Source organism: Podarcis erhardii (genome assembly GCF_964252035.2).
Source record: "Podarcis erhardii genome assembly, chromosome: 2".
NCBI lineage: Eukaryota > Metazoa > Chordata > Lepidosauria > Squamata > Lacertidae > Podarcis > Podarcis erhardii.
The window spans coordinates 11,709,750-11,781,472 of record NC_138498.1 but is presented as its reverse complement, the minus strand read 5'-3'; the positions used below and the strand labels follow the sequence as shown (position 1 = coordinate 11,781,472).

The 71,723-nt window shown below is 46.0% G+C and overlaps 1 protein-coding gene and 1 long non-coding RNA gene across 4 annotated transcripts; one reads left to right on the top strand and one right to left on the bottom strand.

Moving 5' to 3' along the window:
- The first annotated feature begins 27,765 nt into the window (after nt 1-27,765).
- Nucleotides 27,766-32,565, top strand: LOC309334631. The gene is made up of 3 exons (XR_014153209.1): nt 27,766-29,088; nt 29,527-30,926; nt 31,626-32,565. It is a non-coding gene; the product is annotated as an uncharacterized lncRNA (long non-coding RNA).
- Nucleotides 32,566-34,988: 2,423 nt separating this feature from the next.
- Nucleotides 34,989-56,760, bottom strand: SMUG1 (single-strand-selective monofunctional uracil-DNA glycosylase 1). 3 transcript variants are annotated; one of them, XM_081849056.1, is made up of 4 exons: nt 56,725-56,760; nt 45,718-45,980; nt 44,491-44,589; nt 34,989-36,976 (listed from the first exon to the last, which is right to left on the bottom strand). In XM_081849056.1, exons 2-4 carry the CDS (start codon nt 45,967-45,969, stop codon nt 36,449-36,451), a joined length of 879 nt encoding a protein of 292 aa, XP_081705182.1. In that variant the 5' UTR covers nt 45,970-45,980; nt 56,725-56,760; the 3' UTR covers nt 34,989-36,448. The 3 variants fall into 3 exon arrangements, with proteins under 3 accessions (XP_081705182.1, XP_081705181.1, XP_081705183.1); XM_081849055.1 differs by lacking the exon at nt 56,725-56,760 and adding an exon at nt 48,951-49,066; XM_081849057.1 differs by lacking the exons at nt 44,491-44,589; nt 56,725-56,760 and adding an exon at nt 48,951-49,066.
- Between the last annotated feature and the right edge of the window lie 14,963 nt (nt 56,761-71,723).

Genomic DNA, 71,723 nt, shown 5'->3' with positions numbered 1-71,723 from the left:
CTGACAGTATTTTAGGAAACTTTATCACTGAATTTAATAAACCTATTAGAGACTACAGGGATGAAGAATCTGTGTCCCTCCAGTTGGACTCCAACTCCCATCATCCTTGACCAGGGGTCAGCAAACTTTTTCAGCAGGAGGCCGGTCCACTGTCCCTCAGACCTTGTGGGGGGCCAGACTATATTTTGAAGGGGGGGGGAAATGATTGAATTCCTATGCCCCACAAATAACCCAGAGATGATTTTTTAAAAAGGACACATTCTACTCATGTAAAAACACGCTGATACCCGGACTGTCTGTGGGCCAGATTTAGAAGGTGATTGGGCCGGATCCGGCCCCCAGGCCTTAGTTTGCCTACCTGTGTCCTTGACCATTGCCATGCTGGCTGGGGCTGAAGGGAACTGAAAGGCCAACAATAGAGGAGTGTGCGGAGCAAAGTGGTGGAGATGATCAAGGGTCTGGAAACTAAGCCTTTTGAGGAAAAGGGAGCTGGGCATGTTTAGCCTGGAGAGAAGACTGAGGGGTGAGACACACCCATCTTCAAACACCTAAAGGGTAGAAGATGGAGAAAGATTGTTTTCTGCTGCTCCAGAGGGTAGGACCCAAACCGATGGATTCAAATTTCAAGAAAGTATATTCCTACTAAACATTAAAAACTTTCTGACAATAAGCGCTAAATAATCCCTGGAATGGACAGTGAGATGGACTATCTCAGAAGGTGTTGGACTCTCCTCCATTGAAAATTTTAAAAGAGAGGTTGGATGGCCATTTGTCAGGGATTATTTAGCTGTGATTCCTACATTGCAAGGGGTTGGACTAGATTATCCTTGGGATCCCGCCCAAGTCTACAATTCTATGAGTCTAACATCTCAAAGGTCACAAGTTGCCTACCATTGCTGTAACCTCTAGACCAGTGTTCCCCAACCTTGGGCCTCCAGCTGTTTTTGGACTACGATTCCCATCATCCTTGATGGTCTTGCTAGTGAGGGATGATGGGAGTTGTAGTCCAAAAACAGCTGGAGGCCCAAGGTTGGGGAACACTGCTCTAGACCATGCTGGCTTCTCCAGACCACTAGCATTACCTGGTACCATGCTGAAATATACTCAGAGTCGAGAGTGGATTTCATGCTCTTTATTCAGCTCATAGTGGTGAGGAGGAATGGAAGTTCCTCCAGAATGTCTGCTTTATATACATTATTTACACAATGGGCCCCACGTGATTAGCTAATTCCAGGATTCTCCTGTAGGCCAATCAGGTTGCGGATTCACTTTCACCTGGAGCTGGATTGGGTGGCTCCTGTGGACCAATCAGACTGCTGCATTCTGGATCCTATTGTTCTAGGACCAATTAGACTGCTGCATTCTGAATCCTATTGTTCTAGGACCAATCAGACTGCTGCATTTTGGATCCTATTCAACTCAGTACATAACACATGCATGTTCAGACTCCAGGAATAGAAAGAAAAGGAAAGGGTTGTCTAACTGCGGTCCTTATGGCTAGTAGTGAGTATGAAGCCTCTGCCTTTTCCTTGGTCAACAGAAAAATGGCACATTCTCCTCCTCCTCCCGTGCTCCCCCCCCCAATCTGTTCTGAGGGTTCCCCCAACCCAATGGAATATTCCTGGGGACAGCATGGGCTGCTTGAAGGAGAGGTATCATAGAACTGTAGAGTAGGGAGATACCCTGAGGGCCATTTACTCCAACCCCCAGCAATGAGATGGGAGAGGTCCTGTTGTACTAGCTCTAATCATTTTGTGAGCACAAGGATTTTAGTTGACTACTGCCCACAAGCTCAGGGCTATTAAGGTAAAGGTAAAGGGACCCCTGACCATTAGGTCCAGTTGTGGCCGACTCTGGGGTTGCGGTGCCTCCAGGTCATATGGCCAGCATGACTAAGCCACTTCTGGCAAACCAGAGCAGCGCACGGAAATGCCATTTACCTTCTTGCCGGAGCTTTACCTATTTATCTACTTGCACTTTGACATGCTTTGGAACTGCTAGGTTTGCAGGAGCAGCGACCGAGCAACAGGAGCTCACCCTGTTGCGGGGATTCGAACCGCCAACCTTCTGATCGGCAAGTCCTAGGCTCTGTGGTTTAACCCACAGCGCCACCTCGTCCCACGTTAGGGCTATTACCCAGACACAAATGCAGCAAAGTCACTGAGCCCTTCACTTGAAGGGAGGCCGCAGCCGATTCTGACTCCATGACAACTGTACCTGTATGTTACACGTGTGTGCAAATTTGCATTCGTTGCGTACAGGCTACAGCTTTAGTCGTACTCTTCAGCAACGTAATGAGTGGCTCTCAAAGGGCAGTGTGTGTGATTAACTTGTGTGTTTAGAGAGGAAGATCGGTGACATACAGGTGAGCTTGTCTTGGGGAAAGGGGGTGGCACCAGGCGCCCTGCATTTTCCCTTCCGTATTCTGATGCTCCGCTCAGCAAGTGGCTTCAATTCCCCCTTCTTCTCCACTCTGGCTTTCTCCTGCAACCCTCTCCTTTTTTTGCAGAGGGTTTTGCCACACTATATTTACAGAAGGCAGCGATAAATCCACAGTGATTCTCCAAGCACAGGACCATAAATAACCCCATAGCTCATTAAGCCCAGCGATCACACGGCGGCACTCCCCTCGCAAGATGAAGTGCTGCAGCCACGTGGAAACGCCAGCCAAGGGGTCTCGCCTCGCCGGTCCCTTCCTCCTCGCGAGGGATGCAGACGAGGCAAAGTGGCACGTTGCCGTATCAGGCCACTTTATGTGGCTGTGAGACGTGGAGCACACTTCTGAGTCACACATAACTGTTCAACAGTTAGAAGGCGGCATTATTCTAACCCAGCACTGCATCCATGATCCAGAAATTACACCAAAAACAAGGCATATTATTACAACACCTATAAGCATGGACACTTGGTCATGAACTTTTAAAGGCAATTTCTGAATGGTGTCTATCAAGGTGGGGGTGTTTATTTGGGAAGGGGGGTTATTTTATAATTTAATAAAACGAGGTGAATTATCCAGTTATTGTTTCATCCACCACTGCCATGTGGCCCCTGGAAGGTTAACTCAGACAGAACGTGGCCCTCAGTCTGGGCAGGGTTCCCCACCCCTGGGTTACTTATATGAAAGCTGTTATTACTGAGTTGAATAGGATCCAAAAGGCAGCAGTCTGATTGGTCCTAGAACAATAGGATTCAGAATGCAGCAGTCTGATTGGTTCCAAAACCAAAAGATTCAGAATGCAGCAGTCTGATTGGTCCTAGAACAATAGGGTCCAGAATGCAGCAGTCTGATTGGTCCACAGGAGCCACCCAATCCAGCTCCAGGTGGAAGTGAATCCCGAACCTGATTGGCCTACAGGAGAATCCCGGACTTAGCCAATCACGTGGGGCCCATTGTGTAAATAATGTATATAAAGCAGACATTCTGGGGGAACTTCCATTCCTCCTCACCACTATGAGCTGAATAAAGAGCATGAAATCCACTCTCGACTCCGAGTATATTTCAAAAGCCAATGCAAATATTGCCTTTTGAGTTTGGTTAGGGCTGCCCCGGTTCTCATTGTCCCGATCTGAGAAATGCAAATCCCTTCTCTTCTGTTTCCTACCATGTCAAAACGGCCTTGTCAAAACATAATTTGTACTGTACGCTCCCATTTCTGAAGCATACCCTCAAAACCAGTGCTTTTCTTCTAGAAAAAAATGGTTCCAATACTGCGTATCGTTGAATACCCCCAGAAAAAAGCACTGCTCCAAACTCATCTGAATTTTTTAAACTTCCCGAATTCCATCCCACTGGGGGGGGGGTTAGTGGGTTGTCTTTGTTTTCATTTTTATTACATATTTTCTGTTTTTCATATTGTGATTTTATGTTGTGAACAGCCCTGAAATCTACACCTATAGTGAGGTATACAAACAACAACAACAACACAATCACTTACCTAGGGGTAAGCCATCCTGAATTTGCTAGGACTCACTTTTGAGTAGACATGGTTTAGTTTCGCAGAAACAACACAGCGTGGAAAGTGAGGAATCCATTTTGACGCATAGTGACCAAGGATGGAAGGAGAATCAGAGCGGAGTTTGAAAATTCAAGTAACTCTGACAGAGATGTCACACACCACAAATGGATGCACAGTGCCAGAGTGGGCAGCATGGCATCCTCCCTATTAAGCAGCTAGCTTCATTGGGATTGTGACCATCACCTCTATGGCTTTAGGACAGGTGAAATCCTTCCTGAGCTCCAAAGTGCCCTCTAGTGGTCCCTTCAAGAAGCGGCTGCCTCCAGCTCCTATGTTGCCAATAAAACAGGAGCTATAATAACAGTGCCACATTTATGCTACAATTAAACATTCTTGCAATGGCCTGCGTTGACATAGGTAAGTGGTAACCTTTGTGAGACAACTGAAACAAGCCACATTATGCTGCTTGTCTGTTGGAATCTCATTTCTTTTAATGGACAAACAAATGCTGTCAATAAAACACACAGGGCTGTGCTATATTCTATAATCACACTGTGCAAACAGCAAAATTAGCATCAGGTGCAGACTGCTGCATTCTAAGAGCCTGACTTATAATTTTTTTAAGCATGTTCCTACCCCTTAAGTCTGCAGTAAGAGACTGAAAGGTGTGCAGAGCTTACTGGGCGCCGATCTCATAAGCCAAAGGGAAGTTAAGCAGGATTTTCAGCATAGAAAGGAGGGCATAGATTCAGTGCTGTGCACAGTTCTTTGGCTTACTCTATGGTGAACAGGGAAGTGAGAGCTGGACCATAAAGAAGGCTGATCACCGAAGAATTGATGCTTTTGAATTATGGTGCTGGAGGAGACTCTTGAGAGTCCCATGGACCTATTCATTCTGAAGGAAATCAGCCCTGAGTGCTCACTGGAAGGACAGATCCTGAAGCTGAGACTCCAGTACTTTGGCCACCTCATGAGAAGAGAAGACTCCCTGGAAAAGACCCTGATGTTGGGAAAGATTGAGGGCACAAGGAGAAGAGGACAGCAGAGGACGAGAGGGTTGGACAGTGTTCTCAAAGCTACCAACATGAGTTTGACCAAACTGCAGGAGGCAGTGGAAGACAGAAGTGCCTGGCGTGCTCTGGTCCACGGGGTCACGAAGAGTTGGATACGACTAAACGACTAAACAACAACGACAACAACATGGTGAACAGACATGGAGAAATGGTGTAAAATTTATGTGTGCTAAATCTGCAAAATTGATGCAAAATTCAGCTTTCCTTGGAGCAAAATTGGGGTTGTCTTCAAGCAATTTTTATTTTATTTTGCGATGCAGCCCAAATGCAGCAGGTGTGCAGTACCTAGTGGTGATGGAAAACCATTTTGAATGCTATCTAGTGGAGCAATTCTATACGAGGATCTGTGTTTCGGCAACAACCCCTAGAATCACCCATGAAATCATGCATACCCTCCAACAATTTTCCGATGAATACAGGGACATCCTATTCCAAACCCTCCAACATTTCTCTGATGAAAATACGGACGTCCGAAGGAAAAAGCGGGGCATTCTGGGATCAAATCAAAAACAGGGATGGCTTCTGTAAATCCAGGACTGTCCCTGGAAAATAGGGTCTGAATCACTCCCTATTGCCACTACGAAGGAATAATTCTTCCCCTCACATTGAAGGATACAGCATCCAAGCATTTGTTTTGGTAAGAATCATCAGCACCACTATAGTAGTTTAGAGTGTTAGGCTAGGACCAGGTTCGGTTCTTCCTTCAAGCACACAGCTTACAGATTCCTCCCCAACCCTCCATCACAAAGCTTGGGCCAGTCACCATCTCTTAGCTTACCCTACCTCACAGAATTGTTGCATAGCTGTCAACTGTCCCTTATTTGGCGGGAAAGTCCCTTATCTCAGCGCCGTGTCCCACTGCTGTCCCTTATTGATGGATGTCCCTTAAATTTCCCGGGTTTCAAAGGAAGCAGCTCCTCTCCCTCCCTCCCTGCCGGCCAGGGAGGAGGGAGGCTCCAACTGTGTTGCTTGGCTGCGTTGCTCACCCAATAAGGAGTCTCAGAACGACTGGGGGGTGGAGCTTGCATGCCTTGTGCCGATCAAATCGGCCGCGTTGCCTGGGGACTCGCCTTTGCTCAGCGCTTCCCAGCGGAGAGGTGACGGTGGTTTTCCTTGCTGCATCCCCTTTGCCAGGTTGCTGCACTGTGGGAACCACCGCTTGAGGCTTCGTTTGGCTGCTGGCTGGGTTTTCTGCCTTTGGCTCGGAGGAGCTCAGAAATTGAACATACCTGTGTTCGGAAAATTCCTTATTTTGGCTGCTGATCCCTTATTTTCAAGGCTGCTGGTCCCTTATTTTCAAATCTGTAAGTTGACAGCTATGGGTTGTTGTGAAGATAAAAATGGGGCAGAGAACAATGTACACTGCCCTCAATATTCTTGGAGGAAGAGAGGGATAAAAATGGAGCAAAGCAGGGAAATAAACAAACATGTACCAGCTACATATATTGCAAGTATTGTCATGAAATCCACACAAGACAAGCAAGCTGAATGCAGAATATTCTCTCTGGCCAAACAGGTATTGTAAGCTTTCGTGGCGCTTCAGAAGCCTGCAAAGCCAGTTTGACCAGAAGCAATGGCAGAGCTGGGGGAAATAGTGTACATACCAAGGCCAATCCTATATCTATCATACTACCATAAATTTCTAGGGAGATGGGGAATTTAGCAGACTGTAGCCTCAATCCATTGTTGTGGCTAAGGGGCACACTTTGGCTCTGCCCTTTGGACTTCATACACAACTGCATTTGCTCATATTCTTCCCCCATAACCTTTGTGTCATCCCATAATCCTTTGTTGCCTCCAGCCTCTCAAAATTTAGATTGTATGTTCCTCAGGGCAGAGATTTGTGCTGCTGTTTTGGTTTGGATTTTAGCATGAAAGATTCTGGAAAATGTAAAAAGAAACAAACAACATCCAGTCTGCATGAACTTTTTTCTCTGGCCTGCACCATCTGTATTTTAAGGCATGAGACTGCTGCTTTTAGATTCCCTGAGAATCAGAGCAGTCAGCAGAAAAACTGCATCAGGTCTTCCAAGACAGGAAGCATGAATTTAGATCCTTAATAACAGGGAGGCTGGCTTTCTCTCTGCAATTAACACCTGGACATCTTTGAAAACTGGGGGGGTTTAAAAGGCAGGGAGGAAAAAACCAATTTAGTATTTCAGTGTGCTACACAAATGGCCTGGGAATACTGTAACATTTTAAAATGCATGCCCTTCCACAGATTGTTAACAGCGATCCATAAATAAATAAAATACAAGGAGTTCTCCTATTTATCAGGATGGCAGAGCTGTGTGCCATGCAAAAGGACTTTGGGAGGAGGGTAGCTGCAAGTCATACCACTGACCTATCTAGTTCAGTGTTGTCTACTCTGACTGACAGCAGCTCTCCCAGGTTTCAGACAGGATATGTTCTCAGTCCTACCTGAAGATACCGGGGACTGAACCTGGGACCTCCATGCAAAGCAGAGGGTGTACCACTGAGCTGTGGCCTTCCCTACTAAATAACTGGAGTCATATCCAATTTGGCTGTGAGTCCTGGAAGACCTGCTCCCAGCCCTGCAGGTTTTTTTCTTCCTGACCTGGATGGGAGGAGCCTTGACTGACTCCAGCTACAAAAGCTGCTGAAGAGGCCAGAGAGCATCTTGGCTGCGAGACCTGGAAAGACCTGCTCCCTGCCTTGCAGGTCTTTTTCCACCTTGCCTGGGAGGGTGGGGCCCTGACTGACTGACTCCAGCTACAAACGATTGGGCTGCTGCCTGGGAGGGTGGGGCCCTGACTGACTCCAGCTACAAAAGATTGGGCTGCTGAACAGACTACTGTTTAGTAGGATTTGTTGGGAGGATGGTTTGTGCTGTTATTGATTTCTGTATCTTTCTTTTATATGTTATTATGATTTATGTAGAAATTGTGCAATTTGGTTGTGTGTGTGTTTTATGTCCTATCTATCATTTAGGACCACTTTTATTAATTATGTTGTAAGCCACTGAGCATTGTGTGAACTATGGAAAGGTGGCCTACAAACAAAATTATGTATTTATTTATATCCAGTTGTCCCCAGTTTTCCTTTGCCCCACTCTCAAGACAGTTTTTCTTCCACTTGCTCTAGGTGCATAATGTACAGAAGTTGCAGAATCCAGAAGTTCTTGGCACAGAATTTGGATTGCAGGGGGCCAGGAATTCTATTTTATTTTCTCAGTGTGTCCTAAATGCAGCCCTGTTCATGGGACTCCCACCATCAGCGGCAGTAAAGGGCTCCGAGCAGGAGGTTTAATAGGGGCTCTGAGTTATGGCAGCCAGGAACCGAGGAATCAATGTTATTGGGGTGGAAATCTCTGCCGGTAATAGATGGCACATGGCGTCGTCCCTCATGAGTGACTTAGCAGCTGCTAGCAAGGAAATCCGTCACACTGCATGGGCTTCTGTGAAGCAAGCTTTAAAAGGCAGGAGGAGAAGGTGGGCGGCTTACCAGGGGTGGTCAAGATGATTCGCAGGCAGTCTCCTTTGACATTTGTATCTGCCCAAACAAGACTCTGCCTTCCACTTTTGAGATAAGGAGGATGCTGGACTGGGGAGTATGGGGAAAACAATGGGTAAGGAAGAAGATGTCTTGCAGAGTTTGAGGGATTATCTGTTTATTTACATGTCAAGCACAGAGGATCAGTAGCAGGCACCTAGGCAGAAAACAGAAGCAGTATTAGAATGCGGCAGCTAGACTGGTGACTGGGAGCGGCCGCTGAGACCACATAACACCGGTCTTGAAAGACCTACATTGGCTCCCAGTATGTTTCCGAGCACAATTCAAAGCTGACCTTTAAAGCCCTAAAAGGCCTCGGTCCAGTATACCTGAAGGAGCATCTCCACCTCCATCGTTCTGCCCAGACACTGAGGTCCAGCGCTGAGGGCCTTCTGGCGGTTCCCTCGCTGCGAGAAACCAAGTTACGGGGAACCAGGCAGAGGGCCTTCTCGGTAGTGGCGCCCACCCTGTGGAACGCCCTCCCACCAGATGTCAAAGGGAAAAATAACTACCAAACTTTTAGAAGACATAAGAAGGCAGCCCTGTTTAGGGAAGCTTTTAACAATAGATTATTGTATTATAGTGTTTTGTTGGAAGCCGCCCAGAGTGTCTGGGGAAACCCAGCCAGATGGGCGGGGTATAAATAAATAAATAAATAAATATTATTATTATTATTATTATTATTATTATTATTATTATTATTCCACATAGGACAAGACAGGCCGGTGTCCATGCAAATTGTAACATCAGAAATGGCAATAAGCAAAAGCCAATGGGGGGACATTTCAACTCCCCAAGACACTCTGTAACGGACCTCAAGGGGACCAACCTTGAACAAAGGAACATCCAAGGGGGACTGCAATGAGAAACTGTTGAATTACAAAAGGTTTGACACTTGAGGATTGAATTGGGACCAGATAACTTTATCACGCTACTTGTGTTAATTGGCTTACCGATGCTAGGATGTCTGTGCTATCGACCACTGTTTTTTTGGTGAATGCCTACTGTTAATGGGGAAATTATCATTATTGGCATTTCCTTATTGGCCCTGCCCTCCATCCCTGTATAGGCACAGTACTTGCTACTCAGGATAACACTTCATGCGTCTGATGGACTGCAATCCCTGAAAGCTTATGCCGTAATAAATTGGCTAGTCTTTTAAGGTGCCACCAGATTCTCGGATGCTGAAGTGGAAACGAGCCTTTACAGAAAGAATTCTGGCAGATTTTGGTTTTTGAGAAAAGATTGAGAGGCTGCAGACAGCTTGAGCCAGCTGGCCCCTGCTCTAGGCAACTTGGAAGACGGATCACTGTTCATCGTGTGTACATTTGCAAATCTTCCGCTAGTATCAATGGCAGCAACCCGATATCGTATCGCTAATTCGCAGTCTCTGGGCTAGCGCTTGTCGAGCCTGTGCCCAGCCCCTCAACCCAAACCTAAAATCACATCAATTGTGGGGTTGTCTCTTGATCCACGTTGCCTCTAATCCCACAAGGATTTATCACCGGTCTCGTTCCGCGGGACAGGCAATGCCTCAAACCCTGTGAATCTATTAATGTGTGAGCCTTTAATTTCCTTTCACTGTGCAGAGGATCTTGCCTTTTCTATGTGGGTATCAAACTGGAGAGTGTGGGGAGAGGGAGGGTTTAACACAGGTTTAAATCATTAATTAACCAATCAGACCCAGGGTGAGAATAAATCCTTTCTCATCCCAAAGGATGGGTGACCATGTGGACTGTTAAGCAAAACCGATTGATCATGGGGTTTTTTTGGGGGGGTGGGTGTTTTCCTCCTAAAGAAAATGTTGCTGGGGTGGGGTGCAAACCCATGACACCCATCCTGTCTTGGAGAGGCATGGGGCATGCAGCCCCTGAAAACAATGCCCATTCTGAGCAGCGCACCATGCATGCCAGTTCATTACGCTGCCTGTCGGCCACTGTGATACAGAGCCAGCCACTTGCACAGGCGATTTATGACAGTAGCAACAGCAGGGAGTAAATCACAAACATGTCGCGATAAATCACACCTTGTGGACGTGCATAGTGGGGACACAAGTGATCGCTGTGTCCTAACCAGCCGGCTGCTGGCTTTACATTCCCACCAATCATCTCCAGCATGAGAAGAGAGCCAGTCTAGCAAGGGGGCAGGACTGCGGAAGTCAAGAAGAGGGAACACAAACCCACGGACTGGCAGAAAAGTGGAGGTCGCCATCTGGGATCTAGGTGAGGGACGGGGGAGAAATTCCACTCGGCTGGCATTTTCACGAGTTTCAACCAAAACGCAGCTATTTTTCGAAATTCAAAAATTTCAGCTTCCACAACTTCTTTCAGTGCAGTCCCCCAACCAAATACAGTCGTACCTTGGTTCTCAAACAGAATGCAGTCCGGGAGTCTGTTCGACTTCCAGAATGTTCAGAAACCAAAGTGCGACTTCTGATTGGCTGCAGAAAGCTCCTGCAGCAAATCGGAAGCCACAGAAGCTGCGCCAGATGTTTGGCTTCTGAAAATCATTTGAAAACCAGAACACTCACTTCCAGGTTTCAATCGTTCGGGAGCCAAGGTATTTGAGATCTAAGGTATGACTGTAATGTGTGCAAAAATGGGCAGGTTAGGGGAAAGTTCACACAGGAATTCATATATAAACTATTCTGGCTTCTATTGATCATTTTAAATTTATATTTTATGTAAATGGCTTATTGGTTTTTTTATGATTATAGACCTCTAGACAAACTATAGACAAAATTATTTTCTGCAATAAATAGACAAATAAATAAATACTATGGGTGAAATATATTATAATGCAGAGATGCATTATAATATCAGGGAAATTGCTTGCAAAAGTGTATTTTTTAAGCAAGGATGCACACAAAAATACAAAAACACAGATGAAACTAAAAACACAGATGAAATTTTGGGAGGACTTTAAAAAATAATAATTGCCAACTGTTAAAGAGAACTGAAGATTGGAAAAATGAGAAAATGAAACAGAATCATCCATCCCTAAATTCCAGACACATCCGGAACCCAGATTTGTCAGATCTACAGTTCTACTTCCACTCTTGCCCAAGATTTGCTCAGCTAAGGCAGCTTCCTTCAGTCTCTGAGTCACTGCATTTTTAAAAAAATCTCCAATCAGCTTGACACCAAGCTGACAAGCCCCAGCTTAGAAAGTTGCCTGCACATTTTGCTTCATAACTCTTCGTTATGAGGCTTGGGGGTTTTTTTGTTTAAGTTAAGAGTCGGGCCCCATTGCAAGCACGGGCCATCATGCATGTTATGTTTTATGATCACATTTTTTGTATTGCATTAGATTGTTATAAGGTGTACATTCTTGGTTTCTTCAGCTTGTAAACCGCCTTGGGTATTGTAAAATAGAAAGAGGGTATACAAATTAAACGTCGTGGTGGTGGTGGTGGTGGTGATGTTGATGCAATTGTTCCAAGCGCACCATTACAGCCCAGCCTTGCAAGAATCTGTTTTACCCCCATGACTTTTCAGATGCTTGGATTCACTTGGCATGGGGGAGGGGGCAAGTACATTTCAGACTGTCTAATAGCAATAGAGGGGCTTATATGGTATATTTTAATAAGCTGTTGTCAGATCTATTTTCATTCATTGTTGCCCATCCCTCCCTTTTTGGATGGGGCAATATATACATTTGCATTCATAAGTTCTCCACCTTTGCAAAGCCGGTCTACAATGGGCCTGCAGCAGTTATCGGAGCAAAATGTCACCCCCTCAGTTTTGTTTTGTTTTGTTTTGCTTCTTACAGTAAACACCACATTTCTTCAACTCCATCATATTCTAAATATAGGTTCAGGCCCATTTAAGGCTGCAGTCCTATATGCGCATTTTCCTGAGAATAGGGCTGTTGAACACAGAGACACGTAACCCTGACTGAGTATAGATGAAGAGGGACTGTGTTGCAAAACTGCATATCTTTCAATATTTCAACATTCCAAAGCTGCCAAGCAATTACTTTGAAAGCTGTCCACATTTGTCAGAGCCATTCAAAAACTGTCAGTCAGTTTCCCTTTCTCTCAATTATTTTTCATTATGATCAGCTCCTCTCTAGTTTCACACCTGTCTTTACTTTTCTTACTTCTTCAGTGCTAGACACCTCCACTGGTGCAATGGACTTCCATACACACAGTGCAACGTTCTCATCTTCTCCTGGCCTCCTCAGTCCACTCAGTGCTCTCAAAATCAGCTCTGGGGAGTTGGGGGACCCTCAAAAGCAGAGTTTTGGTGTATGTGGAGATAAAGAGTGGAACTATGAGCATGGAACAATGGATTTAGCCCTATTTAAGAAAACAATAGGAGGGAAAGGAGGGACGCGGGTGGCACTGTGGTCTAAACAACTGAGCCTCTTGGGCTTGTCGATCAGAAGGTCGGCGGTTCAAATCCCCACGACGGGGTGAGCTCCCATTGCTTGGTCCCTGCTCCTGCCAACCTAGCAATTCAAAATCACGTCAAAGTGCAAGTAGATAAATAGGTACCGCTCTGGCGGGAAGGTAAACGGCGTTTCTGTGCTCCCTTGGCCACTAAAGCAACCCCAGAGTCGTCCGCAACTGGACCTAATGGTCAGGGGTACCTTTACCTTTAAGAAAACGACCAGATTTCAAAAATACTGAGGTTACAATCCTATATCCACTTAGCTAAGAAGCAGGGCTGGAAGGATCTGTCCATTTCAGTTCTCTCAGTTTCCAATTTTTCTGATCTCAGATTTGGTGATCCACATTTCTGCAGCAATTTGCAATTTAACATTTGGACTCGAACCAATGGCTTCAAGTTACAAGAAAGGAGATTCCGATGAAAAGTTTAGAAAAGCTTTCAAACAGTAAGAGCTGTTCAGCAGTGGAACAGACTCCCACGACAGGTGGTGGACTCTCCTTCCTTGGAGGTTTTTAAGCAATGGTTGGATGGCCATCTGTCAGGGATGCTTTAGCTGAGATTCCTGCATTGCAGGGGGTTGGACTAGATGACCCTTGGGTCCCTTCCAACTATAAGATTCTATGATTCTAATCCTCATGAAAATTAATCGGCATTTTAGTTCAAATTTCTTGTAATAAACACATTTTTGTATGCGGTTTTGACTCATGCACCCATTATTGCAAGCAATTTCCCCTAATACAATGCTATTTTCAACAATATTTCAATTTTAAAGCATATTTTCCCAAATATATGCATTTTGAAAAACATTGGTTGGCTGGGAAACAAAATTCAGATAAGTACCAATTTCAAAGTATGGCTGTGTTGCAGGTTTCATATTGTTTCAGAAAGTGCCTATTTGATAAATTCACCTTTAAATGTGAACTGATGAACTGAATAGGATGTCTCCCCACCCCTACCTAGGAGTAAGCGTCATTGAAGTCGGTGGGTTTTCCTTCTGGATGAACCATGTATGGAATTGTGCTGAATTAACTCTTCCCCCAGTGCCTTCTCACAGTTTTTCCACATATGTATTTAATCTGGGTATATTTCATTACCTCCAGCCCAGCCTAAATTTTATTACCCAGTTATTGCTGGTAATTCACAGGATTAAATGTCTCCCATACCACATTTTAAAAGGATTCCCTTTTAATAGCAGGAAGCATCTTTTGTTTCATCTCCTCTAATGTTTCTAATCTGATGCCATATTCAGCTCCTCTCGGAGGAGATGCATTTGCTGGTTTTCAGAAACAGTCCAGGCTCCCATATCATGCAGACAGGGCCAGATCTTGTGGGGAGGATTTCGTGGAAGTTTTAAAAAAGCATGCAGAACAATGATGCTGGTGATAACGCCATGTTACATTGGCTTACACCACTCTCAGTTACTGCAAAGGAAGAAGACTAAGCTTACAGATCTGCTTTACAAAGGCAAAAAAAGGTGTAGTGAAATGTCCAGATTCACTCAACATGTTAAAATGACCGAGGCTGCCTGTCTCTCCTGTCAGATTATCAATTCACAAATGGGGGGGGGGGGCATTGCAGACCATCCAAGTGAGCCTATTTTCCTGGGACAGTCCTGGATTTATAGAAGCCATCCCAGTTCCTGATTTGACCCCAGAATGTCCCACTTTTCCTTAGCTTCATCGGAGAAATTTTGGAGAGTATGGTAGCACGTCCCTGTTTTCATTGGAGAAATGTTGGATGGTGTGGAGTTATGCGACCCCCAAGCCAAGGCGATAAGCAACTATACAACTTTTAGAAGACAAAAAAGGCAGCCCTGTATAGGGAAGTTTTTTAAAAAAATGTTTAATGTTTTATTATGTTTTTATATATGTTTCAAGCAGCCAATAGTGACTGGGGCAACCCAGTCAGATGGGTGGGATATGAATATTACTGTTGTTGTTGTTGTTAAAAAGCAGAGACATCACCTTGCCAACAAAGGTCCGTATAGTTAAAGCTATGGTTTTCCCAGTAGTGATGTATGGAAGTGAGAGCTGGACCATAAAGAAGACTGATCGCCGAAGAATTGATGCTTTTGAATTATGGTGCTGGAGGAGACTCTTGAGTGTCCCATGGACTGCAAGAAGATCAAACCTATCCATTCTTAAGGAAATCAGCCCTGAGTGCTCACTGGAAGGACAGATCCTGAAGCTGAGGCTCCAATACTTTGGCCACCTCATGAGAAGACTCCCTGCAAAAGACCCTGATGTTGGGAAAGATGGAGGGCACAAGGAGAAGGGGACGACAGAGGATGGGATGGGTGGATAGTGTTCTCGAAGCTACCAGCATGAGCTTGACCAAACTGTGGGAGGCAGTGGAACACAGGAGTGCCTGGCGTGCTCTGGTCCATGGGGTCACGAAGAGACGGACATGACTAAACAACTAAACAACAAAAGTTTCATCGGAGAAATGTTGGAGGGTATGGCATTGTGGCTGTTTCAATGCCTTTAAGAGCAGCTTGATCAACACTAACAGATAAAACTCCTGCGAGAGAGTACAGCAGGCATAGGCAAACTCGTCCCTCCAGATGTTTGGGACTACAATTCCCATCATCCCTGACCACTGGTCCTGTTAGCTAGGGATGATGGGAGTTGTAGTCCCAAAACATCTAGAGGGCCAAGTTTGCCTATGCCTGGAATACAGCAACCAAAGTCCTTTGAAAGGTTGCCCGTTCTAGCTAGCTGCTTCCCAGGATGCACTGAGAAACCGGTCCTTGGTAAGGCAAGGAGATGCTGAGATGGATGGGCAGTCTTAGCCTGATCTTGCTATCCAGTCGTCAAAGGCCCCTGCGGAGCCTCTGCTCTTGTTCCAGAGGACGATTGTGGGAGACGCCACCCCACTCGCTTCCCCTTCTCTCTCCTCCCCAGTAACCGACACGCCCTGTTTACAAGGAAGCCTGCGCCGCTCCCTAACGAGGAGCATTTTTCTTTCTGCCGGGTTGTTAATTAGCTCAATGATCCTTGCAGATGTCTTGCTTGGGTTTATCAATCTCCTCTGGTGTCCCTGTCCTGGCTCAGGGACTAGTTGGTAGGTGAAAGGCACCCAGGAGTCTGATAGGAATGGATGTTTTACCACATCAGACTCAAACTTTGGGGTCCCATAATGCAAAGCTACGTGTTAGCTGGTTCCTAAAAGATGATCAGAGGACGGTGGCTGTCAGAGAGATTTTTTAATGTTTTAATGTATTTTTAATCTTTTGTTGGAAGCTGCCCAGAGTGGCTGGGGAAACCCAGCCAGATAGGCGGGGTATAAATAAATTATTATTATTATTATTATTATTATTATTACTACTACTACTACTACTACTACTATTCTCTGTCTTTATAGGAAGACAGTAGTTAACATCTTCATATTTACAGACCTTCCTTCCCCAACAGTTTTCCATTAAACTTGCAACAGTTAAAGCCCGACACCAAAATTAAACATCTCTCTCAGGGCTTCACGTCTAGGTTGGAGTAAGCCCCCTAGGCAAAGCCCCCTCCTGTGAGGCCTGGCAGGCAGCAGTGCTCTGAACAGCACAGAGCTTCTGGGGCTAGCCGCCATTTAAATTTCCCACAATGCCCCTGACAAAGTATCACTTTGGGGCATGCTAGGACATGAAAATGGCAGCTAGCCCCAGAAGCTAGCTTGCCGTATAACATGGGTAGACAAACTTGCCATATAACATGGGTAGACAAACTAAGGCCCGGGGGCCAGATCCGGCCCAATCACCTTCTAAATACAGCCTGCAGACGGTCCGGGAATCAAGTAGAATGTGTGCTTTTATTTAAAATCCATCTCTGGGTTCTTTTTGGGGCCTGCCTGGTGTTTTTACATGAGTAGAATGTGTGGTTTTATTTAAAATGCATCTCTGGGTTATTTGTGGGGCTTAGGAATTCATTCATTTTTTTGTCCAAAATATAGCCCGGCCCCCCACAAGGTCTGAGGAACAGCGGACCGGCCCCCTGCTGAAAAAGTTTGCTGACCCCTGCTGTATAACATACCAGTACCTAAATGACAGTTCTGCTAAATTTCCATTGGTTGCATCCCTCCAGATCATGCCTAAGAATATATGCGTGCACGCGCACACACACACACACACTTCTTATTTTTAGGTATTGAACAAGACTGGCCCCTTTGCTTTGTTCTGTTTGTACATTCAGAACATAGTTTGAAAAATGTGTAGGACAGTGTGACCCAAAGCATACTTACTCAGAAGTTTGGTACTACAATGTTCAAGGGAGCTTACGTATTTCCAGATAAACATGGGTGGGATCCCAGAGCAAATTGTGTTAAGGGAGAAGGTGATCTCTTGCACAGAACTCTGCTTTACTGTAGCAGTTCAGTTCCTGCACAGCTTATCTTGCTTGTTCTAAATCCCTAATAGCATGGTTTAGGAAAGCATGATGGAAAAGGTTAATGATTTGGGACATTTTTGGATTAAAGTGACCATAATAAAAAAGAAGAAATTAAGATCCAAAAGGGAGTGAGAAGGGAGAGCTGCCCTCTGGATGGCAGCTTGCAATTATAAGAGGCATTAGAAGAGTTGGCAGATCCAACAGAGAGTCGAAGAGAGACAGAGAGAGAGGGAGAAGGAGAGATGTGGGGAAGGAGGGATGAGGATATATGCAGAGACTGAAATCATCTGGTGTGCCAGCGTTTTGCAAATTAATTAGCACCGTGGCAGAATGATCTTCAAAAGTTTCCTAAAGAACAAAAGTGCAACAATAAAGCGGTGCGTTTGCTCGCCGCGAAATTGCTGGCAGAATTGCTGAGTGCACAAAACGTGGGACAGCGGCAGGCTCCACTTTTCGAGCTGACAATTTCCATCATCGTTGGATGTTGGCGGGATTGTTATGCATTTAAATGTTATTTAATTGGGTTGACGAGTAGCTGCGGGCCAGCGCACCAGCCGGAACGCTGGGAGCCGCATACGAGTAATCAAAATTCTGAGAGCGCTGGCGGCGGGCAGGCAGCCCTCGCTTCTCGCTGCTCCTAACGAGGGAATTTATTGAGACATACAAGGCCTTATGAGTTTAATTTCCCCCTCCTCCCCACCCTCCGTCTTTACGGTGGAAACACTTACTCAGAGACCCTCAATATGTCTGTGTAAACAACACAGACGCAATGCTCATCCATCTAACACGAAGGAAGAATAGGTTCGCATTTATACGGCGCTTCAGAGCAGCTTTGCCAATACACAGAAGATACCAGCCCACAACCACCTTTTTTTAAAAAAGTAGCCCACCTGCCCATTCTCTTCCAGTTTCACAAACATCGACTGCTTGCTCACCTGGAGACACATGTTACTCGCCATAGGGGAGTGGCTGTTTGCAAGCCTGCTGTAGGATGGTCAAAGTGCAGTACAGGCACTCTTTGATAGTCACTGCCAGACGCATCACTATTGCTGCGATTGATGTCACAGATGGAGGGGCTGAGGCTGAGAGAGAGTACCCCTCTGCAAGTTGCTTGCCAGCGGGGAGATTTGAGCTGGGGACATCCAGGTTCATAAGGCAATCCTCTATGAAATGGAATACAGGACGACCCTGGTCCATTTGGCTCAGTAGACACGGATTGGAAGCTGGTCCCACTGAAATTGGTAGATCCTAGCCATGTTTTCTCTCCCACTCACTTGCCAGCCAAGAATGGGCATTTATATGCACACTCACATTTACCCTCATGCACATGCTGCATCACACACCACACATTTAAAGCACATTTCCCTCAAAGATTCCTGGAAGCTGTAGTTTAAGTGTGCAGGGAGTCGTAGTTCTGCGAGGGGTAAACTGCAGTTTTGAGAATTCTTTGAGCGAAGAATTGAGCGCAGTGTGTACTCAACCACACACATTCTATGAATACAGTGGTACCTCAGGTTAAGTACTTAATTCGTTCTGGAGGTCCGTTCTTAACCTGAAACTGTTCTTACCCTGAAGCACCACTTTAGCTAATGGGGCCTCCTGCTGCCGCCGCGCCGCCGGAGCACGGTTTCTGTTCTCATCCTGAAGCAAAGTTCTTAACCCGAGGTACTGTTTCTGGGTTAGCAGAGTCTGTAACCTGAAGCGTCTGTAACCTGAGGTACCACTGTATGCTGATCTCAGTCCTCCTTTATGAGTGAATGACACAACTTGATTGTTGGAATAAGAACCTAAAGCCAGCACCTGGTGACATCTGAAAAAACTTTACAGAGAAGATGCGTTTTCAGCCATTAACCCTGATGCAGATGTGCTGTGCTTTGGGGAGAATTCCTATGAATGACGTCAGGCTTTTGTGTAATAAAAAAAATAATAATCTACGGTTGATAGGACTTTCAAAGGTCAAGGCACCCTAACAGCACAAAAAGAGCTTGTGATTTTGGTCAACTTCAGCATGGGATAACTGAGGAAAACTGAATCTCATCATTGCCAATGAGGCTGTGCCAGCGACTCTGATGGGTGCTAATGGGACCTTCCTGCCTCCCATCGAGAGCTATGTGGACCCTTCTTGAGCATCCCAGCTGTGCAATAATTAATCACTGTCGGGCTCCTATAGCTCGGAGCAAAATTACTCCTGCATGAAAGCAATTTCCCTGGACAGAACATAGCTTGCGGTGAGCAGGCCTCGCCATTCTATTTCACAGGAAGCTCTAATTATCTTCCAAAGATGGGAGGCAACGCTTAAGAACAATCATTTATCTAGTTAGTACATTTTGCAGGTGAGGTTGTCAGTCTGCTTAAACATCCACCCCTCGGGGAAGAGAAGCAGAGTGCGGGAAGGCTCCCCTCTCCCCCATCAATGGCTGGGAAGTTCAGGCAAAGTACAAGGTGGCTCGAGGAGGAGGTGAGAGGAGCATGCTGTCGGAGCCAGGCCATGTTGTAGGAAACAGCATGGGCTTCCAAGTCTGAAGCGTTGAATGCAACAACAGAGAATAGGTACCACTTCACTGAGCAGGAAAGTGGACAGGTTCACAGAATTTACAATCCAGCTGGCCAATCCAGAGGCTTCGTACTGCCAGCCAATGACCAAAGTCAATGTTCCATACCGCTTTTATGACAAGCTGAGGTTGCCCCAAACGTAGGTCAGGAGATTTGTTATGTACTGAGTTGAATAGGATCCAAATTGCAGCAGTCGGATTGGTCCTAGAACAATAGGATTCAGAATGCAGCTGTCTGATTGGTCCTAGAACAATGCAGCAGTATGATTGGTTGGCAGGAACCACCCAATCATGCTCCAGATATAAGTGAATCCACAACCTGATTGGTTTACAGTAGAATTCCAGAATTAGCCAATCATGTGCAGCCCATTGTGTAAATAATGTATATAAAGCAGATACTTTGAGGGGACATTGATTCATTCCTCCTCACCACTATGAGCTGAATAAAGAGCATGAAATCACTTTGCAACTCTGAGTATATTTCAAGATTCCTGGTTGAAATCTCAAAACCAGGGTACCTCAGATCTGGCCAACTCTCCTGTTTTGAGCAGACGCTTGCAGTTTTAGGGCCGATTACTCTGAAACCTGATCTCTTGGCTGCCTCTCTTCCTAATCTATTTCATCTCCTCCGACTGTCTCCTAAGCAATGGGCTGCATCTAATTCTGTGCTTGTGCAAGGGAAATTTCTCGCCGCTTCCTACCCACCAGGGCTGGCCCTATCATTAGTCAAAGTGAGGTGGTGGCAGATGGAATGGAAAAGCCTCTCCCGACATCAGGAGGGGGGGTGCGGGCTCATGCCCACCTTCACCCACACGGGGCTGATTGCAGCCCCGCGCAATCTAGGGAATCCTCGGGCCGCGTCATTGCCTGGGCCAGCCAATCGGCTGGCTGCAGAGGCGGGGCTTGGGGTAATTTAAGGTCAGCGGGGCCCGAGAACGCCCCTTTCTTTCTTCGTTCCAGCTGCAGTTTCCCACCCACCCGCCCTCTAGGTTTCATCTGACTTTGCTATGGACTTCGGTTGGTCGCCGCAAGGGGCCTGGTAGGAGTTTTTTCCATTTTGGCTAATTGGCATTGATTTGAAAGCCATTTGGTTTTTTCGCCTACCTCGTAGCAAAACGTCACAACACCTTTGGTTTGGGCGGTTAGGCATTGGTAGGGGTATTATTATGCTGATGAGATGGGGGAGGAACGCCATCACCTCCCCCAAATGCTGAGGGGTAGTCCAATAAAGGATTCCAGGGGGCGTTGCCTCGTCCGAAACCTATGGAGGCTAGGGCCTAAAGCGCCCCTCCGAGCGGTAACCCCTCGAGGAGCACCTAGGGATGTGCATCTCAGGGGCTCCCCCTGTTGGAGTTAACCCCTCCAAGTCTTGTGCCGGATAGTCTGATAGGACCAATGCCTTAAGCCAATACCGCTCTTACCTGTAATCAATAAAGTTGTGGCCAATTTTTGCCCATTAACCTTAAATTATGGTGTCCTGTGTCTTTATTTCTATCCAACTGGGGGGGGGGATCGCCACGCAATGGAAGCGGCAGCTGTTGCCCGTGCCCATTTCATTCTGTTGGTGGACATATCTCTGTGGTGACCTGAACTCTCTCCCCTCCTTGCAACCTGCTGATCTCAAATGCAATGGAAGATGGTGCCCCGCTAGCAGTGTCAAAACAAGGTCCAACTTCCAGTGTGGTCTACAACTCACACCCCCCATGCCCATGGACCATGCTTGCTGGAGCTGATGGAAGCTTGAATTCAACAGCACCAGTTCTCCATAAAAGGAAATGATTGTGCGAAGAGGATCAGGTGAGGTTGAATCCCATATTGTAAATGCAGGTTCCTGCATAGGAGACCGTCAGGCCTATGCAATGTGGAATATAGGTAAACGGTAAAGGGACCCCTGACCATTTGGTCCAATCGTGGCCAACTCTGGGGTTGCGGCGCTCATCTTGCTTTATTGGCCGAGGGAGCCGGCGTACAGCTTCTGGGCCATGTGGCCAGCATGACTAAGCCGCTTCTGGAGAACGAGAGCAGCGCACGAAAATGCCGTTTACCGTCAGAGCGGTACCTATTTATCTACTTGCACTTCAACATGCTTTTGAACGGCTAGGTTGGCAGGAGCAGGGACCCAGCAATGGGAGCTCACCCCGTCAAGGGGATTCGAACCGCCGACCTTCTGATCGGCAAGCCCTCAGCTCTGTGGTTTAACCCACAGCGCCACCCGCATGATGCGGAATATACTGTGTCCCTTATCAGTGAAGAGCGTCTTGTGGGATTGCTGAAGAATCAGGTGTATCCTCCAACATTTCTCCAATGAAAATAGGGACATCCTATTCCATAATAATAACAACAACATTAATTTTATTATTTATACCCTGCCCATCTGACTGGGTTGCCCCAGCCACTCTGAGCGGCTTCCAACATATATAAAAACATAATCAAACATTAAACATGCAAAAACTTCCCTATACAGGGCCACCTTCAGATATCTTCTAATGGCTGTATAGAATCATAGAATCATAGAGTTGGAAGAGACCACAAGGGCCATCGAGTCCTACCCCCTGCCAAGCAGGAAACACCATCAGAGCACTCCTGACATATGGTTGTCAAGCCTCTGCTTAAAGACCTCCAAAGAAGGAGACTCCACCACACTCTTTGGCAGCAAATTCCACTGTCAAACAGCTCTTACTGTCAGGAAGTTCTTCCTAATGTTTAGGTGGAATCTTCTTTCTTGTAGTTTGGATCCATTGCTCTGTGTCCGCTTCTCTGGAGCAGCAGAAAACAGTATAGTTACTTATCTTATTGGCTTGGGGGTCACATTAACTCCATACCCTCCAATAGTTCTCTGATGAAAATAGGGACGTCCTAAGGAAAAGCGTGACATTCCGGGATCAAATCAGAAACCAGGACAGCTTCTGTAAATCCAGGACTGTCCCTGGAAAATAGGGTAAGGGACTATGAGAGGAGGGTCATGTGACTGAATGCTTCTCCATACAAATTAAAAAATAAATTCTTGCATGGAAGAGCACTCAGCCATCATGATCTCCTGCAGGTTGAAGCGATATAGTCCAAACACAGGTATACCACCTGAAACTAGGCCTACATTTCACCTATTCACCTCTGTATTTACCTATGCAGGCATGTCCAACAGGTAGATCACTGGACATCTGTGGTAGATCACTGGTAGATCATTGGCTTCCCACAAAGAAGCTGAACAACTGTGGCTCCCCTAAAAAAAGCTCAACATTTTACATCCTCCCTGAAAAACCTCAACAACTTTGACCCAAATCCCCAAAAAGGGGATAGATCACTGCCAGTTTTTAACAATGTACTGTATTTTTCGCTCTATAGGACGCACCCGACCATAGGACGTACGTTGTTTTAGAGGGGGAGAACAAGGGGGGGGAAATCTCTCCCTCTCTGCACAGCACCCCTTCAGCGAAGCGGCAGGAGAAATGGAGCCCCTTCTATTTCTCCTCCCGCTTCGCTGAAGGGGCGCTGCGCAGAGAGGGAAAGCTGCGCAGCGCCTCTCCAGCGAAGCAAACCCAGGAAAGCAAGAGGGATCGGTGCGCACCAACCCCTCTCGCTCTCCAGGCTTCAGCAAAAGCAACGCAAAGCCTCCGGAGCACGGCGGGAGTGCTTCCACTGCGCTTTGGAGGCTTTGCGTTGCTATTGCTGAAGCCATGGAGCCTGCATTCGCTCCATAAGACGCACACACATTTCCCTTTAATTTTTGGAGGGGGGAAAGTGCGTCTTATAGAGCGAAAAATATGGTAAGTAGATGACAGTCTCTTGGGAGTTGGCCACCCATAGGCCATTGGAAGCTCATCTCACAATCTTGGCTCCAACTAACTCCACCAGAGGGAAACTGCAGGCTGTGTCTACTTCACCATGGAGATCAATGACAATTACTTCAGGGTCAAACAAATTATTTGAGGGGGTCAGTGCTACACAAAGGTGTTGATGCGCCTAGCCAGTTTACCTTTAGGAACATCTCTGCATCAATGGTGCAGAAGACTTTTCCACCAGGAAGAACCTATGGGAACCATTGCCTGCTAATGATGCTCTCCAAGCTGTTTTCCAACGAATGGGTATGTAAATTTCACTGTGCAGCTGAGTAGAAAATCTCAGCGCCAGCATCTCCTCCTGCAATTAAAAGAATAAATAAACCACAAGCCACCTGGTGGCGATGCTCTAAAAATCTGGAGATGTGTCCTACCTTGCTGGAATATCCACTGAGGGAACAGGCAAGTGGGAGGCATGCAGGAACATTCCACTTAAGGTAAGTGACTTCACACAAGTAGGTCCATCACTTGATGCCTCGTCACTTCCGCACCACCACCAAAATTTGATAATACCCCTTTCTTAAACAAAAACTGTAATATTTTTATCATTAATATTTATAAAGCAGCATCAACAACCAATCACGACAGAGAAATGCTCTCACATGCATTGACTTCCACATTACAGAGCTTTGTGGGACCACTTTTAATGAATAAGAAAGGCCTTTGGTTTAAGGAGTTGTCCCAGACGAGAGAGCCCTGTTACGCTGGTCCAAATGGTATATGGTTTATACTGGCTTATGTCTCAAACAATTGGTAATATTACCACCTACTCAACCCCATGATTGTTTCAACACACCCAGATAGGCAGGGCATTTAATAATAATAATAATAATAATAATAATAATGTGAACCTCCCCAAAGTCAATTCAGAGTGGGGGTAATGCCTCTTGCCCTCACTCTGAATGAGTGGGACACTTTTAGACCCGTCTGCAGAATGGTGAAAAGGGATAAAAGGCAAACATCGACACCAACTTCCCTTGTTCCTGCTGAGCTGTGGTTGTTACAGAAGGATAGCTGTGTGGCTAAGTCTGTCACAGCAGGAACAACTAAGAGTCCCATGGCACCTTAAAGACCAGTAATAACTAACCATAAAGGTGTCAGTCTTTAACGTGCCACAGGACTCGTTGTTAGGATTATTAATTCAGTGTAGCTCTGAGTGGCTTACAACAGCCCTAATAAAATAAAAAAATCAACAGTGAAAATATAAAAGTTAAATAAAAACATACAGTGTGAATCAATAAAACTCTAAACCAGTAAAATCAACAAAACCATCTGTAACGATTACCGTTTACAACTACACACCCTCTGAAAGCCTGCATAAAAAAAGAATGTTTTACAACGCTTCTGAATATTGGGCTCAAATGGCCTTCTTTCAGCAGGGAAGAATATAGTGTTGCTTGAGAGTAGCCAGCCACATGTTCAAAGCACATATCTTCCACCAGTGAGTTGCTTCACAGCTACTATTTCCTTCCTTCCTTCCTTCCTTCCTTCCTTCCTTCCTTCCTTCCTTCCTTCCTTCCCTTTTGTAAGAGATGGAGAAAGAGAGTAAGGGAATGAAAAAGGAGCATGAAAGCCTGAGAGGGAGAGAGAAGGAAAACAAGAAGGATGGATGGACAGATGTGGTAGAAACTGAGTCCTGGACCCTGAAAGGCATAGCGCTCTGTGTGTCTGAAAAGGTTGGGATCTGTTACTTGAAAGCATCTTCCATCTACTGAGAGTCACATTGGAAAGAACCTTGTTTTGCCCTTCTTCCCACCTGTCTTTTGCGACGTTTAAGCCTCCAAATGGAGCGGCTGGTTTGCTGCATCCGAGACTGGATGATATTATAAGAGTCGAGGTCAGAAAATTAGATGCTTTCATCACCTTGACACTTAGAACTCGGTTTTGCCTGGTCCAAAAAGTGATTCTCACCAGATGCTGGGGGACGCAGACAATCCGATACAGCTGATCTTTGATGCAGGCTCCTGCGAGAGGTAGCGGGTCCTTTTGATTTCGCCGCCCACCCCCCAGCCCTGTGGCTTCCCCTCCAGCCCTCAGCCCCCATCTGTTAGTTCCAGAGCAAAATCTCAAATTTCAGGTTAATGTCACAGGAGATCAAAAGCTGTGTGGGGCAGGTGGGGTGGAGAGGGGAGCTGGGATGAGGTAGTGATGAGGTAATGGCCTAAAATTCTAGGGAGAGAAGCCCCTCGGGACTCAGCACAGCAGCAGGATGTAGCCAGCCTGCGACACGGAGGGGGGGGGCAGCCTTGTATAGGGTCCATTTCCTTGAAAAGAGAGAGCATGATGAACGTGTGTTTTCCCTGTTATTTATTACAAGGCAAGATCTGTTTATTCACAAAGATACAAACTGCACATGGGTGGGCACCCAGAACAGCCCACTTCTTTAAAACAGGACCACTTCTCCCACACGCACCGTATTTTTCGCTCTATAAGACGCACTTTTTCCCTCCTAAAAAGTAAGGGGAAATGTGTGTGCGTCTTATGGAGCAAATGCAGGCTGCGCAGCTATCCCAGAAGCCAGAACAACAAGAGGGATCGCGAAAGCAGCAATCTCTCTTGCTGTTCTGGCTTCTGGGATAACCGCGCGAAGCCTCTTCAGGGCAACGGGAGGAACGCTCCCCCTGCCCTGAAGAGGCTTGGCATGGCTATCCCAGAAGCCAGCACAGCAAGAGGGATCACTGCTTTAGCTGTGCAGCAATCCCTCTTGCTGTACTGACTTCGCTTCGCTGAAGGGGCGCTGTGCAGAGAGGGAGAATATATATTTTCTTGTTCTCTTCCTCTAAAACTAGGTGCGTCTTATAGTCGGGTGCATCTTATAGAGCGGAAAATACGGTATGTCCTTGAGAAACCCTACCACCACCACCACCTAGGCTTCTTAACATCATAGAACTAGAGAGTTTGAAGGGACCCTTTGGGTCATCTAGTCCAACCCCCTGCAATGCAGGAAACCTGCCCACAGCCATCCCTGGGTGGGCTTGAACCACCAACCTCCTGCCAGCTGCCAAAGCTGGGCTCTTGTGTCCATTCCTGGCTCCATTACAATTGTTTCTTTCTCCGACCACCATTCAGACAGGTGGGGATGTCCATAGCAGCTCAGTTACAGATAGGTAGCCGTGTTGGTCTGCCATAGTCAAAACAAAACAAATTCCTTCCAGTAGCACCTTAAAGACCAACTAAGTCAGTTCTTGGTATGAGCTTTCGTGTGCATGCACACTTCTTCAGATACATAGCAGCTCAGTTGGTTAAAGTGCAGTGCTGATTATGCCAAGGTTGCAGGTTCAATCCCAGCTTGGGACAGATGCATAAACCTGTGTTGCAAGGGGTTGGACTAGATGAGGGGTCTGCAAACTTTTTCAGCAGGGGGCTGGTCCACTGTCCCTCAAACCTTTGGGGGGGGGGTGGACTATATCTTGAAGGGAAAAATGAACGAATTCCTATGCCCGACAAATAACCCAGAGATGCATTTTAAATAAAAGCATGCATTCTACTCATGTAAAAACACGCTGACTGTCCACGGGCCGTATTTAGAAGGCGATTGGGCCAGATCCAGCCCCCGGGCCTTAGTTTGTCTACCCATAGACTAGATAATGGATGTTTACTGTGGAATTCGTGTTCTTTACGCACCCAGGTTTTTCACACTGTCTGCATAATGGCACAGTTGTCCAAAATGCCAGGTCATTTTATATATATACACACACACACACACACACACACACACACACACACACACACTTAATCTGGATTTTCCCTTATGATGGAAAGCCTATTATGCAGAAGTAAACTGCTATGCAGCCACTACTGGCAGTGAAAGCTTGTTAGCTCTTTTCTTCTGGGAGGGGAAGGTGGTTTGCCCTATGTGTCAAAGTTTGCTCCTCAAACATTGGCGAAGTTTCAGTTTCAACAACTGCAATCGGAGAAGTTGCTCACTCAAGATCTCATGTAAGGGTTACCATGGAGACTGTAATCACAGCAGATGCATTTTTTCCCCTCATTTTTTTTAAATCATACTGAATTTCTGCACAATATCTCTTTATCAGAATATAGATAAATGGAATGCAAAACCTCTGCATATATTTTGAAAACAGAATGGAAATGGACACTCCTCGCCCTAAACAACAACCCACAAGGCTTCATTGTGAAACATGGTAACAAGAGACTGATAATGTTCACTCTTCTGCTCTTGCACACTTCCTGTGTGTGTTGTTGTTCTTGTTTTTAAAGAGGGTGGGCACACAAATACAGAAATACCTGCCCGTATGCCCAGAATGGGAAAAGATTGCGGGGGGGGAGAGAGAAGTAGCGGCTGAGGGGACCAGAAAACACAGCATAGGAATATTCCACGGAGGACCGTCCACTGTTGAGGATGGGGAACAGAGGAATATCTCTGGAAAACCCCTGTAGCTATCAAGACAGGACATTTAAAAGCACATTCTTCAGATATACAACACATGACTTAAATCAAGGGATGGGTGGTTGAAATCCTGACAGAGGCCCTACCAGATACTTTTAGCTCCGGATTATGAATCATTGAACCAAAAAAATAATTGTTAAGTGCATTGTGATGCATTATTTACTGTGCAAGCCACTTTGAAGAATCTCAATGACAACAGGTGAAATAAACTGTTCTTATTTATAAATGTATAGGCCACTTATTGGCAGAATCAGCTCGCAAGCAGTTTACAAAGTATAAAAACCTGTTATACAGAAATTGAAAAATAAAACAGCCATAACGAAAGTACACAATAAAACAGTCCCATTAAAACATTAAAATATCAACACCCATCATTAACATATGCTAAAATAACCACATGATGACAACACAGCAATTGAAAAGAAGCAGGAGACTTGGGTCAAGATCAGGGGAATGCCTGTGTTTACAGGTGTGTGTCTTCAAGAGTTGGCGGAATGCCAAAGCTGATAGCCAATACTCATATATCTATGAGGTTCATCTGAGATGTTGCATATTCTCCTGGCACAAAATAATAACACATAAAAATACACATGTACACAAACCAACCACACCAGGGAGTGAATTAGCTAGATAGAACTAAATAGCTTTCCACCAGATTTTTCTCATACCTCGTAATGAATAGAATGAAGGCTGTGACAGCCAATGAGATCCAAGGTCCAATCTAGAACGTTATCAAAGTAATGTTTTAGGGGAAAGGGGGTTTATTTGTACTGGAACCATCGGAATTGAAAATAAAGGTTTTAGTCAAAACTGGGTTCTTCTACCAGCAACAAGAGGCATGGAGCTTTATTATAGATAGGATAAGACCATTCTCACAGCAGCTGTAAATTAAAGTGCCAAGCTTTTGCACATACGTTTCTCACTAGGCTTAACTTTCTTCTCCAGGAAACCACTCCAGTACAACCTATGATTATGCAATGGTTCTAGGCGTTGCTCGTGCGTAAACCGGCGCCACACCTGCCTGGGTTGCCTGAGTGAACCTCTTCTGTCCAGACAGCCACTCACCCGTGGCTGTCTCAATCGCTGGCAGAATCCGTCAGTGGGCGTTTCTTGAACTTCTTCCAGCAAAGAAGCTCTTTGGCGCCTAGTCTCCTCCTACTCTCCCTGCGCAGAAGCCTTCTGCGCAAGGAGGGCGTGGGCAGCGGAGGACCCCTACTCTCCCCGCTGGTCCCAGGCAAGGAGTCATGGGACCGCCTCGCCGCTTCCCCCATCTGCCCCCCTTCTCCACTGGTGCTACGCTGATTCCCTTCCCCAGAAGATGGGCTGCCTCTCCCCATCCCAGGATGCTCTCTGGAATCCCTCTGGAGCCTGCTCTCTCCCTCCGGCCCTGATGGCAGTTGCCTGACAGATTATTCCAGAAAAAAACTTCCTACGGCTCATTAGGGTTTTCTCCTGAGTTATCAAGGTGGTGGTCAACTACTCTATTCCGAACTTTAAAATGGAAAGCATAATGCTGGTGGTCAACAAAAGAGGTTTAATGAGTCTCTCAAGGCAAATCTTTTAAAATGTAGTATAAACACTGACAACTGGGAAACAATGGCCAGCGAGCGCTCCAGTTGGAGAAGAGCCTTCATCAAAGGTGTCATGGACTTTGAAGACACTTGAACTCAGAACGCAAGGGAGAAACGTGCTAGGAGGAAGGCACGCTTGGCAAATCCACACCATGGTCAACTCCCACCCGGAAAACAATGTCCCAACTATGGAAGGACGTGTGGGTTCAGAATTGGCCTCCACAGTCACTTACAGACTCATTGTTAAAACCTTGTTTATGGAAGACAATCTTACTTAGCTACGAGTGATTGCCAAAGAAGAAGAAGAAGAAGAAGAAGAAGAAGAAGAAGGTTGTTCCTCCAGAACCACGAGGACTATAAACTCGTTGTTATATAAAAGCCCTGATTCCAAGGAAAGAGTTTCAGACGCCAAGTTAAAAGCTGTATTCTGTGCTCCGCTGTGATCAATTGCAGCAAGGTGGATTTCACTAGGCTCCCTGGAGGGTCTTTTTTGTGCTAAACTCAACCTCCCCTACAAGCACGAAGGCACTTTGCGATTTGGTCTCCCCAGGCCTCCAGAAGTGGAGCAAGCCGATAAGCGGCTGCAGCGACAGCTGCTCTTGGAGCTGTGGATTGAGTTACAAGGGAGCGCAGATTGCTTTTGTCCACTCGGCTCTGAGCCATCCATCACCAGCTCTGACAGCGCTTAGAACTGCAGGAACACACCGGCCACAGTGGCTCTTAGCACTGGGCTATCGGCGACATTACATCTCAAGATACAGGATTACAGCTGAGAGGCGCTTATACCCCCTAAATTGAAAGAGGGTGCAAGAGATCTGATGCACATCTCGTGTCAAAGACTTCAAAGGCACAGGGAGGCCAGGGAGGAGGGACGCTTGCCAACACCTCCTTACACTCCCTAACGCACATCAGCACAGCGGAAGCAGGTTACAAATCTTCCAAGCTGCAAATCTTTTAATGCCTTTTACATTAACATGGAATTCCTCCATCTTCCTTTAAAGAGGAAACTGATGCATCGTATTTAATGGATTTAGAAGGGATTCTGCATCTAGAGCAGCCCACCTGCTGAATAAATGGGAGAGCTGTCCTGGAAGCTGTCAGCTGAGTGTCCTTTAGTCTTCTTGCTCCGGTGGTGAGAGCTTTTGTTTGCAGAAATTCAGGTACACAGGCATGAATGTCTCTGAGCATGTGCAGAATTTATCCCCAACCCCAACAAAAAGTACTGTTTTTTTCCCCGTGAAGGGAATGTTTTCTCACATGCTTTTGAATCATAATTATTTTTCCCCCAAAAAAATTTCCCACATTTATGACAAATATAACATATAATACACACAAAAGAAAAGATATTACAATACTAAAAGAAAATAAAAAGAAAAATATAAACACTTATTACTTCTAGAACCCATTTTATCTTTCACTGTTATCTGACTTCCTCAAACCCCCCCTAACTGAATTCCACTGTATCACCTTGTAAGTTTTCCAAAATCCTCTAATAAAATTAACTCCTTCAATTTACTATCTTCTTCTCTTTTCTTATTAGTCTAAATCCACAGTTCTTTACAACTCCTTCTTATTCTAATCCTAAACCTAACCGATACTTTCAAGTGACTTCTAATTACCATTTATTACAATATTTAGCTAGATAGTCTTTAAATTTCTTCCAATCTTCTTGGTGTTCCTCTTCTTTCTGATCGCAAATTCTTCCAGTCAGGTCGGCCAGCTCCAAAAAGTCCAACATCTTCATCTGCCATTCTTCTACAGTTGGTATTTCTTGAGATTTCCAGTTTTTAGCTAATAGCACTCTTGTCGCTGTAGTGGCATACAAAAATAATCTAACGTCTTTTCTGGGCAATTCCAGTCCTATTAGTCTAAGTAAAAAGGCTTCTGGTTTCTTAACAAATGTATTTTTCAACATTTTTTCCAACTCATTACAAATCTTTTCCCAGAAGTCCTTACATGCTTTTGAATTATTGGTGTCAATAAGCATACGGATAGGCCTGACCTGATAGGCATTACGTACTTTGACTTTCAAAAAGCTTTTCATAAAGTCCCTCACCTAGGACTAAACTTAGCTGTCATGGAATAACAAAAGAGGTTATCATCTGGATATGTAACAGGTTAAAGAACAGGAAACAGAGAAGGAATAAATGAACAGTTCTCACAATGGAGAAAGTGGCGTCTTCCAAGGACTGATATTGGAACCATGTTTTGAAATTTGCTCATAAATGCCCTGGAATTAGGCATGACCAGGTTTGCTGATGACACCAGAGGGTTCCAGCTGGAAAGAGCAAAAAGGGATTGCAAGAGGGTCCAAAACACTTTCTTCATGCTGTGAATGAACATTAAAACGGCAAGTGTGATTCAGTGATGCACACTGGGGTTAAAACATTGCAACTTCACTTCCTGAAGTTATTAATACCGATTTATAACTGATTACTGCAGTGCTATCTACAGCAAAACAGGGTATTGCACAAAAATGGAAAAATAAAGATCCCCCTACCATAACTGATTGGTTAAGCGAAACTTGGCAAATCTTAAGGGAAAAACTTCCATACAAGAGAAATGCAATACTAAATAATCAAGAAAATATTTTTTTATTGAGAGTTGCGCCTTGTTTTTACAGTTCGGGAGTTAACAAAGCAAGTGATATTTTTCCTTTTAATTTCTTCAAGGTATTATAGAGTTTTGTTGTCTCTCTCTCTCCTCTTCACATGTAATTTCCTTGTTTTTTTCCCTTTACATGAGATATAATAGATTTTGCTGCATATTGTTACAACATAATATTATTAAATTTTAAATAAAGGGAAAAGAAAGGGTTTTTTTGGGGGGGGGGGTGGCAACTTCACATATACCTCTTACGAGGTCTGACCAGGAGAGATATATTTGGGTCATGTGCCCGATAACAAATGTTGGAAATGTAAGGAGACTGAAGGTACATTCTTTCACCTTTGGTGGACGTGCCCAAGGATTAAGGCTTTTTGGGAAATGATTTATAATGAAATGAAAAAGGTATTTAAGTATACCTTCTTGAAGAAACCAGAGGCCTTTCTCCTGGGCATGGTCAGCCAATTGGTGCCAAAGAAGGACAGAACTTTATTTTTGTATGCGACAACAGCAGCAAGAATACTCATCGCAAAATATTGGAAGACACAACAACTACCCACTCTGGAAGAATGGCAGATGAAGATGATTGACTACATGGGACTGGCAGAAATGACTGGCAGAATCCGAGACCAGGGAAAAGAGTCAGTGGAAGAAGACTGGAAGAAGTTCAAAGACTATTTACAGAAACATTGCAAAATTAAGGAATGTTAGCAGGATGTTGGATGGCAGCTAAGTGGTTTTCAGCTGTAATGCATAAGAGATAGAAATTAAGGATTTGAATTAAGTAAAAGATCTAATGGTGAGGACTTGCTGAACAAATAATTGTGAACTGGAATATAAGAAAGGGTGGTATGAGGAGGTCTAGAAAGTAAGGTAAAAGAAAATATGTAAATGGAATTTATACATGTTCTTTTTTTTCTTTCTTGTTTTTAAATTGTTTTTAACTTTTTGTATTTTTATATTTTTGTATTTCTGTTTTTTCTTCTTTTTCTGTTACTACGTATTAACTTTGAAAATTTAATAAATATTTATTTAAAAAAAAAAAAAGATATATTTGGGTCATGGTGAACAGCTAGATGAAAATGCCAACCCAGTGAGTGGCAGCTTTGAAAAAGGCAAATTCCACAAATTCCACACTAGATATCATTAGAAAAGAGACAGAAAATGTAATTGTTTTTGAAAATCTATGGTGCAATCACACTTGGAATACTACGAACAGTTCTGGTCGCCTCAGTTCAAAAAGGATATTGCAGATTCAGAAACGGAGAACTAAAATGATCAAAGAGGTGGAACAATTCAGAAAAGCCAACAACATTCAGGGCTTTTTAGTTTAGTTAGTTAGTTAGTTTAGTTTAGTTAGTTTAGTTAGTGCATATGACACAAATGATGTGCAAGAAGTTGACAGAGAAAACATTTCCTGCTTCTCTCATTACGCTGGAATTCGTGGACATTCAATGAAGCTTAATGATGGAAGATTCAAGACAGACAAAAGACAGTGCATTTTCACACATTACACAGCTAAACTCTGGAATTTATCACCAAAATTCAAGTTACATTTAATAAATTTTGCATACTGCCAACCCTCTGACATATTCTTAAGTTTGCTAAAGGACGAGCATACCTTTCCTGGGTGTGAGGTAGCTTACAATTTAATCAACAAAAACATAAATGCTCAGTGTTCAAAGGCAAAGCCAACTCTGATATTTTCTCTTTCCATCAGAGGAGGTTATGGAATGCAGAATATTCTCTTATCACACACCAGAAGCAATGTGGATTCAAAAGAAGTGAGCAATCAGCATTAAGCAGAAGATCCAGACAACTGGTTTTAAGGGAGAGCTCTCCCTTGCAGCTGTGAGTTGCCTGCAATTCTTAGTCCTCAAAGGGAAGCCACTGTGGTTTCAGCCTAGTTCAAAATATCTGCTAGCATTGGATATAAACAGGAAGCAAAAGTTCCCACTTTTGTGTTTGGTTATGGAAACCGAACAGAGGTGGGAGGGAACCAAAAGGAATAAGCTGAAATTAATGCCAATTTTTAATTTAAAAAAACCCAAACTGATTAAATCAGCTGGACCAGAAATGACTTATGAGCATATGAAGCTGCTTTGTACAGACCTAGTTCTCCTTTAAGACTAAAAGAGAAGAGGCCCCATGGGCCACATCTATCCTAGGGGCCAGTCGCTTCTTACCCTGGTGCGAATTCATGGCGAAGATTTTGGCTAACGTGCCTATATACCCCCAAGGACCAAACATGCTGTACTCCAGTGGCTGTTAGTTTCTGTTTGCCACTGAGCAGCTGCTTGGAGTCACAGGACTCTGTTTACATTCCAGGTATTCCAGGCTATTGGAAGTCTCATGGGAGAAGAGAGACGGATGTGACATTAGTGGTTTCCTGTTTCTTTTGTTCCTTTGTTCAGGTTGCTCTCTGCTTTCATAGAGAGAGGATGTATTTTTCTTAGCTCTCTGCGTAGCTTAGAAATAAAGCATAGCATGTAGCCAAACCTCTCGTCTCTTCCCTGTGCTGGAAACTCTGCTGAATAGAATGTGCCTTGGAGCCTCATGATAATAATATTAATAATAATTTATTATTTGTACCCCGCCCATCTGGCTGGGTTTCCCCAGCCACTCTGGGCGGCTTCCAACAAAGATGAAAGATACACTAAAATGTCACATATTAAAAACTTCCCTGAACAGGGCTGCCTTCATCAAAGGCTCGAGGTCGTTAATTATTTGTCGGAGGCGATTCCGGAGACTTGGCTGGAAAATGGAGCTTTATCGGCTTGGCCGAGTGGAGATTCCGACAGTGGCATGGTAGCAGGTCCAGGGGTGCCGTGTGGGGAGGGCTGGGTATGCCGTCCCCCCGAGTGCATTTTCTGGAGCGGGAGTGACTAGGCATCCCCACAAGAGGCTACCATCTTCCTCGCGCCCAGCTGCAGGATGTGGGAGTGGAGTGGAGCGTCTGCCACCCCTCTCCTCGGCTATGCCACATGCAGCTCCACCACAGCGGAGAGGCTGCCAGCCTCGCACCTCCATCCCTGGGCCACCCTCTCTGGCCCAGCAGCTCTGGCAAAGAGAGGAGAGTGTGCAGTGTTTCCATATGCTCTGCCCATGAGCAGGCCCCATGACTTCTTTTGGGGGTGCACACCCCAGTTGAAGCTGCCCGGGAAGCAGCTATGGGGAGGCAGCCCCCACATTGCAGAAGTGCCTCGACCAGACGGCCACTTTGATTGCCACCTGCTTGATTTACCTGAACTCTGAGGGCTGTAGCTCAGTGACACGGCACGTCCGCCATACGGAAGATTTTGCACGCAATTCTCCTACATCTCCACTCAGGTGGCAGGTCTTGAACTTAAGAGAACTACACAGAGTAAGCAAAAGGGGGCTTGACCAGTTGCCCACAGCCTTTTCCAACACGGGACCCACCTTTAACACAAACATGTGTTTGGGAACCTATTCATTATATACATATTTTTTAAATGTGTGTGTATGGAGGTAGTGCTGGTGTTGAGACCGACCTTACATCAGGTTTTGACCAATGGGCTAGATCAGGAGTAGCCAACATAGTACCCTGTAAGGTGTTGTTGGAGTCTGATTCCCATCAGTCATACTCAAAATGGCCAATGGTCAGGGATGCTGGGAATTGTAGTCCAAGGCATCTGGAGTGCATCACGGTGGCTAGTTAAGCCAATGGTTACTAAGACATCTTAATATGTTAACATGCCTCCCCCCACAAAGAACTGAGGTTTGGCAAAAAGCCAGACTGAAGACCATGGGCCAAAACTCCCCACTTCAATGTCTAACCTGAGTTTGATCATGGAGGAGCCAGAAGCATCTAGCAGAGTGGCAGCTGCTGCTACAAGATCTGCCAGATATCACCAGAGATGAGGTTTAGCACCAATACGTGGAGATGAAATGGAAACCCAAATTCCAGGAAAGACCCAACGGGGGTCTCCAGAAGAACCTGAAGAAGTGAATTATGAGTATATTTCAGGAGCACAAAAAAGAGTAGTGTTAAAAAATGGTAGTGTCAACCCAACAATAGAATAGTAGCTTTCGTAGCCCAAGCCTGGGCTGGTCTATGAAAAATGAGTCCAGAGTCATTGGCACATCCAATGTGATTGGCATGTGAGGCCAAGACACCCAAGGGCAGCTGAGGTTCCGCAAGCAATCATTCCGCAAGGAGAGCCAGCACACCGAGTTCCTCCAGTTTTGCTCGGATGATGGCATCCCAGCCCTTGTTGGCCTGGGGGTTGCGAGGCGATGGGTGCATCACCCCCTCGACTCGCACTGGGATCCCAGCAGCCGACAGGGCCTTGCGGGCGCGCTGCTCAGCAAAGCGCCCCACGCCGATCACCATGTTGACGCCCAAGAGCTTGACGGCTTCGCATAGAGCGTCGTCACAGACCTGCAGAAGCTGTTCACGCTTGGCGGCCGGCAGGTCGGCCGGAGTCAAGTTGCGTCCGCTGTGACTAAGAAAGAGAAGCGGGCAGTGGTTGTGAACGAAACAGTGGCAGAAGAACACCTCGGGCTTGGCACACAAGGAGCGGAAGAAGCCCCAGAAGCGGGCGCCGCTCACCTCCGTCTGGGGGCATTCCAGGCCCCGGATAGGTCTCTTGGGATGCTCCCTTGGTGGCTTGGACACCTGCCCGTGGACCTGGAGCCAGTCTCGGACCAGCTGCACCTCTCCAAAGGGCACCTGCAAGGGAGCAAGAACCATCACATGGGAACCAGGATCTGAGGGGAAAGTCTGACTCCATAGGATTTGACAGATCTGCATTTACTTTGGGATTTCTGTGGGACTCCCAATTTGTCAGAAAATGTGCCCCCAAATCAATCTATTTCAGAGAGTAAACAAGTTAAAACACAACGTCCTTAGCAAGTAGCCCCAAGACTAGGCAGATGTAAGGCTTTGGGTAATCTTACCAGTTAGAAACTTTAATAATAACAGCAAGAGAACAAAGAACACATCTCCTAGAAATGGCGGTGCTCCCAATTTAGGATTACGCTCCCTTCTATCCCTAATAATCTACGTCACTCCTACGTCTTGTAATCTGAGTTTGTATCCTCTGTGCTTTCTGTTCTGACACTTTCTGAGCTCTTCTTGACCTTGGGCTGAGTGGAGGAATGCTGTCCAGAGACTGTGAAACTGATAACCCTCTCTCTTCCAGTGTTTCTTCTCCTAGCTGTTCCCTATCCAGTATTTCCCAGCTTCTGCCTTCTGAACTATGTCCCTCTGCAAACCACTGTTCGAAATCTATACTGTCCTCTTGCTCCTGGGAAGATTTAGGAGCAGGAACAGGGGGAAGGGGAGGCTCCCACCATTCAGTGCAGCCCTCCTCAGCACAGTCCCTGAGGAGGCTGTTCAAAGACAAAGAAGAAGACCTCTTCATGGCGAAACCTCCACTAGGGATCTTCACCACAGAGAGAATCCAGATTACTCCATGGGGGTACCACAATTATTTCCTTGCATAGCTGCTCAAGATCACCTAAGAAGAGGTCTAGGTCTAATTAGTGCCAGTGAAGACTACATATGCCAGAGGCAGGAAGCTTCTGAATAACAGCTGCTGGAAATCACAATTGGGGAAGCTGTTGCGTTCAGGTCCTGCTAGCGAGATTCCCATAGGGAATTGGCTGCTGTGAGAGGAAGATGCTGGACTAAATAGGCCTCTGGCCTCCTCTGGCAGGACTCTTTTATGTTCTTGTGCCACTGTAAGATTCTGGGCTGCATCAATAGGAGTATAGCATCTAGATCAAGGGAAGTAATAGTGCCACTGTATTCTGCTCTGGTCAGACCTCACCTGGAGTACTGTGTCCAGTTCTGGGCACCACAGTTCAAGAAGGACACTGACAAACTGGAACGTGTCCAGAGGAGGGCAACCAAAATGGTCAAAGGCCTGGAAACGATGCCTTATGAGGAACGGCTAAGGGAGCTGGGCATGTTTAGCCTGGAGAAGAGGAGGTTAAGGGGTGATATGATAGCCATGTTCAAATATATAAAAGGATGTCACATAGAGGAGGGAGAAAGGTTGTTTTCTGCTGCTCCAGAGAAGCGGACACGGAGCAATGGTTCCAAACTACAAGAAAGAAGATTCCACCTAAACATTAGGAAGAACTTCCTGACAGTAAGAGCTGTTCGACAGTGGAATTTGCTGCCAAGGAGTGTGGTGGAGTCTCATTCTTTGGAGGTCTTTAAGCAGAGCCTTGACAACCATATGCCAGGAGTGCTCTGATGGTGTTTCCTGCTTGGCAGGGGGTTGGACTCGATGGCCCTTGTGGTCTCTTCCAACTCTATGATTCTATGATTCTATGATTCATTTTGGAAGAAAAGCCATATACAGCGGTACCTCAGTTTACGAACTTAATCTGTTGAGAAGTCCGTTCTTAAACTGAAACCGTTCTTAAACTGAGGCGCGCTTTCCCTAACGAGGCCTCCCGTCGCCAGTGCCCTTCCACCGTTTGGCTTCCGTTCTTAGACTGAGGTAAAGTTCGCAAACCGAGACCCTACTTCCAGTTTTGCGGAGTTCGTAAACTAAATAGTTTGTAAACAGGGCAGTCCTTAAACTGAGGTACCACTGTATAAATCAGGCATAGGCAAACTCGGCCCTCCAGATGTTTTGGGACTACAACACCCATCATCCCTGACCACTGGTCCTATTAGCTAGGGATGATGGGAGTTGTAGTCCCAAAACATCTGGAGGGCCAAGTGTACCTATGCCTTGTATAAATAATAATAAGTAGGAAAGTCAAGGGTAGATGAATAAAAATGGATGTCTCCTGAGACATGGGGTTTTGGGAATCATTATTCATCTAAGCAGTTTTTCCCAACCTTGGGTCTCCAGCTGTTTTTGGACTACAACTCCCATCACCCCTAGCTAGCAAGACCAGTGGTCAAGGATGATAGGAATTGTATCATCCAAAAACAGCTGGAGACCCAAGGTTGGGAAAAACTGATCTTATACCATGGGTGGTATTCAACTCGATTTTGCTCAGAGCAGACACACTGAAATCAATGGACCTAACTTAGTCCTGTTCATTAGTTTCAACAGGACTCCTCTGAGTGAAACTTAATTGACCCCATGAGTCTTACTTCTGTGTAGTAAACATATATAGGATTGTGAGATGAGCTTACAGGGGACCTGGCTGTGCAGCAAAGCCTTTTGCTTCACAAGCCTTAATTGTGAACAACAGAGACAGGGGCTTCTTCTCTTTTAAATTGTTTTTATTAAAGTTTTTCTCGGATGGGAGGCCAGCTAAATATAGACCTCTCCTCCTGTTTTCCAGCTCATCCCAGCTGCTGCACTGAAAAGCATCTACCAGTATCTTTTCTTTGGGGAGGGGAGTGGGATAAGCCTTCGTGATGAGAGGCTAATCCGTCTATCGTTATCAGACGCTGATCTCCATAAAATTTAAATGCTCACACAGGCCACAAAATGGATTGGGTTTTTAAAAGGCAGGCCAAAGGGAAATAAGAATGGAAGAGACCATGTGTGCAGCACGGAATGGGGCTTCTAATGCCATGCATGGTCTCTCCACTGGAATGATAAGACTTTGGGATTTAATTCAGTTTTCAAAGAGCATGCAGAATTTCCCAGCCTCTCTAGGTAGAACTAGGAAAAACTCCTCCCCGAACATCCTGGAGAGCCTCTGCCAGTCAGCGTAGATAATATGTAGCTACATCAGTGTTTCTAAAGTGGGTGATATTGCCCCCTGGGGGGGCGCTGGAATGATCCCGGGGGGAGGTAGTAGCCTTGGGTACAATTGGGAGGAGTTGATTAAAAATCATGGGGTGGTGAAAGCATAAAGAAAGAAGAAATAAAATGTTGAAAAACCATTTGTAAATAATAATAATAATAAATATAATAATAAATTTAGTAATAACAACAACAATAATAATAATACCCCGCCCATCTGGCTGGGTTTCCCTAGCCGCTCTGGGCTACTCCCAACAGAATAAAAAAAGCAATAAAATATCAAACATTAAAAACTTTCCTAAACAGGGCTGCCTTCAGATGTCTTCTGAAAGTCAGAGAGTTGTTTATTTCCTTGACATCTGATGGGAGGGCACCACCACCAAGCAGGCCCTCTGCCTGGTTCCCTGTAACCTCACTTCTCACAGTGAGGGAACCGCCAGAAGGCCCTCAGCACTGGACCTCAGTGTCCGGGCTGAACGATGGGGCTGGAGAGGCTCCTTCAGGTACAGTGGTGCCCTGCAAGACGAATGCCTCGCAAGACGGAAAACCCGCTAGACGAAAGGGTTTTCCGTTTTGGAGGTGCTTCGCAAAACGAATTTCCTATGGGCTTGCTTTGCAAGATGAAAATGTCTTACGAGTTCCTGCAGGGGTTTTTTCCTCCCCCCCCCCTTTTTCTAAGCCGCTAAGCCGCTTATCTGCTTATCCGCTAAGCCAATAAGCCGCTAAAAGCCGCCAAAAGCCGCTAAAAGCCGCTAATAGCGCTAATCCGCTAAGCCGTCAATGGGCTTGCTTCGCAAGACGAAAAAACCGCTAGATGAAGAGACTCGCGGAACGGATTAATTTCGTCTTGTGAGGCACCGCTGTATACTGGGCCGAGGCCGTTTAGGGCTGTAAAGGTCAGCACCAACACTTTGAATTGTGCTCAGAAACGTACTGGGAGCCAATGTAGGTCTTTCAGGACATGTTTCATCTGTTGTGCAATGCTGCTTACCGCAAGGTTGAGCCATTGCAGAACGGCAAGAACACCTCTCCTGGATCCTGCGGTCGTGCTGCAGGCAAAGGGTTTTCCCAGGCTTAAGTGGAACCTTTTCAGCTTCACCCAGGCCTGGGAAGTGGATCACAACTTGCCTGCCTCTTTGGCCAACGGCAGGTGGGCTGTGGCACTGGCCCCAACACTGCGGTGGATTGGACTGAGCTAACAGGCTTCACTCTGGCCCGCCTATAGGTTTTCATAGAATTGTAGCGTTGGAAGTAAGGACCATCTAGTCCAACCCGCTGCAAGGCAGGAATATGCAGCTATACTGTATGGAGATCAAACCTGCAACCTTGACATTATCAACACCATGCTCTAACCAACTGAGCTGTAAATAATTTTGTAGTTTGAAGCTTCAAGGTGTTTTATTTACAAGAACTATGCTGTAGGATAGGGGTCAGCAAACTTTTAGCAGGGGGCCAGTCCACTGTCCCTCAGACCTTGTGGGGGGACCGGACTATATTTTAGAAAAAAAGTAAACGAATTCCTATGCCGGACAAATAACCCAGAGATGCATTTTAAATAAAAGTACACATTCTACTCATGTAAAAATATGCTGATTCCCGGACCATATGTGGGCCGGATTTAGAAGGCGATTGGGCTGGATCCAGCATCCTACCCATGCTGTAGGATGTAGGTATATAGAAATAAGGTAAGGTAAAGGGACCCCTGACCATTAGGTCCAGTCGTGACCGACTCTGGGGTTGCAGCACTCATCTCGCTTTACTGGCCGAGGGAGCCGCGTACAGCTTCCGGGTCATGTGGCAGCAGGACTAAGCCGCTTCTGGCGAACCAGAGCAGCATACAGAAACGCCGTTTACCTTCCCGCTGGAGCGGTACCTATTTATCTACTTGTACTTTGACGTGCTTTCAAAGTGCTAGGTTGGCAGGACCTGGGACCGAGCAACGGGAGCTCACCCCGTGGCGGGGATTCGAACCACCGACCTTCTGATTGGCAAGTCCTAGGCTCTGTGGTTTAACCCACAGCGCTACCCGCGTCCCTTGTATGTAGAAATACAGATACATAAAAGAATGCAAATTTGTCACTGCATCTTTTTGTTTGTTCGCTTAAAGAAGGTAGATTTCCAGGGGGGTAGTGAGTGCTTCCCCCCCCCCCCGAAAAGGGGACGAGAGGCCAAATAAGTTTGGGAACTTCTGAGCAAGATGGAACAATCTTCAGCAGCTTTGTCTCAGGGTGCTGAAGATTTTGCTAGAGCCAACCCCCCCCCCCCAGTTATAATTCCTAGGATTCCTCAGACGGAGGAGGAATGACTATTAAACCAGCTTGTCTGCAGCGTGGGCAGACCACAGGAAACAGAAGCAGTTGTCTTACTGTGATCTCCAGACTAATTCCTGTGTTATCATAGCTTAAGTTAAAGAAACAGCTTTCCCCCCTACACACACAACCTGCTGCCCTTTAGAAGAGTTGTGTCTACACCCACATTGTAGAGGTAACTGCTTCTAACATCACGGGGTGGGGGGAGGCGAATCAGTCAGTTTACACCTACCCACCCATGCATGTTTCAGCTAGGTCTTCGCAATATCGCAGCAAGCACTTTGCCACCCTATCAATTTCCCTACTCCTTTCCTTTCCTGGCTCAGCATCAAAGCAGACGCGAAGCTATTTGTCTGGGTGTTGACTCCGCTGCGATGGGACAAGTCAGGACACCCCAGCTCCACCCACGAGGCCCAAGCCACGTGCAGGAAACTAGAGGCAGTGGCGTAGCATGGGGGGTGCAGGGGGGGCCGGCCGCACCGGGTGCAACATCTGGGGGTTAGGGTTAGGGGGCGCAAATCCACAGGTTAGGGGGCGCAAATTACTTGCCTTGCCCCGGGTGCTGACAACCCACGCTACGCCACTGACTAGAGAGATAACAAGGAAGAGTTCTTCAGCAGAGAAGTATCTCCGCTGGAATCATGCAGTTCGTTCACACACAAGAGCTGGCCAGGAAGCCCTGCTCTCACCTGGGGTCATTGTATTAAGGCCCACCACCACCATCTAGCTACCACTGAGTTCCTTTTCACAGACAGGCAACCTGGAGGCCCCACCATCAAAACAAGTTAGAGAGCCGCTGTGATTTTATGTTATACCTGTATCTAGCTGCTGTGGTTTGCAACAACAACAACCCTTAGCATACCAGGTTCTTACACTGCCACTGCTGGACTCAAAGCCATACATTTCCCAAATCTGCAGCACGTAAAATGCACTGGGTTTCACGCCAATGCTAGTCCTACTCCGAGAAGACCCATTAAAATTAATGAACCTCAGTGAGTCATGTCTATTAATTTTAATGGGTCTGTTCTGAGTAGGACTAGCACTGGATGGAACCTGTTTTTTAAAAATTTGTTTTTATTAAAGGATTTTCATAGATAGCAAGAATACATACAACATCTCTGTTTTCAATTCATAGAGTCCTTTCTGCAGCTCAGTTACATTCGGTGTGGGACACTGCTGTCATATACATTTACCTGTTTTTTGTTAGTTAAATCTGGAGCCACATTTCATTCTTAACAACACAGAGAGCCCTTTTAGAATGCTTTCTTTATGGAGCTTCCACAGTGCTGTGATTTTACCACTTGGGCAGTTGCTATGGGAAGGCACACCAGAAGCAGTAACTCACCTAAATCTGCAGGGGGGTGATCTCAATTAGGGGCGGGTAATTCAATCTCATGGAATGTGGGTTAAACCACTGAGCCTAGGGCTTGCCGATCAGAAGGTCGGCAGTTCGAATCCCCACGACGGGGTGAGCTCCCGTTGCTCGGTCCCAGCTCCTGCCAACCTAGCAGTTTGAAAGCACATCAAAGTGCAAGTAGATAAATAGGTACTGCTCCAGTGGGAAGGTAAACAGCCTTTCCATGCTCTGCTCTGGTTTTGCCAGAAGCGGCTTAGTCATGCTGGCCATATGACCCGGAAAAACTGTCTGCAGACAAACGTCGGCTCCCTCGGCCAATAAAGCGAGATGAGCACCACAACCCCCAGAGTTGTTAGCAACTGGACTTAACTGTCAGGGGTCCTTTAAAGGTAAAGGTAAAGGGACCCCTGACTGTTTGGTCCAGTCGCGGATGACTCTGGGGTTGCGGTGCTCATCTCGCTTTATTGGCCAAGGGAGCTGGCATACAGCTTCCGGGTCATGTGGCCACCATGACTAAGTTGCTACTGGTGAAACCAGAGCACGGAAACGCCGTTTACCTTCCCACCAGAGTGGTACCTATTTATCTACTTGTACTTTAACGTGCTTTCAAACTGCTAGGTTGGCAGGAGCAGGGACTGAACAACGGGAGCTCATCCCGTCGCGGGGATTCAAACCGCCGACCTTCTGATCAGCAAGCCCTAGGCTCTGTGGGTCCTTTACCTTTTTTTAATTCAGTCTCTCCTGGCTGGTTAGCAAAATCACCTGCTCTCAGAGAAAGCCAGTTGGGAGGAGGAATGGCTGGAAGTGGTTCATAGAAGTTTTTTTTTTGGGGGGGGGGGGTTCATTCCATTACCTTCCTTCTTCTGGCACACTTGCAGGTCTTGCAAGCCACACCAGCGGATCCCTGCCGTACTGTTTGGAAATGGCTGGCATCTTGCAAAATGTGTTTATTCTGAAAGAGTTGCCCAGAAAAGTGGTAAATGGATCGTTTTGCTTGTGGATATATGAGCAGTCCCAGCCCATTGCACAGAGAATTGTGTTCTGCAAATGGGGCAAGCAAAGACCAGGAACAAAGGAAGCAGCTGCTACAATGGTTTGTCCTGCCTTCACTACTGACCACATTGCAAGGATGTCTGGGATTGCTCATATGGGCACGTCAGCACAGACAGCATATAAGGCTCCAATTTCATACACTCTTACCTGAGACTCCTCTGAACTCAATGGAGCTTACTTCCCAGTTAGAGGTGCATAGGATTGCCCTGCAGCTCAGTCCCAAGTCAGCTGCAGAAAAACCTTGATGTGACTGACAGGGGTGGCAGTTATCCCATTTGTAATATGTATGGGCCTTGTGTATATGGCAGAGGACTTGGGGCCGGCCCTACCCTTAGGCAAAGTTAGGCATTCACCACAGGCAACAGATTTTAGGCATCATGCAAGTTGTACATTATGATCACTGTACAGTGGTACCTCGGGTTACAGACACTTCATGTTACAGGCGCTTCAGGTTACAGACTCTGTTAACCCAGAAATAGTACCTCAGGTTAAGAACTTTGCTTCAGGATGAGAACAGAAATTGTGCTTCAGCGGTGCAGCGGCAGCAGGAGGCCCCATTAGCTAAAGTGGTACCTCAGGTTAAGAACAGTTTCAGGTTAAGAACGGACCTCCAGAATGAATTAAGTTCTTAACCCGAGGTACCACTGTACTTTTAGTGCCAGGGAGGGCAAAATGAGGATTTTCTGCCTCTGAAAACTTGGCTAGTCTTTTGACTTGATGGGGAGCCAAAGACACGGGCCTGAGTTATTTGTTAAAGTTGATCCACATACTAGGCCTTGAAGTCTCATCCGAATATCCTTCCCACTAATCCCTGATGCCTGGAGTCTTGTTGCAACTGCTCCAAGTAATAAAAACAGCACTCTGAACATGTTCAAAGGCCCTCGCTTCCCTATTATTACTACAAGTGGCCCAGGGCAGAGTCCCGCAGCCTTAAATAAGAGCTTACGAGGTGAAGCCCTGATGCAGATTAAGTTCCAAATCCTGTCAAGCTCAAATTACTCTCCCCCACCTCGGCTTGCCTTCTTACCCCAGTCTGGGCCATTCCAAAAGGCCCTGGGTTCATACCAAGAAACAGCACCTTCTTGCGGAACTGACAGTATCGACGCACGTAGTTTTCGTGGGGCTCCCAGGCATATTCCAAGGGGTTGTAAACGTACTCAATGGGCTCGAGGAAGCTGAGCTCCTTCAGGCGGAGTGTCTGCTCTCGCTCTATGCGAAGAAACTGCTCGGCCAAGCCATCGCCCTCGAAAAAGCTCACGGGAGCCTCTGAGGAGTTCATCGGAGCTCTGCCTGGTAAATGAGAAAAGCAGAGGTTGGATGGACATCTAACATGGATGCTTGGGTTGAGATTCCTTCATTGCAGGGGGTTGGACTAGATGACCCTCAGGGTTTCTTTCAACTCTACAATTCTATGATTCCTGGGCCGGAGAATGGATGGCTGAGTCATGGGATATGGGCTATACAGCTATGATACATTAGGTTCCACATTCTGCTGGTGGGGATGTGCGTTCTTTGGAGGCAGATCAAGCCAGCCTAATTTCTCACTGGATCACAAGCACATCAGAAGAAGAAGAAGAAGAAGAGTTTGGATTTGATATCCCGCCTTTCACTCCCTTTAAGGAGTCTCAAAGTGGCTAACATTCTCCTTTCCCTTCCTCCCCCACAACAAACACTCTGTGAGGTGAGTGGGGCTGAGAGACTTCAGAGAAGTGTGACTGGCCCAAGGTCACCCAGCAGCTGCATGTGGAGGAGCAGGGAATCGAACCCGGTTCCCCAGATTACGAATCTACCGCTTGTAACCACTACACCACACTGGCTCTCCATCAAATCGAACCCGGTTCCCCAGATTACGAATCTACCGCTCTTAACCACTACACCACACTGGCTCACTACATCAGCTTAAAATTCTTCATAAAGACCTTGGCAGCTTTGACAAGTGAAATGGCAGGCTGTACCCTGAGTGGTAAGGGACACGGGTGGTGCTGTGGGTTAAACCACAGAGCCTATGGCTTCCCGATCAGAAGGTCAGTGGTTCGAATCCCCGCAACAGGGTGAGCTCCCGGTGCTTGGTCCCTGCTCCTGCCAACCTAGCAGTTTGAAAGCACGTCAAAGTGCAAGTAGATAAATAGGTACCGCTCCGGCGGGAAGGTAAACCGTGCGCTGCTCTGGTTCGCCAGAAGCAGCTTAGTCAGGCTGGCCACATGCCCCAGAAGCTGTCTGCAGACAAACGCCGGCTCCCTTGGCCTATAGAGCGAGATGAGCACCGCAACCCCAGAGTCATCCACGACTGGACCTAATGGTCAGGGATCCGTTTACCTTTTACCCTGAGTGGTACCTTAACAACTCATGCCTGTGCGTTTTTGGCTATGGGCACTAGCCAGCGGATGCATTCATTCCATTGCCCACCCCACTCACATATGAAACTTCTAGAGACCCTGGATAAGAGGGCAGGAATTTGTACACTGAAGAACGACAACACTAGTAACTATAATTCAACAGGGCATTCCTGCACAAGAAAACAAAGCAAGTTTGGGTAGGAATAATAATAATTGTTGTTGTTGTTGTTGTTTATACCCTGCCCATCTGGCTGGGTCTCCCCAGCCACTCTGGGCAGCTCCCAACAGAATATTAAAAACAAGATAAAAATCAAACACTAAAAACTCCCCTAAATAGGTCTGCCTTCAGAGATCTACAACCTCTCCTGGACAATGACAGTTCTCTTTCTCAAGCTCTGGGAGGAAGACCTTTCATTGCCTCCAGACAGCCCCCCAATCTTAAACAACTCCTAACCCACAATAATACTATAACCAGACTTAACACGGACACTGGCACCAGAGCCTGCAATAAACCCAGATGCCAACTTTGCTGCCACATACACCCGGACAACACCATTACTGGCCCCAACAACATCACACATACCATCTCGGGACTATTTAATTGCTCATCGTCTAACATTGTGTATGCCATAAAATGCCAACAGTGTCCTTCAGCTCTCTATATTGGACAAACAGGCCAGACCTTACGCCAAAGAATAAACGGACATAAATGCGACATCAGGAACCACAAGACAGAAAAACCAGTAGGAGAACACTTCAATCTCCCAGGACATTCTATACAAGATCTCAAAGTAGCTGTTCTATTACAAAGGAATTTCAGAAATAGACTGGAAAGAGAAGCTGCTGAATTACAACTTATCACCAAACTCAAAACCATGGAAAAACCTGGTCTGAACAAAGACCTTGGATTCTTATCTCATTATACATGACAAAGCCATTTTTCACCTTCTCACCCCTTGTTTTTTCCTGTTAGACCTATTGCAGTCGTTAAGAGTCGTCAACAGGCTCATCGCAGCTATCTGCCAATCACCCATTCCCACCACCCTTCTGAGTAATACCCCTCCCCACCTTCTCACTATATAGAAAGGTCCGGTGACTTCTGTTTCAGTGTATCTGAAGAAGTGTGCATGCACACGAAAGCTCATACCTAGAACTAACTCAGTTGGTCTTTAAGGTGCTACTGGAAGGAATTTTTTTATTTTGTTTTGACCATGGCAGACCAACACGGCTACCTATCTGTAACTAGGTCTGCCTTCAGATATCTTCTAAAAGTCAGATACAGTGGTACCTCGGGTTACATATGCTTCAGGTTACAGACTCCGCTAACCCAGAAATAGTACCTCGGGTTAAGAACGTTGCTTCAGGATGAGAACAGAAATCGTTCTCCGGTGGCGTGGCGGAAGCATGAGGCCCCATTAGCTAAAGTGGTGCTTCAGGTTAAGAACAGTTTCAGGTTAAGAACGGACCTCTGGAACGAATTAAGTACGTAACCCGAGGTACCACTGTACTTGTTTATTTCCTTGACATCTGATGGGAGGGCGTTCCAGAGGGAGGGTGCCACTACTGAGAAGGCCCTCCGCCTGGTTCCCTGGAACAGGCAAGAGACCATAGTTCAGGAGAAGAAGACACCATAGTTCAGAGGAAGAGTACTTGCTTTGCAGACAAAGCTTCCCATGTTCAATGCTGGGATCTCCGTTTTTAAAAAGGCTCTCGGGTAGCACACTGTGCAAAAGCCTCTCTGCTTAAGAACTGTTGCTAGAGCCAGAGTATAATAGAATAATGGGCAAATAGTCTGACCTTGTAGAAGGCAGCTTTCTATGTTCCTGACAGGTATTAGAATGCAGGGAGTATCCAGCTAAATAGGGATGGCTGCAGCATTTGCACACACGTGTAATACAATAAATTCTGTTCTTACTCCACTCACCTGGCTGAGTCTTTTCTTGAGAAGCCAGGAGACACCCCTAGAAGCACACTCCCAACACTTGGCTTCAGCAACGTGGCAGCATGAAACTGTTTCTTATCACCCACTGAAATGCTCTGTTGAAAGACAGGGAAACATGATGGGCAGCAGCTGAAGAAGGAGCAAAAAGGGTTTTCTTGTATGTGTGTTTCTTTGTGGCTGATTAGCTGCTCTCCCTGTGCAAAGGTCAGAGGGGACAGGGTTTCTGTTGAGGCAGGTGATTAGCTGTGGGAGGAGCTTATCAGAGCTTGCAGGGCAGCGGCGTGCGCCTAGCGGCGCGCGCAGTTTGATCCATCTTTTAGATTTAGGGGAGCTAGTCTCAAACGTTTGTTGGGGGAGACCTAGGTTTTTTGGGGGGGAGTTATTTGTCCTGTCTTCACGCTTTTTATGATGGAGGACCACTGTAGCCACCCCCAATGACACGTTCTCAAGATGGAGGGTGAGGGAACAGCTGCAGTCACCTGCGGTTCCTGCGCAATGTTTGCCATCTTGCCAAAGGTTGCAGGCAGCTTTACCTACAGCAATTGCATGTTGATTGCCCTCTTAGAAGACAAAGTCCAGCAACTGGAGGAACGTGTAGCTACGCTCCAAAGAATTAGAGAGCTGGAGCTCTTCTTGGAAGCAACAGAGCACACCGTCTCCACCAAGGAGGAGACAGGGGACTCCCCTGAGAAGGAGGCTAGTTCACCAACACAGGAGCCAGATATATGGAGAAATGTGACTCAAAGAAGTAGGAGGCCCAGGGTTCGCTCTGATTGTTTAGAAATACACAATCGCTTTGAGGTCCTCTCCCCTAGCATGGAAGACGAAGAGCAGATTCCATTTGAGGATCTCTCCCTCATTACAGTCGATCAGGTATATGAAGACGAGCAGCAAAGTCAGTCCTCAGGGAATGTGCAGGCGACCTTGGAACGGACAGCTCACGGAAGAACCCCGACTAGACCTAAGAGGAGGCGTGTAGTGGTGATAGGGGATTCCCTACTAAGGGGAACAGAAGCAGTGATCTGTGGGCCTGACAAGATGTCTCGGGAAGTGTGCTGTCTCCCCGGGGCTAAGATCCAAGATGTAACTGAACGACTGCAAGGAATCATAAAACCCAGTGACAAATACCCCTTCCTCTTGGTTCATGTGGGAACCAATGACACTGCAAGCAATAGCCTCCAGAAGATCAAAAGAGACTACGAGGCTCTGGGCAGGAAATTGAAGCAATTAAATGCACAAACTGTCATCTCATCTGTCCTCCCAGTTGAACGACGTGGCCCAGGGAGAGAGGGGAAAATAGTGGAAGTGAACAGCTGGCTTCGCAAATGGTGTAAACAGGAACGGTTTGGATTCTTAGATCATGGACTGCAGTTTCTTGAAGATGGACTTCTGGCAAGCGATGGGCTGCACCTCACAACGGTTGGGAGGAATATTTTTGCCAGAAATCTCAGAATCCTCATCAGGAGGGCTTTAAACTGGAAATAGCATCACCAGTTGAATTTCCGCCCACTATACAGGTGTTTAAAGCACTTGGAGGGGGTCATGGAGTAGCAAGCTGAAACTGGTTGACCATCCTATCCAACTACCCCTTGAAGCAGAACTCAGACCGAACTCTACCTGCCTGCTTTCCCTTGTCTTCTCCAGCCACCCAGTCTCTTATAAGTACCGGGACCTGCCTCGTAAATGGTAAAACTCTGTATGTCACACCTCAATCCATTGCAGGCTATTCCTTAACAGCCTTATTTCTTACCCCACCAAGTGGATGAGCGATTTCTATCATAGCTCTGCTTACAAGTGAACCAGCCGAGGCCTCCAAATATATTCCTCCATGGGGAATGTTCCTTTTATTGCCTTTTTTATTACCATAATTAGTAAAGCATTCACTCAAGATACAAAGCATTACTGTAAATAACCTATAAATGCTCTGTGCTGTGATTAAAGAAAGACAACCACCTCCACACGTGTGCTCACTTGCAATCTTGGAGAGAGAGAAAGAAAATAAAACTCAAGAGCCACAATTCAGCAGAGAGAAAATTAGCTCACAAAGGGCTCGCTGGCAGGTGAATACTGGGAGTCTGAACATTGACTGGGCCAAAACAAAACAAATTCCTTCCAGTAGCACCTTAAAGACCAACTAAGTCAGTTCTTGGTATGAGCTTTCGTGTGCATGCACACTTCTTCAGATACACTGAAACAGAAGTTTCCAGACCCTTCTATATAGTGAGAAGGTGGGGAGGGGTATTACTCAGAAGGGTGGTGGGAATGGGTGATTGGCAGATAGCTGTGATGAGCCTGTTGACGACTCTTAACGACTGCAATAGGTCTTACAGGAAAAAGCAAGGGGTGAAAAGGTGAAAAATGGCTTTGTCATGTATAATGAGATAAGAATCCAAGGTCTTTGTTCAGACCAGGTTTTTCCATGGTTTTGAGTTTGGTGATAAGTTGTAATTCAGCAGCTTCTCTTTCCAGTCTATTTCTGAAATTCCTTTGTAGTAAAACAGCTACTTTGAGATCTTGTATAGAATGTCCTGGGAGATTGAAATGTTCTCCTACTACTATACAAGATCTCCTACTATACAAGACTTCTGCTGTTGTTGGCACGGCTTTTCCCATCATCTCCGGGGCATAATTCACTTCTGAATGTACTCACTATACACACTTCCCTGCCACTCTTACCCATGCCTCTTCATGGTTTTCCCCAAAGAATTCTAGGATCTGTAGTTAGTTTAGGATGCTGAAAGTTGTTCCTTCCAAGAGCTACAATTCTCAGAGTTCTTCTGGGAACAGAATAGGGACCTCCTAACAAATCTCAGCACCCTTAACAAACCACAACTCACACAATAGCCTGGGGGAAGCCATGGTTGTTTAATGTGGCCTCATAGCTCTTTAGATGTACAGTGGTGCCTCGCAAGACGAAATTAATCCGTTCCGTGAGGCTCTTCGTATAGCGTTTTTTTCGTCTTGCGAAGCAAGCCCATTGACAGCTTAGCGGATTAGCGCTATTAGCGGTTTAGCAGCTTTTAGCGGATCAGCTGATAAGCGGCTTATCAGCGGATCAGCTGATAAGCAGCTTAGGGCTTAGGAAAAGGGGGAGGAAAGGGAAAAAACCCCGCAGGAACTCGCAAGACATTTTCGTCTTGCTAAGCAAGCCCATAGGGAAATTCGTTTTGCGAAGCGCCTCCAAAATGGAAAACCCTTTTGTCTAGCGGGTTTTCCGTCTTGCGAGGCGTTCATCTTGCGGGGCACCACTGTATGGCATGAATGTGACCTTAGAATTCAGAAGGGAAGAGAATGGGGAAATACTAGGGTTGGTTAACTCTGCCGATTGTTGGCTGTGGTTACGTCTGCCATTGGTTCTGGCTCCACCTCTTGTTCATCTCCCTGACTTCTGCTCTGCCACTCTCAATGGGCACCGCCCACCACTGGCAATAGGGCTCTTGTCAATGAGAGTTGCAAAACTGCACCCACTTTTGCTTGTTTCACATCACCACCTGCAGGCAGGAACATCCACCCCCCATCTGAAGAACACTGGCCGAGCAAAGATATTATTATTATTATTATTATTATTATTATTATTATTATTATTACTCACCCATGGATCAACCATACCAGACCCTCCAAGTGTCCGTATTTTCCAAGGGAAGTCCCAGATTTACAGAAGCTGCCCCAGTTTCTGACTTGATCCCAGAATGTCTCCACTTTTCCATAGGATGTCCCTATTTTCATTGGAGGGTATGGAGTTAAGCAACCCCTGAGCCAAGGAGATAAGTAACTATACAACCTTTAGAAGTCATCTGAAGGAGATAGATAGATAGATAGATAGATAGATAGACAGACAGACAGACAGACAGATGAGATAAGATGAGATGAGATGGAAGCTGCCCAGAGTGGCTGGGGAAGCCCACTCAGATGGGTGGGGTAATAACAACAACAACAACAACAACAAAAACAACAACAACAACAAATTCCTTCCAGTAGCACCTTAAAGACCAACTAAGTTAGTTCTAAGTATGAGCTTTCGTGTGCATGCACACTTCTTCAGTTTTGACTATGGCAGACCAACACGGCTACCTATCTGTAACTGGAATAATAATAATAATAATGGAATAGGGTATTCCAATTTTCATTGGAGAAATGTTGGAGGGTAAGGTATACAGTGCTGAGACTGAGGCTTGATCGATCTATTGGGACCACAGCAGGGCACTGCATTGATGAATGGAAGTCCTAACCCCCGCCCTGTCCTGATCATGGGCAAGATGCTTTTTGCACTCTCAGCTACCGATGGTCTGCGTAGGCAGCCCTGCACTAATGAAACCTTCTATCATGCTGCTACAAATACCCACACTCCCATCATGCCTATATGCCCTGCAGGTCGGCACACATGTACATTTCTGGTCATGCAGGCACAACTCCTCTCTGCATAGACATTGTTTTCCAAAGCATCCATGAGGACCAGGCACTTGGTCTTTCAACAAACTGAACATTCAAGAGGCTCACAGTGCTCTCCTAAAGAGTCCATGCTTCCCCCTTGATCACAGTCAGCTACGTTTTGGGTGGGGGGGGGACGCTGCAAAGGGGAAAGGAGCAAATCCAAAAATTATCTGGGAGGAAAGGGAGACCCACTTGCCCCACACTTTCCTCGGAGGGGCAATGTGTGAAAATGGGGCCCTCCCTCTCCTTAGCCTTATTTCAAATCCTCAGAAGGAACGTCATCTCCATAAAAAGCCACGGCTGCTGAGAGATTTAATTGTCTTGCCAACTGCATGGGGTGTAAATCTACGAAGCTCCGGATGTTAACAGCCTGAGAACGCAGTGCTCCCAGAGCACAAATTAACAGCATCCCATTCGCAGGCAGTGGCGTCCCAGCATGCCTGAGCATTTAACAAGGGGCTTGGGAGAAGGGAGTGAAGAGAGCAGGAGGGTATCTCCCCTACAAAGGGTCATTCCAGGGGTTGCATTTCCTCAGCAGGTGAATAGGATTGTCCTGGTTTCAAGTTTCTACTTCTATACCCACCACAGGAGCACGTTCACATTCTCCGTGTTCCAGATGAGAAGGGAAGGACCTCTTAAAATCGTCCTTAAAATCTCAGTGTTCCAGATGAGAAGGGAAGTACCTCTTAAAACCGGAGAAGTGGAGAGAAAATACACTTTGGTCATCTTTTTATGATGAGAGTTGAAGTCATGATCATCCACAACATGCCCTCCTAGTGCTAATGGGTTTGTTTGCTCATTCCGTTTGTATCCCACCTTTCCTCACAACCACCCTGTGAGGTAGGTTTGGCTGACTGACCGACGGGCACAAGGTTACCCTGTGAGTTTTACAGCTGAGAAGGGATTTGAACCCTGGTCTCCATGGTTTGGGATGTGGGTGGCGCTGTGGGTTAAACGACAGAGCCTAGGACTTGCCAATCAGAAGGTTGGTGGTACGAATCCCTGTGACGGGGTGAGCTCCCATTGCTCGGTCCCTGCTCCTGCCAACCTAGCAGTTTGAAAGCACGTCAAAGTGCAAGTAGATAAATAGGTACCGCTCCAGCGGGAAGGTAAACGGCATTTCCATGCGCTGCTGTGGTTCACCAGAAGCGGCTTAGTCATGCTGGCCACATGACCCAGAAGCTGTACGCCGGCTCCCTCGGCCAATAAAGCGAGATGAGCGCCGCAACCCCAGAGTCAGTCATGACTGGACCTACTGGTCAGGGGTCCCTTTACCTTTACCTACCAGGTCTTAGCCCAACCCTCTGACCACTAACTCACAACAGGCATGGCAACTAAATCAACAGTGGCACTGAATCAACAATTGCCACTGTTTTAAGGGACAGAGACTGGTGAAGCTTTACCTGTTGGATTTGTGCCAGCTGTGTTGCTCTTAAAAGCACAGGGCCTCTGTCCAATTAAAAAAGGTGGCAGCTGTTTTGCACCTAGCACCAGAGCTGTATTTGTTCAATGTAGCTGAAGGAACACCAACTCTGTACGGTACTTAGGGAGAAAGAGCTCACAAGTGCACCAGTATCCACTGAGATTTTCCATTCATTGGTTAAGTTTTTAAAATGAAAAGGATAGCAGCAGGGACTTAATATTTGTATACTATAATAAAAAATGTATAGATTTGCGATATCCATGACCAATTTCACACATGCCACACAGCACAATCGACACCCCCAGACCCCTGGCTCTCCGTTGGAATGCATGTGTGCGTGTGCTTGTAATCAGATTTTTAAAACTGATTGATGGACATGAAGGAATGTGGATTTTTAATGGTATTTCAACCATCCAGTCCCCCAGTCTGGTCTCTGGTGAAACTGATAACTTTGGGGAAAATATTTTGACAATTTCACTGGTGGGGTGGTTGTTTTCCCTGCCCCACCCCCACCCTTAAAAAAAACCACACACACACACAAAGCCATCTCTGGTGCATAAGACGCTATTTTAAGTTTTTCAAAGACTGACATTTATAAGTCACTAACCTCCCTGCTGCAGTTCTGCCAAAAGTAAGGAAAAGGAAAGTTGAAAGAAATCAGTATTGGGTGAAATTGACAAGCTTTCTCCAACCTTGTCTGTTTTCACCAGAGGGGGATATATAGAGCATTTTCAGGAATTTACTTTTTTTATCAGAACTCTCAGGTTGAACTGCTACTGTCAGTGAGAAAAGACCAAAAACAATATTGAGCACAGCACTCTGCTCCATGAGAATATAAGTCTTTATCTTCTTTTTTAATGCTTCTAGCTCTCATGGGTATATGATCTGATCGAATCAACGTTCATTTTTTAAAAGGCATGTTTCTAGCACTCATGGTTCAATGTGCATTGCAGGGGGGTTAGACTAGATGAGCCTTGGTGACCCTTCCAACCCTACAATTCTGGGATTCTATGAACATTTGGTAAAAAAATTTCAAAAGAACAGGGGAGGCAGCTGCCTAAATCATGCCTTGCTTGTGAACGTCCTGTGACAACGGACTGGCTACCGTTGGGTCGCAAAGATGCCGGATTAGATTATCATGGATGTTTGGTGTGATTTAGCCATTACTTTCTCGACTGGTGATTGGGGCCGGCCGCCGAGACCACATAACACCGGTCTTGAAAAACCTACATTGGCTCCCAGTACGTTTCCGAGCACAATTCAAAGTGTTGGTGCTGACCTTTAAAGCCCTAAACGGCCTCGGTCCAGTATACCTGAAGGAGCGTCTCCACCCCCATCGTTCTGCCAAGACACTGAGGTCCAGGGCCGACAGCCTTCTGGCGGTTCCCTCACTATGAGAAGCCAAGTTACAGGGAACCAGGCAGAGGGCCTTCTCAGTAGTGGCGCCCGCCATGTGAAACACCCTCCCACCAGATGTCAAAGAGATAAACAACTACCTGACATTCAGAAGACATCTTAAGGCAGCCCTGTTCAGGGAAGTTTTTAATCTGTGATATTTTAGTGTATTTTTGGTTTTTATGGAAGCCGCCCAGAGTGGCTGGGGAGGCCCAGCCAGATGGGCGGGGTATAAATAAATAAATTATTATTATCATCATCATCATCATCATCCGCGGGGCGCTTTGCACCCCGACAGGTGGAAAAGTAGCTCTGCAAGCCATGTGCAAACGCAAAAATGTTTTGATTTAAACAGTTAAAAAAAAAAGAGGACGAATGTCGTTTTTTTCTCATCCCATCTGCACCACCGCCCCCACTATATTGTCTAAATTATGCCAATGAAAGCTGAGTGAATGAACCCCCCCCCCCTTCCGCCCCCTCCGCAGACTCCCGGTCTACTTTACCTACAATGCTCGGTTCGGACCACTCGCCTCTCCCATTTCCTGTGCGGTGGCTGCTGGGAGCTGTAGTCTTTCCCCTCCCGCAATACCCCGAGCAGTTAGGAGGGGCCATCCTCCTCGACACTGCAACTCCCAGCATCCTCCTGAAGAAAACAGGAGCTTGCGAGATCTCCGGGGAAATGTAACGCCTACGGAAGCGAAAGGCAGGAGCGGGGTTGGAATGAATGGAGGTGAGCGAGGCATGAATGGAGCTAGGAACGAGCCCGGAATTTGCAAACGGCAGGGGTGCATCTGAGCATGTGCAGAGAGCTAGTTCACTGCTTTGTGGATCAGCTATCACAATAAATGAATGAGCGCTGTTTAGGCTAGTCTTCCATCCACGTGCTTGGGTCCAACAGTATAAATACAGTCGAGATATAGATAGATAGATAGATAGATAGATAGATAGATAGATAGATAGATAATTTGACACATTTTGACTGCCACCAAAGGAGGAATACTCCAAAACGTACACAAAGGCTTATACCAAGAACAAAGTTAGTTGGACTCTAAGGTGCTACTGGACAATTTTCTTATTTGTTTTATATATTTCGACTTTATCCGAGCAGCACGGCTACCTACCTGAGTATAAATACAGGCAGACATAATTGATCTTCGAAATAAACCCAGATACTGATCTACCTGACTGCATTAGGAAAACGGAATGTGGGCGTGAAAAAGAGGACCAGCATGTTTCTACTTAGGCTGAAATCTCATACACGCACCAGCCTTCGCCAACCTGGTGCCCACCATATGTTTTGGATTATGCCTCCTTTGGTGGCAGTCAAAATGTGCCAGCAGGAGCTGATGGGAGTTGTAGTCCAAAACATCTGGAGGGCACCAGGTTGGGGAAAGCTCTAAAAGGTTACCTTTCTTGGTTATCTTTCAGCTACCAGGAATTTGCAATTGGTCCTGAGATACGTACACACAGACCTGACACCCCATTCATGCAAACTGACACATAATTCCTTCCATGGACTTTGCCTGCATGTGTAATACTATGATTTATGTGTAAATCACCTTTGGACGGTGGCTCAGAAGGCAATTAAGAAATTCATGGTAATAATAGGACCTGATTCTGCCTAGGCTTCGATGGGCATGGCTGACCATAGGATCAGGCTGTTGGACGGCAAATCCTTTGTGACCTGCACCTAACGCCAAGCCATTTGGAGGATAGGAGGAGTTGCGTAGCAGAATACTGGGTACAGCTAATCAGTCTGCAAAACAAAAATGCATTGAACATCTCACAGAGGAAAGCATGTTTACTGCACCCAAACTGCTCAAGTGTGAAGAATGCAGCTAGCATTGTTAAATGATGGGATTCCCCTCTCCCATGTCAGGACTCCGCAGCAGTTCTCATTCTCCAAAGGTCCTCATAATGGAGAGAATCCAGGGAACGAAGAGCGTGTTGATCTGCACATTCTGCCTTCGCTCCCTTTGCATTCCAGAATAATCCCTGCCGCCACCTGATAATGAGCAGAAGTGGACAGGCCTCGTTATTGCTTCTGTCAACACTCAGGCCTTATCAGTTCTGTCGTAACAGACTCCCCTCTCCCCAGCAATGGCCTCTTGTGTGCAGGGTTGCTAGCATCAAGTGGGTGTTTAAAGGATCAGAGCTGTGAGTCACTCTGAGACACAAATATTTTGAAGGTGCAGATACCCTGCTGGCCTCTCGAGAGCGGTTCCTCCTGGCTTGTGCCATCTCAAGGTACTGACAGGCCTTCTGATGAGCAAAGGGACATCTGGCTGAAGGAGACTTGCCCAGCACTGGGCAGGTGCTTTGTCTGACAGACTCGATCCCTAGCACCTAATTAAAAGCATCTCGGCAGTAACAGCACGAGGAAAGACCTTTGCTTGCAATCTTGGAGAGCTGCCGCCCATCAGAACAGGCAGAGCTGGGCTAAATGGAACCAAGCATCCGTTTAAGGCAGCAGCTTGTGTCAAAACTTGGGATCACAGTGGCTGAACAGAGCAAACAGGTTATATGTATCCCATGCCTCTGACTCTGTATTCTAGAGTATAAGGATCCCTGTCCCAACATCCTAGACAGGTATTTGTCTGGTCTGCTTTGGAAGATCTCCATAACCTTATTGGGGGGTTTTTAAGGACTCTGTTCAGCGCAGTGTCTCCTAGAGCAGGAATGGGGGATCCTGCGGCCTTCCAGATGTTGTTGGACTACAACTCCCATCACCCCTCTCCATTGACAGTGCTGACTGAGGCTGATGGGAGTTGCAATCCAGCGGGTGGTGCTGTGGGTTAAACCATAGAGCCTAGGGCTTGCCAATCAGAAGGTCGGCGGTTCGAATCCCCGCAACGGGGTGAGCTCCCATTGCTCGGTCCCTGCTCCTGCCAACCTAGCAGTTCGAAAGCACGTCAGAGTGCAAGTAGATAAATAGGTACCGCTCCGGCGGGAAGATAAACGGCATTTCCGTGCGCTGCTCTGGTTCGCCAGAAGCGGCTTAGTCATGCTGGCCACATGACCCGGAAGCTGTACGCGGCTCCCTCGGCCAGTAAAGCGAGATGAGCACCGCAACCCCAGAGTCGGCCACGACTGGACCTAATGGTCAGGGGTACCTTTACCTTTACCTGACATCTTGAAGAGCCCCAAGTTGCTCATCCCTGGGCTAAAGAGAATTGCATTATATGCAGGGCAAGTTTTAAGGGGCAAATGGGGCACTGCTCCACCAGCCTCAGTCTGTCCTCAGCCAGCCCCCACCTGCCTGTCTTCTTCCTTACAGCAGGCCCAGGGAGTGGCACTGCTTGTCATTGTCTTTGATTTCACCTTCTGTTGAGCTCCCCGCTTTCCACACTACCAGCCTCAATGTGCTCCAGCCATCACTGCTTCTACAGCTAAATATAGATATACAAATTCATCTATAAATGTCAATGCACCTTCAAGTGAAATCTTCTAACACCCATTAAGATCTCTCAACTCAGCCTGCAAAGAGCTTTTGCCATTTGGCACGCAGATTTTTCAGTTTGGCATCCACTTGCTGAGCTGTATAGAACAATGGAAATCTCGGACATGGGCTAAGCCCACCTGTGGCTAAAAACTAAACCAAACTGGCAAAGAATAATAATGCTGGCCTGTGGCTAAACTCCCACTTTGTCACTTTTCCTCCAGCCAAGCCTGTAGCCAGTGCCACCTTCTGCCTGGGCTGGCTGCCCTCGCCAAACCCTCGCCAGGAAGGCAAGTGTGTGTTAAACCACCAACATGCCATGCTTGCTGTTGCTCGGCTCCTGTAACCTCCTGTTAAATAAGCCCCAAAGCCCTCTCTCCAGCAATTCCCAGAAACATCAGGAGGAAATGACAGGGTGAAAGTTCAACTACCCAATGGTTATAAATGAACTGTTTCCAAAAATCAATACACCATCCTGAGAGCAGCTGACGCCAGTCCAGCTTTGCGCAGCTGTAGGAAAGGACTGGAACGCTGACTGATGTATGGTCCAGTTCTTGGTCCTGCCTGAAGGATTTGCACTAGCTGCCACCCCCGTCATCTGCAAAATGGGGGACGACATAATACTGACCTACCTAGCAGGGCTGTGCTAAGGACAGGTGAGCTAATGAATGAAAAATGCTTTGGGCATTCTAGTGACCTATGAAATCCACATGTTTATATCACCGTGTTTGTAAAAGGATGGCTGAAACAAGTTTGTCTATTAAACCAAGCAGAACCCCAGTTTTGCAGAGAGAAGGATGGGTGATGGAAGGAACTGGGCAGGGAGGCCCATCTTCCCCTGGCTATGCATTGTTAAAGGTAAAGGTGGTACAATATCTGGGTTACAAGTCTGGCATATGGGGTGTAGCTGTTAGAGGAGGTAAAAATAACACAAGGGAGAGTCAATTTTCTCACAGAGCCACAAAGCTCACTCAGTGTGCTTGGACCAGTCATTCTCATCTCTCAGTCCAACCTACCTTCCAGGGTTGTTGTGAGGACAGAATGAAGGGACATATATATGCTACCTTGAGCTCCTTGGAGGAAAAGTGGAATAAAGAGGTGATGACAAAATAATGACAAAATAGACTTTAGTAGAAATACATGGTGTGTGAATAGAGTGGAGCCTTCAAGGTTGTGTTCCTCCTTGTGCTTTTTTGCAATGATCTGCCGGTGGTATATCAGAAGTGGGGAACCTGCCCCCCCCCCATGTCAACTTACAGATTTGAAAATAAGGGACCAGCAGCCTTGAAAATAAGGGATCAGCAGCCAAAATAAGGGACTTTGCTTAGCTTATGCACGTCGGGGCTGCCGTTGTCCTGGCACGAGGAGTTCCATCGGCCCTTCCCCACCCGAGAGAGAAGGAGGGAGGAAGAGAGACTCTCGCCCACGAGCCTGGCATGAGGCGATTGCGGCGCCGTGGCGGCCACTGAAGCGCCACCCTTCTGCGTCCTTCCCTATCCCCTCCTCTTCCTCCTTCCTCAGGCCGCCTCCTCAGCCGCCTCCAGCTTCCCCTGGCAGTGCGGCAGAAGTCTCACAAGAGAGGGGCTGCCTGCCCACCTGCCGCCACCCGTCTCCTCACGGTGCACCCCTGAGGGGGAAAGGGGAGAGGCGGAGACGCGGCAGCTCGTGCGCACTCTCTCGCAGCAGAGGACCTCGAGTCGCTGCTTCCCTCCCGAGCCAGGTGAGCATGAAACCCGGGGAATTTAAGGGACATCGTCAATCCGGGACAGCAGCGGGACACGGCGCTGGGATAAGGGAGTTTCCCGCCAAATAAGGGACAGTTGACAGCTATGCCCCCCTCCGAATGTTGTTGGACTGCAACTCCCAACATCCTTGACTATCAGCCATGCTGGCTGAGGTTGATAGGATTTGGAGTCCAATAACATCTGGAGGGTCCCTGGTTCCCCACCGCATTTGGATATGAATGCAACTGTTCTGTATGCTGTGAAGTTCTCAAGATAAGAACATTCAAATAACCCCAGTGGATTGGATCGGTGGCCCACCTAGTCTAGCATCCTCTTCTCACGGTGGTCAACTAGATGCCCATGGGAAGCCCACAAACAGGAGCTTACGCACAGGCCTCTCCCCTCCTGCAGTTTCCAGCAACTGATCTGCAGAAGCACACTGCCTCCAGCCCCTGCAGTAAGATAACAGAATAAGAGAACAAACGCTCGCCATTATCAGTCATGACATGCAAGAATTGGAGACAGCCCTTCTCGTTCCTGTTAAAATTCAGAGCTTTGCCCTTGAGATCTATTTTTAGTACAAGTATTCCATTCTAGAATGTGTGGAAAAAAATTAAAGTGCCCCTCTGAGCATAAGCAAAGTGTATTTGCCTAAATAGCAAAGGATGTAATGGGTCACTGCTTGAGTACCCTGAAAGCACCTCATTTTCTCACAACTTTCTTTTTTCAGCATGACTTGGCTGCTGGCAGTGCCACTTAAGAGTTGAGAAGTTCGTATACCGCTTCAGAAATTGCATGTACAAAGGTGTCCTGCTGCAACAAAATGTTGCAGCATGGCATCTTCGAGTCAGTAAGCCATGCCCTCTCCAACTTACTTCATTCCATCCCGACGAGTCATCATTCTGTAGCAACTAAGCAATGCTCAGTTGGACCACGTTGGGGTTTTATCCCACCCTTATGATTTAGCTTTGTCTTCCTCCAAAATATATATACTTGTTCTACTGCAGATCTCAGGATTTCTCCATGTCTGCCAACATCTCCCTTTTGTGGGTCGAGCTGTTTCGGCTGTATAAACAATGGCACTCACACCTGAACATTTGAAATAAGGGGCTTCCTCCAAGGGGCTTGCGGTGGCACAGATATTGTTCTTGCATGGACTGCTATTCCAGGGCTGGCTAGCGATTCCCAGATCTAAGCTTCAGAGGCACAACTTCATCAAGGCAACTGCTGACAGGGTGCCCAGCTGCAAAAGAAGAGCAGACTCCCATGGCTTTATTTTTATTTATTAAATTCAAGAGATCCGCAGGACAGATAACTTTGGCAAGAGGTGTGTGCAGCTATGCACAGGTAGAAAAGGGTCCCACCTACCTAATTCCCCTTCCTGTGGGAGGGTTGGCATCTAGTGCCACTAACTTTCCTTTGCTCTGCAAGCCCTGAAAAATTGTGTTGCTCCCAGCACAGCTGAGAAACAGGAAGGGTTAAGGTTTTCTTCTAGCTGCTGCTTGGAAGTCGCTTCCCCCACCTTCCCTGGCTGCTAAGAGCTGCCTTGTGCAGAGGGCGCCATCTATTGGCCTGAGGAACACCCGGCATCTGCTAGGCCTGATGCAACTCAGCGGCATATTCCAGAGGACTGACTCTTCCTGGCAAGTGTTGCCAGCCGGCATTTATGCACGTTACGTGGGTGTATGTATGCGTACACACATGTATATGATATGCATGAAACAGCAACACTGGAACTGTGCTGGTTGGGGGAGTGATAATTTTGCCCCTCCCTCTGTTTTCTGCAAAGAGATTTTAATATGCATGGACAATATCTCTCCCTTAATATTCTGGAAATTATTTGTTGTGTGATAACTTATTGATATGATAGTCGTAGTAAATTTCTTCATTGTGTTTTAACTGCTACATTTTGTAATTCGTGGATACTATTCTTAAGATAGGGACGCGGGTGGCGCTGTGGGTTAAACCACAGAGCCTAGGACTTGCCGATCAGAAGGTCGGCGGTTCAAATCCCCGCGACGGGGTGAGCTCCCGTTGCTCGGTCCCTGCTCCTGCCAACCTAGCAGTTTGAAAGCACGTCAGAGTGCAAGTAGATAAATAGGTACCACTCCGGTGGGAAGGTAAACGGCGTTTTCGTGCGCTGCTCTGGTACGCCAGAAGCGGCTTAGTCATGCTGGCCACATGACCCGGAAGCTGTATGCCGGCTCCCTCAGCCAATAAAGCGAGATGAGCGCCGCAACCCCAGAGTCGGTCATGACTGGACCTAATGGTCAGGGGTCCCTTTACCTTTACCTTTTATTCTTAAGATGCCGCATCACCTTGAAACTGGGTTCATAAAATCATGGAGTTGGAAGGGACCCCAAGGATCATCCAGTCCTACCCCCTGCAATGCAGGAATATGTAACTATTCCTTATGGGGATCGAACCTGCAAACTTGGTGTCATCAGCACTACACTCTAACCAACTGAGCCATCCAGTGGAATACGACTGAAGCTACCGTATATATAACATTCCATATAAGGTGATTAACAACTCATAATGAATGAATGAAGTGAGGGATGTAAAGATGCCAGGTGTTTAGGCTTGCCCGATATAGTTGAGGGATGACCCAGTGGTATTTGGGGAATAGTTATTAGTCTTGTGTATATAGCACTTCACAAGAGTATTACAAGCAAAAAGACAGAGCACACTGTCAATCTAAATGTTGACAGTGTGCAAAGCTAACAAGAGGGGGCATAGAGAAGGATGGAATTGAACAATCAAGCTAGCTTTATGAGTGGTGAATGTGCACAGATGCAGCAATAAGCGCATGGGCTTCATTTAAGTTCAGGCTTCTCTGAAAAGGTGAGTTTTACAGGAAGCATAGGTGTCAACCTTCCCTTTTTGTGAAGGAAATTCCCTTATTCCAGCGCCGTTTCCCGCTGCTATCCTGGATTGTTAGATATCCCGTAGACTGTCCCCGGGACAGGTGAGGCTGCTGATCCCTTATTTTTAAATCTGAAAGTTGACAGCTATGACAGGAACCATGGGAAAGAAGTGGGGGTTGGCTTCACAAAGGGGGTGGCGTTTCAGGCAAAAGAGGCAGCAAGTGAGAATGGGCAGCTGCATTTGACAGCACAGGAAACTTCCCAAGAACATCAGAACACAGCTAGAACCTACAACAAAATGTTGTAGTATATCCTTACTTTCTATCAGAAGTGTTTCTGTTCAAGATCCCAGCCTGCGATCCATGCCCAACTCTAGGCTACTCCATTCCAAATGACACTGAACATTTCATACTTGTGCGAATGCTCAATCTTCATTGGGACTTTTTCTTTAAATTCTCTCTGCCTTTAGCGTTTAATCTCAGAGCCTCCATCTATTATCTTTGAGAATTATTGGAGAACAGGCAAGTTTTCCTGTGGGCAAATGTCCCCATCTTCAAAAAAGGGGGAAAGGAAGACACAGATAGCTACTGACCCGTGAGCTTGGCATTGATACCAGGAAAGGTCCTAGACCAGATAATTAAACACTCAGTCTGTGAGCACTTAGAAAAGGATGCTGTGATTATCAAGACCCAGCGTGGGTTTCTCAAAAGCAAGTTATGCCAGACGAATCTCATTTCTTTTTTTGGTGGGTTAGGGAAATGCTGTGGACGCAACGCATCTTGATTTCAGGAAGGTGTTTGACAAAGTCCCCCATTATTCTTGTGGATAAGTTGGTAAAATGTGTGCTGGAGGAGGTTACTGTAAGGTGGATTTGTGGCTAGTTGACTGACAGAACTCAAAGAGCGCTCACTAATGGTTCCTTGTCATCCTGGAAAAAAGTGACAAGTGGAGTGTTGCAGGGTTATGTCCTGAGCCTGTTGCTGTTCAACATCTTTATAAATGAGTTTGATGAAGGAATTGAGGGGATGTTAATCAAACTTTTTAAAATAATAATAATATTTATTGAAATTTTCCAATCAAACCAAATTATATATTCCAAATTATACAACTTATCCAATAATTATTATTATTATTTAGCTGACGAGATCAGAGGTCCCCACCTGGGACCTAATCATCTCATAGTTCTACTGCATTTCAAAATATTACAATAATTCCCTTAAGACATTCTGATGTTAATCCTTCGTTATTTTCAACAGCCTCTGCGTTCATTCAGCAAGTGAGTTTAAGTCCAAATAAAACGTTTCTGTGTGGATTTTATGTCTTTTCTTTATAGTCCAAATCTGTGGATGTTAATCAAACTTGCAGGTGACACCAAACTGGGAGGGGTAGCTAATGCCACAGAAGACAGAACTGGGATTCAAGATGACCTTAACAGGTTCGAGAACTGCCCAGACTAACAAAATGAATTTCAAAAGTGACAAATGTAAGGTTCTGCACTTAGGCAGGAAAAAGCAGCAGCCCAAATATAAGATGGAGGCTTGCTAGTAGTGCGTGTGAAAAGGCTCTAGGGGTCTTGGTGGACCACAAGCTTAAAATGAGTCAACAGTGTGACGCAGCAACAACAAAAAACAAATGCTATTCTAGGATGCATCAACAGAAGTATAGTGTCCAGAAAAAAGAGAAGCAATAGTACTACTCTATTCTGCCTTGGTCAGACCTGCAATATCATGTCCAGTTCTGGGCACCTCAATTTAAGGAGGATATTGAAAAGCTGGTACATGTGCAGAGGACATTTACCTTCCCGCTGGAGTGGTACCTATTTATCTACTTGCACTTTGACATGCTTCCGAACTGCTAGGTTGGCAGGAGCAGGGACTGAGCAATGGGAGCTCACCCTGTCGTGGGATTCGAACCGCCGACCTTCTGATCAGCAAGTCCTAGGCTCTGTGGTTTAACCCACAGCACCACCTGCGTCCCTTCCTTTCAACTCTACAATTCCACAATTCTAAGTGAGTTGACAAATGCCAACCAGACATCTATTTTTGACCCCTAAGCCTGGTGCTATAAATGTTGCAGGGTGGAATCATGGTATTGCCTGATTGTTTTTCAGTAAAGCCGGATTTTCTTCTTTCTTCTTCTTCTTCTGAGTAAAAGCCTACAGCATTTTAATTTAGTGCATGCATGCTTGAACATTAGCCCTGGGGGTGGATTGCCTTGGAGTGGTCTTCTCCTTTAAAAAAAAGCATATATATGGGTTTTCCTGTGGCCCACAGATGTGCTTTCAATTTACAAAGTCAGGGTGCATGCTTGTGATCTTTCAAAAGCAAAAGCAGAATGGGCGATAAGTGACCCTGAGCATGCACACTCGCTTAGGAGCAGAAGAAGTGGTTTTTCCGGACGCATTAATTCAGCCTTCACTGCAAGAATCCCAGCGGCCTTCTTCTCTGGGGGGCGGGGGGGTCCCCTTTGTGGTTTTACCCTCCCTTTGCAAGTGGGTGTTGCTGAAGCTCTCACCACATTGGTGCCAAGTAAATACTGGTGTGCGCCTTGTGTCCAGGCTTTTGCAGTGCCTTAGCGTACAGGCGGTGACCATTTTGCACGGGTTTTTCCGTTCCTGCCTCTTCCCAACCCAAAATTTTTTGCCGTATAGAGCATTTCTATTCAGGGTTTCAGACAGACAGACACGCCCTTTTGCAGGACATTCCATTCCCTTCAGTTTTCCGTCCTGCAACCGTCATTCAGGAATGCCAGCTGGCCAGGAAAGTTGGGACACAAGAAAGGAACGTCCTGACTTGCTCCTGTACCTTTAATAAAGGTTTGATTTGCAGAAAGCAATAGGTGAAACTTTCCATAGCTTGGGAGATAAAGCAGGGCCCACCTGCTAATCGCTGCAGATCAGCGACTTTTAAAGGGACAGGACAGGTAAAGGGGCTGGTTCAAAAGACAGCAGGGTAGCTGTGAGAAATGCCTTAAATCATGAAAGGCAGCGCTGAGTCCAAATCTGCAGAGGAAGGTTTCTGTTTCAGTCCTGTGCGCTGTAATTTACTGTCCTGCCCTTGTGTCCCTCTCATGAGCCTCTTCTAAGGGCAGATAATTCTACGTCTCTGCATTTGATGTCATTTGGAAGATGGTTTTGGCAGGGGGAGGAAGTCTACTTGACCTTTATCCTTGACCTGGCTTGAGGTGTACATATCTTTTCAGGACCCATCCACTGTTATGATTCCAACTTCTTTTAAACTGTTTTTAATTGTGCGCTTAAATGTTGTGACCCACCTGGGACCTTGCAGGAGGAGGTCAAGTAATAAATAAACAAGGGACTGTGTGACGCTTAACCACAATGGCATCCCTCTTGCCTTCTTTGTGCCTTTTTCAAGCTATGCTATAGATTTTGTCCTTGTTAGACTGGCTGTAAATAACTTGCCATCTCCCTGAAGAGATCCAGAGGGAAGGATTAGATCTTAGGAGACTGTGTTATACCAAGTCAAGGCCTTTGGTCCAGCTCAGTATTTTGCACATCACTAGTCTTCAACTGGTCCCAGGGCCAGGGGCATAGCGTGGGGGGGCGAGGGGCCATAGCCCCAGGTGCACAATTTTGAGGGGCCATGAACCAGGTGCCCAAACACAGGCACCGGCTTCTGCAGGGATCCCTGTCCCGGACAGGCACATCCTGGCGGGCACTGTCCTCGGCTCCCCATCCTTCCCTGTCTGGTGCTGGGGGTCTCTGGACCCCGGAGACCAGCCTGTCCTCGCTTCTGCAACCCTGGCCCCCTTGCTGAATGGCTGCCAGGCCAGCACTCACTTGCTCCTTGCTTGGCGCAGTCCCCAGTCGGTGAGCGGACATGGAGGGAGGGAGACAGGCAAGGGGAGATCCCAAAGTGGCCCAGCCCAGCCCAGCACTTGTCTCCGCAGGCTTCAGGGGGATTCGCCTGCCAAGGGTTGCATCATCCGGCCGGGCTCCCCCTGTGCGGTCCGGCAGCGCGGCCCCTTTTTTTCTCTGGTGAGGGTTCGATCCAGCACCTTCGCCGGTGAGGGCTGGGCTGGCACAATGGGCTCCATTTATACTCCATTTACGCATGCCCTGGGTGCCAGCAAGCCAGGCTACGCCACTGTTAGGACCCACAGCTGGATATTGGCCTCATCAAAGGTGGGTCGCAAAAGCACAACTAAAGGTAAAGGGACCCTTGAAAATTAGGTCCAGTCATGGCCGACTCTGGGGTTGCGGCGCTCATCTCGCTTTATTGGCCGAGGGAGCCGGCGTACAGCTTCCGGGTCATGTGGCCAGCATGACTAAGCCGCTTCTGGCGAACCAGAGCAGCGCACGGAAACGCCGTTTACCTTCCTGCTGGTATTAATCTACTTGCACTTTGATGTGGTTTCGAACTGCTAGGTTGGCAGGAGCAGGGACCAAGCAACGGGAGCTCACCCCATCACAGGGATTCAAACAGCCAACCTTCTTTTTTTTTTTTTTAATAATTTTTATTAGTTTTACAACATAAACAAAAAACAAACAAACATAACACGACTTCCCCAAACCTCCCCTTCACTGCATCCTTATTTTAAAATTTTTTAGCAATTCTTCATCCCTTTTTATATTTAATTCTCTTTAAAAAAAATTTTATAGATTTCAATTTTTATAGCTGTAATTCTTTGTATCCAATCCCTTGACATCTTAACATTCCGTAATTTTACAACAATTTTTAAGATAAATTTTAAATTTTTTCCAGTCCTCTTCCACTGTCTCTCTCCTCTGGTCACGGATTCTGCCGGTCATCTCTGCCAGTCCCATAAATTCAGTCACCTTGGTCTGCCATTCTTCCAGAGTAGGTAGTTCTTTAGTCTTCCAATACTTCGCCAAAAGAATTCTTGCTGCTGTTGTTGCGTACATAAAAAACGTTCTATCTTTCTTTGGAACCGTTTGGCCTACCATGCCCAAGAGAAAGGCCTCTGGTTTCTTTACAAATGTCCACTTAAGGATTTTCTTAATTTCATTATATATCATTTCCCAGTAGGCCTTAATCTTCGGGCAGGTCCACCAAAGGTGATAAAAAGTTCCTTCACATTCATTACACTTCCAACAATTATTGTTGGGCAAATGGTATATTTTTGCAAGCTTAACTGGGGTCATGTACCACCTATAGATCATTTTCATTATATTCTCTTTCAAGGCACTACATGCCGTAAATTTAATGCCTGTGGTCCATAACTGCTCCCAGTCAGCAAACATAATATCATGACCAATATCTTGTGCCCATTTAATCATGGCTGATTTAACCGTTTCATCCTGTGTGTTCCATTTTAGCAGCAGATTGTACATTCTAGACAAATTCTTGGTATTGGGTTCTAGCAATTCTGTTTCTAACTTTGACCTCTCCTTCTGAAAACCTAATTTTCTGTCCTGCTTAAAGGTTTCATTGATCTGGTAATAATGTAACCAGTCTCGGACTTTAGGTTTCAATTTCTCAAAACTCTGTAACTTTATCTTTTCACCATCATATTCTATAATTTCACAATATTTTGGCCAATCTGTGTCCATGTTCAATCTTTTTACCGCCTTGGCTTCCATTGGTGACAACCACCTGGGTGTTTTACTTTCAAGCAAATCCTTATATCGATTCCATACATTGTACAATGCTTTCCTAACAATGTGGTTTTTAAAATTTCTATGTACCTTTACCTTGTCATACCATAAATATGCATGCCAACCAAAGTTATTATCATAACCTTCCAAATCCAGAATGTCTGTATTCTCAAGAAGTAGCCATGATTTCAGCCAGCAAAAAGCTGCTGCTTCATAGTAAAGTTTTAAGTCCGGCAGGGCAAAGCCCCCTCTATCCTTTGCATCAGTCAAAATCTTAAATTTGATTCTGGGTTTTTTGCCCTGCCAGATAAATTTAGATATGTCTTTCTGCCACTTCTTGAAGCAATCCATCTTATCTAGAATTTGCAATGTTTGGAACAAAAACAACAATCTCGGCAATACATTCATCTTAATAACAGCAATTCGGCCTAACAAGGAAAGTCTCAATCTTGACCATATATCAAAGTCTTTCTTCACTTCAGCCCAACATTTCTCATAATTATCTTTAAATAGGTTCACATTCTTAGATGTTAAGTTCACCCCCAGATATTTTACCTTCTTAGCAATTTCCAAACCAGTTTCTCTTTGAAAACTGTCTTTTTCCCCCATCGTAAGATTTTTTTCCAGCACCTTTGTCTTATGTTTATTTAATTTAAAACCTGCTACTTGGCCAAATATTTCAATAAGTTCCAAAACTCTTTTTGTACTGGCTTCTGGCTGTTGTAATGTCAAAACTAAATCATCTGCAAATGCTCTTAACTTATAATGTTTAGTTCCGACCTGTATACCTTTAACCAGCTGGTCCCTTCTAATCATGTTCAGGAAAACCTCCAGTACCGATATAAACAATAGAGGGGAAATTGGGCATCCCTGTCGTGTCCCTTTCTCTATTGGGATTTCATCCATAACCATACCATTTACAATTAGTTTAGCCTTTTGCTCAGAGTAAATTGCACTTATACCATTTTCAAAGTTCTTGCCTACCCCCATCCCTTGGAGATTCCTCTTCATGAAACTCCAACAAATATTGTCAAAGGCTTTCTCTGCGTCCACAAAAATCAAGACAGCTTTTCTATTTATGTCAGTTTCCAAGAGTTCTAAAATATCTATAATGTTCCTCACGTTATCTGACAATTGCCTGCCTGGTAGAAAGCCTGTTTGGTCCATGTGAATCTCCTCTAACAAAACTTTTTTAAATCTTTTTGCTAAAATGTCTGCAAAAATTTTATAATCCACATTCAAAAGTGATATAGGGCGGTAATTCTTAACTTGATGTTTCTCAGTTTCTGTCTTTGGTATAAGTGAGATAAATGCTTCCTTCCACGATTCGGGAGCCTTTTTCCCCTCGAGGATTTGGTTACAGACTTCTTTCAATGGTTGTATTAACCAGTCCTTCAGTACTTTATAGTATCTCGCGGTTAATCCATCTGGTCCTGGTGATTTTCCCAGTTGCATGTCCTGGATGGCACTCTCTATTTCTTGATCTGTAATTTTCTCATTTAAACTCCTTCTATTATTTTCAGAAATTCTTTTTAAGCCATATTTTCCAATAAATTGTTCTATCTCTTGTTCATTCTTTGGCCCTTGCTTATACAATTTCTTGAAGAAACTTTGAAAGCAATTACTTATCTCATTTGGTTTGTTTATAAACTTCCCATCTACTTCGAGTGATGTCACCATATTCAGCTTTTGTCTCTTTTTCAATTGCCAAGACAGTAGTTTCCCACATTTATCTGCCGACTCAAAAGTCTTTTGCCTCATTTGTTTAATTTTCCATTCTATTTCCTGATTCATCAGTTCCATATATTGTGTTTGATAGAATTTTATTTCTCTTAAAATCTCATGAGATTTGGGCTTGGATCTCAGTTTCTTCTCCCCTTCTTTTATTAGGTTCCAGA

Excerpts from the sequence above, each read along its gene's own strand:
- SMUG1 (XM_081849056.1), bottom strand. The coding sequence starts at position 45,969 with ATGAACTCCTCAGAGGCTCCCGTGAGCTTTTTCGAGGGCGATGGCTTG. Across the intron at positions 44,590-45,717 it reads TTGGAATGGCCCAGACTGGG|AATAAACACATTTTGCAAGA; the intron begins GTAAGAAGGCAA and ends CAACTCTTTCAG. Across the intron at positions 36,977-44,490 it reads AGTGTGCCAGAAGAAGGAAG|GTGCCCTTTGGAGAGGTGCA; the intron begins GTAATGGAATGA and ends GCTCCCTTGCAG.